General features: G+C 34.1%; 2 protein-coding genes across 2 annotated transcripts; one reads left to right on the top strand and one right to left on the bottom strand.

The window, feature by feature from the left end:
* Positions 1-39,487: 39,487 nt before the first annotated feature.
* LOC133335998 (transmembrane reductase CYB561D2) lies at positions 39,488-44,561 on the bottom strand. Its single transcript, XM_061544290.1, has 3 exons — positions 44,355-44,561; positions 39,867-40,059; positions 39,488-39,798 (listed from the first exon to the last, which is right to left on the bottom strand). The coding sequence occupies exons 1-3, from the start codon at positions 44,559-44,561 to the stop codon at positions 39,488-39,490; spliced, it is 711 nt and encodes a 236-aa protein (XP_061400274.1).
* A 5,838-nt stretch (positions 44,562-50,399) lies between these two features.
* LOC133335997 (centrosomal protein of 104 kDa) lies at positions 50,400-55,227 on the top strand. The gene is made up of 8 exons (XM_061544289.1): positions 50,400-50,406; positions 50,480-50,647; positions 50,957-52,067; positions 52,694-52,832; positions 53,232-54,436; positions 54,507-54,652; positions 54,910-55,011; positions 55,079-55,227. The coding sequence occupies exons 1-8, from the start codon at positions 50,400-50,402 to the stop codon at positions 55,225-55,227; spliced, it is 3,027 nt and encodes a 1,008-aa protein (XP_061400273.1).
* The last annotated feature ends 16,862 nt before the right edge of the window (positions 55,228-72,089 follow it).

Here is a 72,089-nt window from a genome sequence, read left to right as displayed (position 1 = left end):
ATAAACATGTCATTCTGCAACCGATACTTAATTTTTCATTTGATCAGATATAGAAGCTATATCCAAATCTGAACCGATTTTCAGGAAACTTAACACACATCATTCTAGACCTAATTCATTACGCTGTGCCAATTTTTGTGCAAATCGAAAGATATATAGGGACTTTGGTACACCATTTACCTTAAATCGGACGAAAATATAAATGGGAGCTATATCTAAATTTGACCAGATTTTCTCGAAACTTGACACACATCATTCTGGGACCAATTCTGTGCCCTATGCAAAATTTCGTGCAAATCGAGAGATACATAGGCACTTTGGTGCTTCATTTACATAAAATCGGACGAAACTATATATGGGAGCTATATCTAAATCTGAACCGATTTTCAGGAAACTTGGCACCCATCATTCTGGACCTAATTCAGTACTTTGTGCCAAATTTCGTGCAAATCGAATGATATATAGGGACTTTGGTGCACTATTTACCTCAAATCGGACGAAAATATATGTGGGAGCTATATCTAAATCTGAACCGATTTTCAGGAAACTTAACACACATCATTCTAGAAATTAATCATTAGCCTGTGCCAAATTTCGTGCAAATCAAATGATATATAGGGACCGTTTACATTCAATCGGACGAAAATATATATATGGGAGCTATATCTAAATCTGAACCGATTTTTCCCCAATTTCAATAGGGTTCGTCCTTGGGCCAAGTAAGTGACCTGTGCCAAATTTCATCCAATTCGGATCATAAATTTGACCTGTACTTTGTTTACGATTTAACATGAACAGACAGACGGACAAATGCGTAAATCGACTCAGAAGGTGATTCTATGCATATTCTCAAAAGGAACCATCTGTCTATAGTAGGTAGGTTTTTTACAAAAACAAATATTTTTTTATTTAGGAAAATAGATTTTTTTTAATGTTAAATTACATAAAAAATTCAATGACCTTATTCATCTGTTGGTTTTGGAGTAATTGCATGTATTATCAATCCAGATGCAACATCTCCCAAGACGTTGAGCTATGAGAACGCCAACGAAATAAAATTAAAAAACAAAATCAGCAAACAAAAGTGAGCATGATAAAAAAAAATCAGAACAGAACTGTACTTACCCCTGTTCGACCTATTTCACCTCCTGCTTTAGTAACCACTTTCTGGCCATACTTTTTAATATGGTGTCCCATACCACGGTGTCCACTACCACGGTGTCCTGAACCATAGCCACGAGAATGTCCGGCTTCAGTTACAGCGAATACCAGGGCCAAAATAATGGCAATGTACAGGAAAATATTTGCGAATTTCATAACGACTGCGGAAAAATGTTGTTCTACGATATTATGAGGTGGTGATCGCAACAAAGTTGAGATGGCTGGCTACTGTTTGATATCTCTCCTCCAGTGGATGGAGGCTTTATATACTCATTAGCGAATGGATAAATCTAAAAATATGGCAAAAATCCAATAATCTGATTGTGTGGTGAACAGTTGATTCTTGTCGCTTAAAATAGTGCAATCTGAGTAGTTCAGGGTGGTAAAAATATATATCTTGCCGAATGACTACTGCGGGATATGACTAATAGGGATTTTTGAAATAATTTTTTCAACGATCTACATACGGCTTGGATTTTTTAAATAATTTTTTTCGGGGACATATATAAGGCGTGGATTTTTTAAATAATTTTTTTCGGGGACATATATAAGTGGATTTTTAAAATCATTTTTTTCGGGGACATATATAAGGCGTGGATTTTTAAATAATTTTTTTCGGGGACATACATAAGGCGTGGATTTTTTAAATCATTTTTTTCGGGGAAATAGTGCACCAAAGTACCTATATATCTCTCGATTTAATGTAAATGGTCCACCAAAGTGAGTTGAGTCTAGAATGATGTATGTCAAGTTTCCTGAAAATCGGTTCAGATTTAGATATAGCTCCCATATATATTTTCGTCCGATTTTAGGTAAATAGTGCACCAAAGTCCCTATATATCCCTCGATTTGCACGAAATTTGGCACAGTGTAGTGAATTAGGTCTAGAATGAAGTGTTTTAAGTTTCCTGAAAATCGGTTCAGATTTAGATATAGCTTCCATATATATTTTCGTCCGATTTTAGGTAAATAGTGCTCCAAAGTCCCTATATATCATTCGATTTGCACGAAATTTGGCACAGCCTACTGAATTGAGTCAATAATGGAGTGTATTAAGTTTCCTGAAAATCGGTTCAGATTTGGATATAGCTCCCATATATATTTTCTTCCGATTTAATGTAAATGGTGTACCAAAGTCCCTATATATCCCTCGATTTGCACGAAATTTGGCACAGCGCAATGAATTAGGTCTAGAATGATGTGTATTAAGTTTTGTGAAAATCGGTGCAGATTTAGATATAGCTCCCATATATATATATATATTTGTCCGATTTGAGGTAAATGGTGCACCAAAGTCCCTCAATATCTATCGATTTGCACGAAATTTGGCATAGCTTACAGAATTAACCCTAGAACGATGTGTGTTAAGTTTCCTGAAAATCGGTTCAGATTTAGCTATAGCTCCCATACATATTTTCGTCCGATTTAATGTAAATAGAGCACTAAAGTCTCTATATATCTTTCGATTTGTACGAAATTTGGCGTAGCGTACTGAATTAAGTCTAAAACGATGTGTGTTAAATTTTGTGAAAATCGGTTTAGATTTAGATATAGCTCCCATATATATTTTCGTCCGATTTTAGGTAAATAGTGCACCAAAGTCCCTATATATCTCTCGATTTGCACGAAATTTGGCACAGCGTAATGAATTGGGTCTGGAATGATGTGTGTTGAGTTTCCTGAAAATCGGATCAGATTTTGATGTAGCTCCCATACATATTTTCGTCCGATTTAATGTAAATGGTGCACCGAAGTCTCTATATATCTTTCGATTTGCACGAAATTTGGCATAGCATAATGAATTCTGCTTAGAATGAAGTGTGTTAAGTTTCCTGAAAATCGGTTCAGATTTACATATAGCTCCCATATACATTTTCGTCCGATTTATTGTAATTGTTGCGCAAAGGTTCTTTTGTATGCTTCGATTTCCACAAAATTTTGCTTAGCATACTAAATTGAGTCTAGAATAATGAGTGGTGAGTTTCAGGAAAATCGGTCGAGATTTAGATATAGCTCCCATATATATTTTCTTCCGATTTAATGTAAATGATGCACCAAAGACCCTATATATCGCTCGATTTGCACGAAATTTGGCACAGCGCAATGAATTGGGTCTAGAATGATGTGTGTTAAGTTTCCTGAAAATCGGGTCAGATTTAGATATAGCTCCCATATCTATTTTCGTCCGATTTAAGGTAAATGGTGCACCAAAGTATCTATATATTTTTCGATTTGCCCGAAATTTGGCAGAGCGTAATGAATTGGGTCTACAATGATGTGTGATAAATTTCGTGAAAATCGGTTCAGATTCAGATATAGCTCCCATATATATTTTCGGCCGATTTAATGTAAATGGTGCACCAAAGTCTCTATATATCCTTCGCTTTCCACGAAATTTGGCACAGCCTACTGAGTTGAGTCTAGAATGATGTATGTTAAGTTTCCTGAAAATCAGTGCAGATATAGATATAGCTCCCATATATATTTTCGTCCGATTTTAGGTAAATAGTGCACCAAAGTCCCTATATATCCCTCGATTTGCACGAAATTTGGCACAGCGTACTGAATTGAGTCTAGAATGATGTGTATTAAATTTCCTGAAAATCGGTTCAGATTTAGATATAGCTCCCATATATATTTTCGACCGATTTAATGTAAATGGTGTACCGAAGTCCCTATATATCTTTCGATTTGCACGAAATTTGGCACAGCGAAGTGAATTAGGTCTAGAATGATGTGTGTTAAGTTTCGTGAATATCGGTCTAGATTTAGATATAGCTCGCATATATATTTTCGTCGGATTTAATGTAAATGGTCCACCAAAGTCCCTATATATATTTCGATTTGCCCGAAATTTGGTACAGCGTAATGAATTCGGCTTAGAATGATGTGTGTTAAGTTTCCTGAATATCGGTTCAGATTTGGATATTGCTCCCATATATATTTTCGTCCGATTTCAGGTAAATGGTGCACCAAAGTCCCTATATATCTTTCGATTTGCACGAAATTTGGCACAACGTAATGAATTAGGTCTGGAATGATGTGTGTTATGTTTCCTGAAAATCGGCTCAGATTAAGATATAGCTCCCATATATATTTTCGACCGATTTATTGTAATTGTTGCGCCAAGGTTCTTTTGTATGCTTCGATTTCCACAAAATTTTGCTTAGCATACTAAATTGAGTCTAGAATAATGAGTGGTGAGTTTCAGGAAAATCGGTCGAGATTTAGATATAGCTCCCATATATATTTTCTTCCGATTTAATGTAAATGATGCACCAAAGACCCTATATATCGCTCGATTTGCACGACATTTGGCACAGCGTAATGAATTGGGTCTAGAATGATGTGTGTTAAGTTTCCTGAAAATCGGCTCAGATGTAGATATAGCTCCCATATATATATTCTTCCAATTTTATGTAACTGGTCCACCAAAGTCCCTATATATCTTTCGATTTGCCCGAAATTTGGCACAGCCTACTGAGTTGAGTCTAGAATGATGTATGTCAAGTTTCCTGAAAATCGGTTCAGATTTAGATATAGCTCCCATATATATTTTCGTCCGATTTTAGGTAAATAGTGCACCAAAGTCCCTATATATCCCTCGATTTGCACGAAATTTGGCACAGTGTAGTGAATTAGGTCTAGAATGAAGTGTTTTAAGTTTCCTGAAAATCGGTTCAGATTTAGATATAGCTCCCATATATATTTTCGTCCGATTTTAGGTAAATAGTGCTCCAAAGTCCCTATATATCATTCGATTTGCACGAAATTTGGCACAGCCTACTGAATTGAGTCAATAATGGAGTGTATTAAGTTTCCTGAAAATCGGTTCAGATTTGGATATAGCTCCCATATATATTTTCTTCCGATTTAATGTAAATGGTGTACCAAAGTCCCTATATATCCCTCGATTTGCACGAAATTTGGCACAGCGCAATGAATTAGGTCTAGAATGATGTGTGTTAAGTTTCGTGAATATCGGTCTAGATTTAGATATAGCTCCCATATATATTTTGGCCCGATTTTATGTAAATGATGCACCAACGTCCCTATATATCTTTCGATTTGCACGAAATGTAGCATAGTGTAATGAATTAGGTCTAGAATGATGTGTGTTAAGTTTCCTGAAAATCGGTTCAGATTTAGATATAGCTCCCATATATATTTTCGTCCGATTTAATGTAAATAGAGCACTAAAGTCTCTATATATCTTTCGATTTGTACGAAATTTGGCACAGCGTAATGAATTAGGTCTAGAATGATGTGTGTTAAGTTTCCTGAAAATCGGTTCAGATTTAGATATAGCTCCCATATATATTTTCGTCCGATTTTCGGTAAATGGTGCTCCAAGGTCTCTATATATCTTTCAATTTGCACGAAATTTGGCACAGCGTACTGAATTGAGGCTAGAATGGTGTGTGTTAAGTTTCCTGAAAATCTGTTCAGATTTAGATATAGCTCCCATATATATTTTCGTCCGATTTTAGGTAAATAGTGCACCAAAATTTCTATATATCCTTCGATTTGCACGAAATTTGGCACAGTGTAATGAATTAGGTCGAGAATGATGTGTGTTATGTTTCCTGAAAATCGATACAGATTTAGATATATCTACCATATATATTTTCGTCCGATTTTAGGTAAATAGTGCACCAAAGTCCCTATATATCCTCCGATTTGCACGAAATTTGGCATAGTGTACTGAAATAAGTCTAGAACGATGTGTGTTAAGTTTCCTGAAAATCTGTGCAGATTTAGATATAGCTCCCATATATATTTTCGTCCGATTTAAGGTAAATGGTGTACCAAAGTCCCTATATATCATTCGATTTTTTTACTTTCATGTAGTCATGATTATTTTCTTGTTTTTTTTTCATCTTCCCAAGAAGCTTGGAAATTTTATCTTGATGATGTCATAAGCATGGGTTTTTGGTTCGGTGAGCATACTCACTGAGTCACTTGAATAGGATTTTCCCTTTGATGACAAATATAAATATTTTATGCAGCTATTTTCTATTTCTGCAACCTCTCTAAGAAGTATATAAAGCCTCCATCCACAGAGGAAGAGACATCAAACAGTAGCCAGCCATCTCAACCTCGTTGCGATCACAATCTCGTAATATCGTAGAACAACAATTTGTCGCCTTCATTATGAAATTTGTAAATATTTTCTTGTACATTGCCATTATTTCGGCCCTTGTATTCGCTGGAACTGAAGCCAGACCTTCTCGTGGCTATGGCCATAAAAAACATCATGGTTATAAAGACCGTACGAGAAAGATTGTGGGTAAAGTGACTAGGAAAGTAGGAGAAACAGGGGTAAGTGTATTTTCATTTTGATTTTTATTTTTATCATGCTCAATTTTGTTTTCTGACTATTTTTTGTATTTGGTGTTCTTGTAGATCAACGTCTTGACAGATGTGGCAAGTGGAGCGATTTTAAATGCAATTACTGCGAAGCCAACCGATGAAAATAATAATTAAATTTTGTTTGTGTGTGTGTAATTTGAGATTTGAAAAAAAAAATAAAAAAAATTAAAAAAATTGGTTCCAGAAAAAAAATCTTTTGAGGACTCATTTTCCAAGGGCCATATACGGCGTGGCTTTATTAGGGAACATTTGTTTTTCAGGGGCCACATAAGGTGCGGATTTTTTACAAAATATTTTTTTCAAAGCCTCTTTAGAGTCAATTAAAAAATTATTTAAAAAATCCACCCCTTGTGTAGTCTTGGAAACAAGGGACCCCTAAAAATAATTTTTAAAAAATCCATACCTTTCTAAAATTATTTAGAGTATTTATTTAAATAGCTAGTAGCTCATATTCCAAATTGAAAATTTTTTTTCAAAAGTAAAAAATTAGCCGAGTTTTTCAACCAGGGCCACACCCATACCTTCCACAGCTTTGCCGCCCATATGAGCCTTGAAAGATTAAAAAAAAAAATAGAATATTATTTATGCAAATAAAAACATATATCTGTTTCTACTCACCCCCGCTCTAATTAATTCCTATGATGTACTTCCACCTCTTCCCCTGCCACCGTATGGCCTTGCCTGGCCACCATAGGCCGGCTTGTATTGACCTCCACCATAACCACTAGATGGTTTTGTGTGGCGACCACCATTACCACTGGTTTGTTGGGAGTGGCGACTTCCATTTCCCGTTGTTTTCTTAGCATGGCTTCCGTTACCCCCACCACCACCAGATTTTTGACGACTTCTAGCCTCCGTATTTAGGGTATATAATGCCAGTATGGCAAAAGCCACCAAAAAGAAATACCTTAGATTCATGTTGCTGTTCCGAAGGCCTTCTGCAAGTATGCTGATTTTTTTCAATATACATTTTCTTTTATATAGGCCCCACAAGGTCATTGTTCGATCGGAATTCAATCAATTGCTTATCGAAAAAAAAAATCTCAAATAAATAACATCGACCACAGAGTTAATTATGCAGATTTATTATTGGAAGCCATATGAGGTTAACGAAAATAAAAAACAAAACAAAACCGCGATTGGTCATCCTCCAACGATTTTTTAAAAATTATTTTTAAGGGTTTATTACAAGGCGTCACTTACTTCACTTAGCTGGCTTGTTACAGAACGGTTGTTCCATAAGCCGAGCTTAAAAAAAATCCAAGCGCGTCGGTCTAGTGCGCAAATCTTTGCACCATTTACATGAAATCGGAGGAAACTATACCAATTTGGAAGACCACGTTCCAAGATGTTGTTTTCTACTTGGTCTTTCCATCTAATTCGTGGCCTTCCCCTTCTACGGGAACCATCAGTAGGCTCGCTTTTATATGCCTTTTGAGCTGAGCCACTCTCATTCATTCGCACAACATGACCTAGCCAACGTAGTCGCTGCAGCTCAATACGTCTAACAATGCCGATGTCCGAGAATAGCTGGTACAGCTCATGGTTCCACGCCTTATATACTTACTTAGCTGGCTTGTGACAGAACTTTCGTTCCATAAGCCGAGCTTAAAAAAGATTTCCAGGCGCGTTGTTATTTTGCGCAGTTTTTTCCAATTTGAAAGACCATTTTCGGCAATGTTGTCTTCGACTTGATCTTTCCATCGTATTCGTGGCCTTCCCCTTCTGCGTGATAGTTCACGCTGGTACAACTCATGGTTCATTCGACGGCGATATTCACCGTCAATGCAGATCGGTCCGTAGATCTTTCGAGAATTTTTCTTCTTTCAAACACCCAAGAGCTGCCTCATCTGCTTGCGCAAGTACCCATGCTTCAGATCCATATAACAGCACGGGTAGTATCAGCGTCTTGTAAAGTGTGAGTTTGGTCTGGCGGGAGGTGGCCTTGTTTCTAAACTGCTTACTTAGACCATAGTAGCATCTGTTGGCCATCACAATCCTTCTCCGAATTTTAAAACTGATGTCATTAATTTTATTTATGGTGGTACCAAGGTATGTAAAATCTTTAACTACCTCGAAGTTCCACAGTTGGTCCGAGTCTACTGGACGTCTTAGGCATTGATACCATCAGTTTGGTCTTCTCGCTGTTTACAGTTAGACCCACCTTGGCAGACTCCTTTTCAATTTGTTCAAAGGTGGCTGTTACCGCTCGCAATGTTCGACCCATTATATCGATGACATCGGCGTAGGCGAGTAACTGGCGTTGTTTGATGTTCAGAGTACCATTTCTGTTCACCTTTGCGTCTCGTATGACCTTTTCCAGCAGGATGTTAAATAGATCACACGACAAACTGTCACCTTGTCTGAATCCTCGTTCAGTATTAAAGGGCTCCGAGAGGTCCTTTCCGGCTTTAACTGCTGATCTTGTGCCTGTTAAAGTTATCCTGCATAGCCGAATTAATTTTGCAGGAATGTCGAACGTTGACATGCCATTAAACACTTCTGAACGGATAGGGCTGTCGAATGCGGCTTTATAGTCGACAAATAGGTGTTATGTGTCGATGTGTTTTTCGTGGGTCTTTTTCCAGGATTTGGTGCAGAGTGAAAATCTGGTCAATGGTGGATTTGCCAGGTCTTAAGCCGCATTGGTATGTTCCAATGATGTCATTGATCATTGGCTTCAGTCGTTCACACAGCACAGCACTGGATAACACTTTATATGCGATGGGAAGGAGACTTATTCCTCTATAATTGGCACATATCGTCTTGTCTCCTTTTTTGTGCTCGGAACACAGTATGCTGAGGTTCCAATCATTGGGCATGCATTCATCTAGCCAAATTGTACTAATCAGCTGGTGCATGCTCCTGACCAGCATCTGGCCACCAGTCTTGATTAGTTCGGCTGGTAACCCATCGGCTCCTGCTGCTTTATTGTTCTTGAGCCGATTAGTTGATTTTATGACCTCATCTTGGCTAGGTGGTATATACCGTCACTCTATACCGTCATCTATTATTGGTTCTGGGGTATCCTCTTCACCGCTACTATTTAATACCAGAAGTTTTTCAAAATGCTCCTTCCAAATCCTCAGCACGCTGTCTGTATCTGTCACCAGGTTTCCGTCTTCATCTCTACAGGAGGATGTGCCTGCGCCAAAGCCTTCGGTTTGGTGTTTTACTCGTTGGTAAAATTTCCGGACTTCATTCTGTACATCCCGATTTGCTCACGATTTGCTATTACAAGGCGTGGGTTTTTAAAAATTAATTTTAAAGGTCTACCATAAGGCTTGGATTTTTTTTAAATCAATTTTAAAGGTCTACCATAAGTCATGTGCGGAAAATGCCCCATCCTAAAACCTCAGACCTGTGGTCGGATGTTTTTTGTGTTGCCATCAATCGCTATTGAATTGAAATCGCCATTGAATATCAATCAGTAATGAATAAGCATCTATGGTGGGGTCTTTTCATAATTCTATCGCAGTTCTGCTATTACGAACTTCAAGCCAAACGATTAACAGTATCTAGGATGTGGAAGGTATTACAGCTTCCAATCCATGATCACCCAGGGAGGAGGTGAGTTGTCTCATTTTCGATTTTTCAATTCCCGTTTATTGACTTAATATTTCGAATCTTCTATTTCAAGCGCGAAACCATTGGTTAAACCGATAAAAACTCGAATGTTGGATATCTTCGAAGAACTGATTAAGTCATATAAATATAAAATATTTCATTATGATGATGATGATTAATAAATAAAAGAATTATTCATAATAAATAAATAAAAATCACAATTATTAACAAAATATTTTTAAAAAAATCGCCACGCCTTTTGTGGACCCTTGAAAATTAATTTTGAACCAGTAAGGAAAGCAGTAATGTCGGACTGGGCCGCCTATATGATACCTTTCACCACTTTGGGTATATTCACAAGATGAATCCTAACTGACGTCGCATTTTTAAAGGACCAGTAAAATGAAATTGGATCCATAAAGAAGTCATTCTGCAACCGATACTAAATTTTTCATTTGATCAGATATAGAAGCTATATCTAAATCTGAACCGATTTTCAGGAAACTTAACACACTTCATTCTAGACATTATTCATTGCGCTGTGCCAAATTTCGTGCAAATCGATGGATATATAGGGCCATTGGTGAACCATTTACTATAAATCGGACGAAAATATATATGGGAGCTATATCAAAATCTGAACGGATCTTCATGAAACTTAGCACACATCATTGTCGACTCAATTCAGTACGCTAAGCCAAATTTCGTGAAAATCGAAAGATATATAGAGACTTTGGTGCACCATTTACATTAAATCGGACGAAAATATATATGGGAGCTATATCTAAATCTCAATTGATTTTCACGAAACTTGGCACACATCATTCTAGACTTAATTCAGTAGACTATGCCAAATTTCGTGGAAATCGAAAGATACATAAAGACTTTGGTACACCGTTTACCTTAAATCGGACGAAAATATATATGGGAGCTATATATAAATCTGAATCGATTTTCACGAAACTAAGCACATACCACTCTACACTCAAAAAAAAATATATATATATATATATATATGGGAGCTATATCTAAATCTGAACCGATTTTCACGAAACTTAACACACATCATTCTATGCCTAAGTCATTACGCTGTGCCAAATTTCGTGCAAATCGAATGATATTTAGGGACTTTGGTGCGCCATTTACCTTAAATCGGACGAAACTATATATGGGAGCTATATCTATATCTGAATCGATTTTTTCGAAACTTGACACACATCATTCTGGACCTAATTCAGTACGCTGTGCCAAATTTCGTGCAAATCGAAACATATATAGGGACTGTGGTGCAGCGTTTACATTAAATCGGACGAAACTATACATGGGAGCTATATCTAAATCTGAACCGATTTTCACGAACCTTAGCACATATCATTCTACACTCAATTCATTACCACATGACAAATTTCGTGCAAATCGAAAGATATACAGGGGCTTTGGTGCACCATTTACCCTAAATCGGACAAAAATATATATGGAAGCCATATCTAAATCGGAACTGATTTTCACGAAACTTAACACACATCATTCTATACCTAATTCATTACGCTATGCCAAATTTCGTGCAAATCGAATGATATTTAAGGAATTTTGGTGCATTCATAAAAATCGCTATATATGTGCCACATTTTCGTGTCATTCTGGACCTAATTCAGTACGCTGTGCCAAATTCCGTGCAAATCGAAACATATATAGGGACTGTGGTGCAGCCAATTTGAACCGATTTTTCCCAATTTCAATGGGTTTCGTCCTTGGGTCAAATAAGTGACCTATGCCAAATTTCATCCAAATCGGATCATAAATGCGACCTGTACTCTGTTTACAATTTGACATGGACAGACGGACGGACGGACATGCATAAATCGACTCAGAATGTGATTCTATGCATAGGTGGCGAATATTAATAATTTTTGGTAGGGAGATTTGTTCTTTACGACTACAAAATATCGAATTGCAGCGAATTTGGTTGAAAAACGCGCTCAAGAACCCCAAAATATCGAAAATTAGGGGGTACCCTTATATGGAAGCTTCTCGAAAAAAATGGACCCTTATATGGGGGCTATCCGAAAATATGGACCCATATTTATAATTTTTAGTGGAGAGATTTGCTACCCAATAAGAACTCAATGTACCAAATTTCAGCGAATTTTGTTGAAAAACGCGCTCAAGAACCTCAAAATACCGAAAATTGGGGGTGGACTTATATGGGGGATATCCGAAAAAATTTACCTATATTTATAGTTTTTTTGTGGAGAGATTTGGTACCTATTAAAAACTCAAAATACTTAGTTACAGCCAATTCGGCGAAAAAATACGATCAAAACCTCCAAAATACTGAAAATTAGGAGGTACCGTTATGTGGGGGCTACCAGAAAAAGTGGACCTATATTTACAATTTTTTGTGGAGACATTTAGTACCTAATAAGAAACCATTGCACCAAATTTCAGCAAATTCGGTTGAAAAACGCGCTCAAGAACCCCAAAATACCGAAAAGTGGGGTGTACCCTTATATGGGAGCTATGCCTAAACGTGGACCGATATATCCCATCATCGAACTTGACCTGCCTGCAGACAAAAGACAAACCTATGCAAAATTTCAGCACCCTATCTCAATTCCATCAGAAGATATCATGATTACAACAGACGGAGGGATGGACATGACAAGATCGTCTTAGAAATTTACCCTGATCAAGAATATACTTGTACGTTATAGGGTCGGAAAGGAATATTTCGATGTGTTACAAACGGAATGACAAAATTAACATACCCTCCATAATATGGCGGAGGGTATAAAAATCCACGCCTCATATGGAGTCTTGAAAAAATATTTTTGTAAAATATCCCCATTATTCATGTGAGGTAAATAAATTCGGTCTGCGTATTTTCCCCCTTTGCGGAAAATCCTCTTTCAATTTGGCCTGACCAGAAATAGTTGCCTAATAATTCTTTAAAACCGCATACATAAATATAATTTTTTGTATGCATGAAATTGTTGGAATCTGTGATAACCCTTGAGACTATATAAGGGACATATCCAGACCAGTATCCAGTAGACAGTATTGAGTTGTGAAAGTATCGGAAGCCATGAAATTTTTATATACCCTGTCTTATATCGGCATTTTATTGGCCATTCTATCCATGGACGTTGAGGCCAAACCGATAGCTAATCATTTGTCCATGTCACATATGGGCGGAGTTTTGGTGGATTTATGGGTGGTGATGTCTCAAATAATGGAGTAAGTTGAATTTCTTTTTTTTTTTGGAAATTTCGATGCGATATTTTTAATTTTTTTGCAGATTGAAATTTTGGCCGATACCATAAGTAAATTAATTATTAAGGAAATGGAGAAGAAGGGGATAATTTAAAATGTATTTCAATTAAATTTAAATAAAAAAAAATGAAAATAAATATCCGAATTTTTTAATTATCAAAACTGACCACTTTTTTATGAGCGAACTATTTTTTCCGATTTTTTTCCTAAGCCGCATAAAATTTAAAATTATGTCTCTAAGCCATACCACAGACTGACTCATTATCGGAGATTTTTTTATTATTAAATTTTCAAAACACTTATGTATTTGAAAATCTGTGGTTTTGAAATTTTCTCTATAAAAACCTAGGCCTTTTCTGAAAATTACTTACACTCTACCATGGACCCCACAATAGTTTACACTTGGTTCCTGCTGCTATTGGCGATTATTGCTTGCCACAATGCTGAGGCCCGATTTACAGTGGTAAGGAAAATTTTGATATTGGAATTGAAAAAAAAAAACAAATAATAAACCAAAATATATATATATATTTTTTTTACCAGCCCAAAGGTGCTGTGAGATATGCAGCCAAGATGGCCACGAGGGCGGAGGAATATTTAAGGCATAAGGCGTATGATAATATGTAAATATTTATTTACATCGAAAATATCATAAATTAATAAAAAAAAATAAGTAAATTAACCCATAAATTTTTAAAAATAAGGATCCACACAAAAAACAGCTAGGTGATTGATGATCCAGGTATACCCGCCATCTCTGCGACCAGCTTCTCTTATCGGCACATCCACCTTTGTCGGCCGGCTTCTTCATCCAGCCTGAACCCTTGGCCACAGTCATCCTAATCTTCTCGGTCAAACGGTTTCCAAGTGGCTTGTGCGCATCTTCGCCCTGTGCCATCATCTCCCAGGCTGTTCCATTTGCAAGCCTGATCATATCGGCGATTTTAATTTTCAGCCTATTCCCAATGCTGTCCATAGACTTCAAGTCATTAGGCAAACTTACTGCTTACTGTCTGCTCAATTCCTTCGACTTCCTTATTGCCACCAAAATCTTCATTTGAATGGCCGTCATTTTCATTACGAGCCACACCATCCAACGTTGGCTGCGTATTACAAGTGGCTGCTGGATTCAACTTCCCGGACGCATTTCCACGATTTATAGCGGCAATCTTCATTACTGGAACATCCATAGTTAACGACTTCGGCTGATCGGCCCAATTATGTTTTGTTGTCGCATCAGCGCCATTGTCCGCCGGCTTAATCTTCTTCAGAACAGTTATCCACTTCCCAGCAGGTCTTCTTTTATGAACTTGCCTCTTCATCAGATTCAATTTCACAGCCAGACCCTTTTCAATAACAGGTGTCACCGCATCAGCCACCCCTCGACTGGAGCAAATTTCTGCGCACACTTCGGCTGATCGGCCCAATTATGTTTTGTTGGCGCATCAGCGCCATTGTCCGCCGGCTTAATCTTCTTCAGAACAGTTATCCACTTCCCAGCAGGTCTTCTCTTATGAACTTGCCTCTTCATCAGATTCAATTTCACAGCCAGACCCTGTTCAATAACAGGTTTCACCGCATCAGCCACCCCTCGACTGGAGCAATTTTCTGCGCACATGGAATATTACTATGAGCAAATGGAGTATAACTTACCACTTGCCGCTCCTTACTGGCATTGGCTACCATAAACCTAACCAACTTATCACATTCGGCCTCCGCTGCTTCTTGTGCCTTCTTCGAAAGTGTCAATTCTTCAGACAGCTTTTTTATATGCATTTCACGGGATTTCGGTGCGGTGTGGTTAGCTGCCATAATGTCTGCAGCATTGGCGACCACTTGCTTAGCCAAATTATCTCGTTCGGCATCTGCTGATCGACGGTTCTTCTCCGAAAGATCTAGTTCTTTTAAACGATTCCTTTTCTCTTCTTCCCATGATTTTTCTGTTGGCTGGGGTTTCTCTGCAGCCACCACCAATTCACCTTTAAACTTGCTACCTGATAGTACAATTCGATGTGTGTATCTCTAGACTCCGTATACCTTGCCTGCAACCTTTCTTGAAGGCTACCCTTGGCGTCTTCCGATATTTTTAGAGCAACTTCTAGCTCCTTATTTCTTGACCGTAACTCCGCCATGTCACGGCTTTTCTCCTCCAATTCTGTTTGAAGGCTGACAATTTGTTCTTGGGCTGGCCTAAAACCTCCTGCCATATTGGATTTCTTCTCCAATATCACCATCCACCGATCTCGCACCACCGGAACGTCTTTCACTTCATCGGGTGCATCCCTCACTAGACTTTCTATAAAGTCATATAGATTCTGTACCACAGTCGTATATAGTCGATCGATATTTTCTGCGAACATGCCAATATTATTTAGTAGAGAGTTTATCTTCAACTTTAGTTCAGTCGGTGCCGAGACTCTGCCTGGTTTATTGTCTAGGGTAAGGGACTTTGCCGCCTCCTTCCCTTCATCTGCAGCCGCTATGCTCAGAATCAAAGCTTCGCCGACTAAATGTCTCGCCGTCACCGCCATCTTCCTTGCCGCTGTCTCCTTTTGACTTAGAATTTTATTATACCCTTCACCACTCTCTGGTACAGGGTATTATGTCTATGTACATATGTTTGTAACAGGCAAAAGGAATCGAGATAGACCCATGGTTACTTTTGAGAATATGCATAGAATCATTTTTTGAGTCGATTTATGCAAGTCCGTCTGTCCGTCCATGTATTTTTGTGAACAAAGTACAGGTCGCATTTATGATCCGATTTGGATGAAATTTGGCATAGGTCACTTATTTGGCCCACGGACGAACCCTATTGAAATTCAAGAAAATCGGTTCAGATTTAGATATAGCTCCCATATATATTTTTGTCCGATTTAATGTAAATGGTGTACCAAAGACCCTTAATGTCGTTCGAATTGCACGAAATTTGGTATAGCTTACTGAAATAAGCCTAGAATAATGTGTGCTAGGTTTCGTGAAAATCGGTTCAGATTTAGATATACCTCCCATATATAATTTCGTCCGATTTAATATAAATGCTACACCAAAGTCCCTTAATGTCTTTCGATTTGCATGAAATTTGGCACAGGGTACTGAATTAAGTCTAGAATGAAGTGTTTTAAGTTTCCTGAAAATCGGTTCAGATTTAGATATAGCTCCCATATATATTTTCGTCCGATTTAATGTAAATGGTGCACCAAAGTCCCTATATATCTCTCGATTTGCACGAAATTTGGCACAGCGTAATTAATTAGGTCTAGAATCACGTATGTTAAGTTTCCTGAAAATCGGTTCAGATTTAGATATAGCTCCCATATATATTTTCGTCCGATTTAATGTAAATGGTATACCAAAGTCCCTACATATCTTTCGATTTGCACGAAATTTGGCACAGTGTACTAAACTAAGTCTAGAATGATGTGTGTTAAGTTTCCTGAAAATCGGTTCAGATTTAGATATAGCTCCCATACATAGTTTCGTCCGATTTATTGCAAATCAAATTTAGATATGGCTCCCATATATATTTTCGTCCGATTTGAGACAAATGGTACACCAAAGTCCCCTAGTGTCTTTCGATTTGCACGAAATTTGGCACAGCGTAATGATTTAGGTCTAGAATAATGTATGTTAAATTTCGTGAAGATCGGTTCAAATTTAGATATAGCTTCTATATCTGACCAAATGAAAAATTTAGTATCGGTTGCAGAATGACATGTTATAGATCCAATTTCATTTTACTCGTCCTTTAAATATGCGACGTCTGTTAGGTTTCATCTGTTGAATATACCCAAAGTGGGTAAGGGTATCATATAGTTGGCCCCGTCCGACTTTATTACTTTCCTTACTGGTTTTTAAATTCATTTTCAAGGGTCCATATGAGGAGCGGATTTTTTTTTAATTAATTTTTTTCTGACCATTTTTTATTGACCATTATCATTGTCCATATATCTATTGATCATATTGACATTCCGCTCCACAACTTTACCAGCAATTTTATCAACACCCCGCTGTGACGATCTACCGACTGTGGAGGCAAACGATCGACCAATGCTATTAGACATTCTACCCTAAAAGTATGCATTAAATTATTCAATATTATCATGAACAAACATGATGCGTAGCACACTTACAAATCCACCAAAAAAATTAAAGGACTCAACTTGGGTGGAGGCTAGGCCAAGAAGCAGCGCAAGTAGTGGCCAGCAGAAGGTATAGGAAAAAATCATGGCAAATAAATTTGCGGACTCTTGACTTCGGACACTGAGATCTAATTGAGGAATGGGGAATTATTGTGTTTAGAAATGAGATCTTGAAGCTGTTCCCGTATTTGAATAGACGTGATTGGAATATTAATTTGGAGGCGATTAAATTCATGTGAATATTTAAAAGAAATTATTATTCGTGCGGGGCAATTTTTTAATGATTAAAATTTTTTTTTTTTTTTTTGGGCTCACCAAGAGGCTTGGTTTTTTTAAACATATTTTTTAATGCATCTATTATTTGCCACAATATTAAAAAATTTGTTTAATAGTTATCCTCGGTGTTTTTTGCGGCGTTTATTCGGTTTTTCGCCTTGCTGGCCGACGCCAACCGCTTTATGGGCAGACTTAGCCACTTTACCAACTTTACCAACTCGGCTGGCCACCCTGCCTGCGGTGGCAGCAGCTCTGGCCTGAAATGATAAAAAAAATCTCAATAAAATCGAATTATCCATAAAGCCGTCGAACTTACAATGGCACCGAACAGGCCGACAAATGCCTCTGCCTCCTGATATTCGAACAGTATTAGAAGAATAACCGATAAAATAAATATCGCAAAAACTTGCATCGTTCGTGCTGCTTCTTTCGATTATACTGAAATTGAAAGTGATTGTGAATTGAATTGGTAGATGGCAGGTCATATTTATACGACAACAACAACAATGGCAAATTGAAAGCAAATCAGATCAGATGATTCATGAAACCACAATATGAAACCACAGATGAATCCTAACAGACGTCGCAGGACCAGTAAAATGAAATTGGATCCATAAACATGTCATTCTGCAACCGATACACATTTTTTTTTTCATTTGGTCAGATATAGAAGCTATATACAAATCTGAACTGATTACAGGAAACTTATCGCACATCATTCTGGACCTAATGCAGTACCCTATGTCAAATTTCGTGAAAATCGAAATATATATAGGGACTTTGGGGACCCATTTACCTTAAATCGGGCGAAAATATATATGGGAGCTATATATAAATCTAAACCGATCTTCCCGAAACTTAACACACATCATTCTGAACCTAATGCAGTACCCTATGTCAAATTTCGTGCAAATCGAAAGTTATATAGGGACTTTGGTACGCCATTTTCCTTAAATCCGACAAAAATATATATGGAAGCTATATCTAAATCTGAACCGATTTTTACGAAACTTTGCACACATCATGCTATACCTAATTCATTACGCTGTGCCAAATTTCGTGCAAATCGAAGGATATATAGGGACTTTGCTGCACCACTTACATTAAATCGGACGAAAATATATATGGGAGCTATGTCTAAATCTGGACCGATTTTCAGGAAACTTATCGCACATCATTCTAGACCTAATTAATTAGGCTGTGCAAAATTTCGTGCAAATCGAAAGATATATAGGAACTTTGGAGCACCATTTACATTAAATCGGACGAAAATATATATGGGAGCTATATCCAAATCTGAACCGATTTTCACGAAACTTTGCACACATCATTCTAGACCTAATTCAGTACTCTGAGCCAAATTTCGTGCAAATCGAAAAATATATTGGGGCTTTGCTGCACCATTTACATTAAATCGGATGAAAATATATATGGGAGCAATACCTAAATCTGAACCGATTTCAGAAAATTTAACACACATCATTCTAGACCTAATTCATTACGCTGTGCCAAATTTCGTGCAAATCGAAAGATATATAAGGACTTTAGTGCACCATTTATCTTAAATCGGACGTAATTATATAAAGGTGCTATATCGAAATCTGAACCGATTTTCAGGAAACTTTGCACACATCATTCTAGACCTTATTCATTACGCTGTGCTAAATTTCGTACAAATCGAAGGATATATAGGGACTTTGCTGCACCATTTACATTAAATCGGACGAAAATATATATGGGAGCTATATCTAAATCTGAACCGATTTTCACGAAACTTTGCACACATCATTCTAGACCTTATTCATTACACTGTGCAAAATTTCGTGCAAATCGAAAGATATATAGGGACTTTTGTACACCATTTACATTAAATCGGACGAAAATATATCTGGGAGCTATATCTAAATCTGGACCGATTTTCAGGAAACTTATCGCACATCATTGTAGACCTAATTCAGTACTCTGAGCCAAATTTCGTGTCAATCGAAGGATATATAGGGACTTTGCTGCACCATTTATATTAAATCGGACGAAGATATATATGGGAGCTATATCTAAATCTGGACCGATTTTCAGGAAACTTAAAACACATCATTCTAGACCTAATTCAGTACTCTGAGCCAAATTTCGTGCAAATCGAAGGATATATAGGGACTTTGCTGCACCATTTATATTAAATCGGACGAAGATATATATGGGAGCTATATCTAAATCTGAACCGATTTTCAGGAAACTTAACACACATCATTCTAGACCTAATTCAGTACTCTGAGCCAAATTTCGTGCAAATCGAAGGATATATAGGGACTTTGCTGCACCATTTACATTAAATCGGATGAAAATATATATGGGAGCTATATCTAAATCTGAACCTATTTCCACGAAACTTTGCACACATCATTCTAGACCTTATTCATTACGCTGTGCAAAATTTCGTGCAAATCGAAGGATATATAGGGACCTTGCTGCACCATTTACATTAAATCGGACGAAAATATATATGGGAGCTATGTCCAAATCTGGACCGATTTTCAGGAAACGTATCGCACATCATTCTAGACCTAATTAATTTGGCTGTGCAAAATTTCGTGCAAATCGAAGGATATATAGGGACTTTGGAGCACCATTTACATTAAATCGGACAAAAATATTTATGGGGGCTATATCTAAATCTGAACCGATTTTCACGAAACTTTGCACACATCATTCTAGACCTAATTCAGTACTCTGAGCCAAATTTCGTACAAATCGAAAGATATAGAGGGACTTTGGTACACCATATACGTAAAATCGGACGAAAATATATATGGGAGCTATATCAAAATCTGAACCGATTTTCACGAAACTTTGCACACATAATTCTAGACCTAATTCATTACGCTGTGCTAAATTTCTTGCAAATCGAAAGATATATAGGGTCTTTGGTACACCATATACGTTAATCGGACGAAAATATATATGGGAGTGCAAATCGAATGATATATAGGGACTTTGATACGCCTTTTTCCTTAAATCGAACGAAATTATATAAAGGAGCTATATCTAAATCTGAACCGATTTTCACGAAACTTTGCACACATCATTCTAGACCTAATTTAGTACTCCGAGCCAAATTTCGTGCAAATTGAAAGATATATAGGGACTTTGGTACGCCATTTTCCTTAAATCGGACGAAAATATATATGGGAGCTATATCTAAATCTGAACCGATTTTCACATAACTTTGCACACATCATGCTATACCAAATTCATGACGCTGTGCTAAATTTCTTGCAAATCGAAAGATATATAGGGTCTTTGGTACACCATATACGTTAATCGGACGAAAATATATATGGGAGCTATATCTAAATCTGGACCGATTTTCAGAAAACTTATCGCACATCATTCTAGACCTTATTCATTACGTTGTGCCAAATTTCGTGCAAATCGAAAGATATATAGGGACTTTGGTACGCCATTTTCCTTAAATCGGACTAAAATATATATGGGAGCTATATCTAAATCTGAACCGATTTTTCCCAATTTCAATAGGATTCGTCCTTCGGCCAAACAAATGAGCTGTGCCAAATTTCATTCAAATCGGATTATAAATGCGACCTGTACTTTGTTTACAATTTAACACAGTGTTGTGAAGGGTATAAAAATTTAGGTCTCACCAAGAGGCGAGGACTTACACAAGGCGTGGATTTTTTAATACTTTTTCAATGCATCCTTTATTTACCTCAATATTACAATTTGTTTCTATAATTATCCGGGATATTTTTTGCGACGGGCTGCCGCACGTTTTTCATGCAAATTATTCGGTTTTTCGCCTTGCTGGCCGCCGCCAACTGCATCATGGGCAGACTTAGCCGCTTTACCAACTCGGCTGGCATTTGAAGCCACCCTGCCTGCAGTGCCACCAGCAGCTCTGGCCTGAAATGATAAAAAAAACCGTCAACAAAATTAGATTATCTTCAAAATCGCCAAACTTACAATGGCCCCAATTAGGCCAAGAAATGCCTCCGCCTCCTGACATTCGAACAGTATTAGAAGAATAACCGATAAAATAAATATCGCAAATACTTGCATCGTTGGTGCTGCTTCTTTCGATTCTATTGAAATTCAAAGTGATTGTAAATTGATTTGGTAGATGGCAGGTCATATTTATACGACCAGAACAACAAATGGCAAAATGAAAGCAAATCAGATCAGATGATTCATGTCACAGAAACCACAATATTTAATACGGGCGGTTTCCCAAGTGGCGAGTCATATTGAAACTAATAAAAATCTAGAAATTTACAAAAACCACGCCTTATATGTCCCCGAAAAAAATTAGTTAAAAAATCCACGCCTTATATATGTCCTCGGGGTGGCGTAGGGGATGATATTGGATTTAACATGGCGAAGTCCAGACTTATCTTGGTCCCTCTTTCATCTCAATTGTGGACACTGACTTCCCCGCGGTGTCACCTGGGGAGCTATTTTCATCACCCGTTTGTCCTTGGCGGATGTACTCAAAAAGTATAATGCCGATATTATTACCTTACAGGAAATGCGATGGAAAGGGACTGGCGTAAATAAATCATATGATTACGCCCTGTATTATAGCTGTCATGAATCGAGACAGGAATTTGGCTGCGGATTTATGGTTAACAGGAGAATAAAAGATTCAGTCCAGTAGATGAGCGAATTGCTATAATCCATATAAAAGCGAAGTTCTTCTACATCAGTCTCATTTGCGCCCATGCTCCGACCGAAGATAAAGATGAACAGACCTAAGACATATTTTTCGAGCGCCTAGAAACAACATATGATCGTTGCCCTGGCCATGACATTAAAATTCTGCTAGGAGATTTGAATGCAAAAATCGGAAGGGAAAATATCTTTGGCCGTCGCCGTCGGAAAATTCAGCCTCCATGAAGAAACATCAGACAACGGCATGAGGTTGATTGACTTTACGGCAGCAAAGCATCAAGCATCTCGATATACACAAGGCCATCTGGATTTCTCCCGATCGAACAACGAGAAATCAAATTGATCATGTTGTGATAGACGGAAGGCATTCATCCAGTGTTTTAGACGTCCGATCGATCCGGGGAGCGATTATCGATTCGGACCATTACCTAGTAGTAGTAACTCGTAATGCGATGGAGAACTATCGGGAGAAAATGAGAGAGGAGAAACGTATTTTCAGAAAAAAAAACAAGAAAATCGTGAGCGTGAGCAAATCGAGAAGTACATGAGTCAGAATGAAGTCCGAATATTCTACCAACGGGTAAAACACCAAACCGAAGGCCTTGGTGCAGGCACATCCTCCTATAGGAAACTTGGTGACAGATACAGACATCGTGGTATCAAATAGTAGCAGTGAAGTGGATACCCCAGAACCAATAATAGATGACGGTATATAGTGTATACCACCTAGCCAAGATGAGGTCAGAATAGCAATCAATCGGCTGAAGAATAATAAAGCAGCAGGTGTGATGGGTTAGAAGCCGAACTATTCAAGACTGGTGGCCTATTCAAGACCATACCAATGCGGCTTCAGACCTGGCAAATCCACCATTGACCAGATATTCACTCTGCGCCAAATCCTGGAAAAAACCCACGAAAAACACATCGACACATTCCACCTATTTGTCGACTATAAAGCCGCATTCGACAGCCCTATTCGTTCAGAGGTGTTTAAAGCCATGTCTGCGTTTGGCATTCCTGCAAAATTAAAGGCGGAAAGGACCTATCGGAGCCCTTTAATACCGAACGGGGATTCAGACAAGGTGACAGTTTGTCGTGTGATCTTTTTAACATCATGCTGGAAAAGGTCATGCGAGAGGCAAAGGTGAAGAGAAATGACACCCTGTACACCAAACAACACCAGTTACTCACCCTCACCGATGACATCGACATAATGGGTCGAACATTGAGTGCGGTAACAGCCACCTTTGAGCCAATTGAGAAGGAGTTTGCCAAAAGTGGGCCTGGCAGTAAACGGTGAGAAGACCAAAGCGGTTGGTATCAACGCTCAAGACGTCCAGTAGACTCGGACCAACTGCAGAACTTGAGAACAACAGCTTCGAGGTAGTCAAAGATTTTATATACCTTGGTACCGCCATAAATAAAACGAATGACATCTGTTGCATGGCCAACCGATGCTACTATGGTCTGAGCAAACAATCCAAAAGCAAGGCCACCTCCCGCCAGACCAAACTTACACTCTACAAGACGCTGATACTACCCGTGCTGTTATATGGATCTGAAGCATGGGTACTTACGCAAGCATATGAGACAGCTCTTGGAGTGTTTGATAGAAAAATTCTCCGAAAGATCTATGGGCCGATCTGCGTTGATGGTGAATATCGCCGTCGAATGAACCATGAGACATCGGCATTGTTAGACGTTTTGAGCTGCAGCGACTACGCTGGCTATGTCATGTTGTGAGAATGGATGAAGATGCCCCACCCCAGAAGGCATATAAACGCGAACCAGCTGATGGTTCACGCAGAAGGGGAAGACCACGAATACGATGGAAAAATCAAGTCGAAGACAACATTGCCGAAAATGGTCTTTTAAATTGAAAAAAAAAACTGCGCAAAAGACCCACGCGCCTGGAAATCTTTTCTAAGCTCGGCTGTCACAAGCCAGCTATGTAAGTAAGATATATGTTCCCGATAAACAATTATTTATAAAATCCACGCCTATGTGTAGGTGTCCAAAAATATTTTTTTAAATAATCCGCCGTTTTTTTTCCAACTCTTATTACTAATATCAAACTTACGGCTAGCTATATTTATAAATATTTTATGGTTAGAAAAATATATATGCCGATACATAAGTCCGCAATTTTCAAAACCACCATTTGGTTTTAAAATACGCATAGATTTTCTCAGCCCAATAACCTATAAAATATCAATCGGTAATGAACTATTTTCTAAGAAACTATTCAGCTGGGATCCGGACCGCACAGCTTCGTTTGGGGTCATTATGCAATTTTTTAAAGTGTTCGTGTTCGTCGTTGTTGTTGTCTTCGCTTCGCTTTGTATGCACAAGAGTGAAGCTAAAGGCTATGGCGGAAAGATGGTGGGAGCTTTTCTGGTAAGTCGGAATTTTCTTCGATTTTTGTTTTGTTTTGATTTTAATTGACGTTGCCCATCTCTGTAATTAGCGATTATTTATGCGTAAAACACCAAAAACACTGGCCCAAATGGCATCGAAGCAAGCCACCAGCACAGCTTCCAGGAGCATGGCTCACAGTGCCAGGGGTATAGCTAAAACTGTTGCAAAGGATACGGCAAAGGCAGCCGATGAATATACCCTGAGGCGGGGTTAGGAAACAGGATCCATTCGGGAAATTGCTATGCCTGGGATATCATTCATAATAAAATATAAAAATAATTTTTTTAAATAAAAAAATATTTTTTTTATTTGAGATTTTTTTTCAGAATTAATTTTTGTGGGTGTTAATCAAGGCGTGGATTTTTTAAAAATTATTTTTAAGGGTCTAACACAAGGCGTGGATTTTTTAAAAATTATTTTTAAGGGTCTAACACAAGGCGTGGATTTTTTAAAAATTATTTTTAAGGGTCTAACACAAGGCGTGGATTTTTTAAAAATTATTTTTAAGGGTCTAACACAAGGCGTGGATTTTTTAAAAATTATTTTTAAGGGTCTAACACAAGGCGTGGATTTTTTAAAAATTATTTTTAAGGGTCTAACACAAGGCGTGGATTTTTTAAAAATCATTTTTTAAGGGTCTAACACAAGGCGTGGATTTTTTAAACATTATTTTTAAGGGCCTACCATAAGGCGTGGATTTTTTAAACATTATTTTTAAGGGTCTAACACAAGGCGTGGATTTTTTAAAAATTATTTTTAAGGGTCTAACACAAGGCGTGGATTTTTTAAAAATTATTTTTAAGGGTCTAACACAAGGCGTGGATTTTTTAAACATTATTTTTTTATTTCATTTCTGACTTCTTATCATAACAATTATATTTTTATTTGATTCACATTTTTTTCATTTTTAATACAATACAACCGAGTTGCGGTTCCGATTATAAAAATATGCAATCACCCCGATGGCGAGTAATATAATTACAGCACAACCACTAAATATCAAGATGTAAGTTGTTATTGACTTCTTTTGCGGTTTTTTGTCGGCATCTTGTTGTTTCGCGGCATACGGATCCTCCCAGCCATAATCGGCAAAGGTTTCATAATGTTTCACATTTAGGCTCTGGACAGCATTGTGGGTGACTTTTTTATGGGCAACTTCCTTTTTCGATTTGGATTTAATTTTCTAAAAAAAATTAAAAAAAAATATTTTTTTAAAATTAAAAAAATGATATTTTTTTTATAAAAAAATGATATTTTTTTATAAAAAAAATTTAAAAAAATATATTTTTTTTAAATGAAAAAAAATATTTTTTTTGTAGAAAAATATTTTTTTAAATAGTTTTTTTTTATAAAAATATTTTTTTATATTTTTTTCATTAAAAAAAATGTTTACCAACTTACATCCATAATACTGCTGGCGGCCTTTGAAAGCCATGATTTTTTCTTTGCCGGTTCGGAATTTAGCTGCTGACCGCCCTGACCCTGACCATTAGCGGGTATATTGACATTAATGTTAATGGGATCATTTGCGGGGGCTGCAGAATTTTGATTACCACTGGGAACCTGAAAATATTTATATATTTTTTAAATAATTAAAAAAATAAAAATTTTATGTTGTATAACGGTTATTTTCAAACTGTTATACTAATGTACAACAGTTTCAAAAGACTTGATTTGGTTATAAATTGTGATAGAAAGCAAAAAATTTGCCATTTTGGACCTGTATAACAGTTTCCTCTAACTGTTATACTAGTGTATAACACTTAATAATGTGTAAAATTACATAGAAACGATGATAAAAATTAAAAATTTGGCATTTTGGACCTGTATAACAGTTTCTTGAAACTGTTATACTGCAGTATAACTGTTGGAATGCTGTGAATTTAATGGGAAAAATTATATGTGATGAATATGGATCAAAGGAAATTATATCTAAATTTTTTTAGAGATTTTTTTAATTTATAATTAAAAAAATATATTTTTTATAAAAAAATTAAAACAAATAAAAATAATATCTGTTAAAAAATATATTTGTTAAAACTGTTCTAAAATAATTAAAGTCCCTTCCAAATTACTTTCATGTCTATTTTTATGGAAAAATTTTAGTTAATATTAAATTTTTTGGCAGTATAACAGTTTCCTCTAACTGTTACACTAGTGTATAACACTTTAAAATGTGTAAAATTGCTTAGAAATTGTGATAGGAAGTACAACTTTAGCATTTTGGAGCTTTATAACAGTTTTCTTAAACTGTTATACTGCAATATAACAGTTGAAAATGTGAGAATTTAGCTGAGAAAAAATTATAATTGATTATACGTTTATATTTGTAATATTTTTTTCTTTTAATTTTTTTGTTAAAAAAATAATTTTTATAAAAATTAAAAAAAATATTGTGAATATAACACATTTGTGAAACTGTTCGAAATTAATTACAATCATTTCCAAATTACTTTAACGTCTATTTTTATGAAAAAAGTTAGTATTAAATTTTTTGGTAGTATAACATTTTCTTCTCACTGTTATACTATTGTATAACACTTTAAAATGTGTGAATTTTCCTAAAAATAGTGTTAAGAAACAAAACGTTTACATTTTGGAGCTTAATAACAATTTTCTGAAACTGTTATACTGCAATATAACAGTTGAAAAATTGCTAATATAGCTGAGCAAACATTATAATTGATTAATATATACAACAGAAAATTATACCTATAAATTTGTAATAGATTTTTTTTTTAATTTTTTTATTAAAAAAAAATTATAAAAATTAAAAAAATCTATTGCGAATATAACACTTTTCGTAAACTGTTCGAAATTAATTAAAGTACCTTAACGAGTATTGCTATGGAAAAAAATAAGTAAATATAAATTTTTTTCATTGTATAACAGTTTTCTCTAACTGTTATACTAGTGTATAACACTTCACAGCAATGTATAACACTTAGAAGTTACCTTAGAAAACTGGCTACGTTAAAAATGTAGTTAATATTGATTTTTTCCATAGTATAACAGTTTCCTATAACTGTTATACTAGTTCATAACACTTTAAAAATTATGAATTTCATTAGATATGATGACAGCTTGTAGACATTCGTCATTTCTGATGTGTATAACAGTTTTTTGAAACTGTTATACAAGTGTATAACAGTTGAAAAATTGGGAATTTGATGGAAAAATATATAAAATTAATAAATTAAAAAACCCTTAACAATAACCTTAACGTGTATGGCAAACAAATTTAGTTAATATTGATTTTTTCGTAGTATAACAGTTTCCTTTAACTGTTATACTAGTGTATAACACTTTAAAAATTATGAATTTCATTAGATATGACGACAGAGTGTGAAAATTTAGCACTTTGAAAGTGTATAACAGTTTTTTGAAACTGTTATACTGGTGTATAACAGTTAACATTTTTCGAATTTTGTCAAAATTTATAATTTTAACAAAAAAAATATTTTTGAGTACTTATATGTATTGAATGGTTCTGAACCTACCTTGTGCGAAATGGGATTTACATGCACCTGGACTGGGGTACCACTGCTACCTGCGATACCATTCTGTGTCATATTTCTGGTGTTGTTCTACAAATAAAAGAAGAAGAATTTTATTATTATTTTTTTTTAATTTTCCATATAATACTACTCCTTTCTTACCATCTTCAGCGGGATATTATTTTTAATACTGGGGGCCTGATAAGCGGTACGATTGTAATTCCCATTGATATTCTAGAATAGACGAAAATCGAAAATTATTTTTTGTTGGCATTGCTAAAAAGAAATTTTAGTATTTGTTTTTTTATTACCCCTTGCGTATTCAATTGGGTATTATTGTGTCGAAGAATTGAGGCCTGAGCGGGATAAAGGGTTCGAGAGGCATTGAAATTCTAGAATAGAAGAAAATCGAAAATTATTTTTTTGTTGGTTTTGCTTTTAAAAATTCTAGTATTTCTTTTTTTTATTACCCCTTGCGTATTGAGTTGGGTATTATTGCGTCGAACAATTGGGGCCTGAGCGGGATAAAGGGTTCGGGAGACATTGAATCTCTGTAACAAAATTTAGGTTTATTATTTATTTTTTGCCATTATTATATAATAAAAAATATTTTACCACCTGCGCATTGAGCTGGGTATTATTGCGTCGCACAATCGGGGTCTGAGTCACCGGCTGAGGATTTTGCAGGGTATTGGGTTTCTGAAAAAAAAATTCCCCATTATAGTTTTTTAAAAATATTTTTCAAGAATGTTTTTTTATTACCGCTTGCGTATTGGCCCGGGTATTGTTATGACGAACAATTGGGTTCACATGAGCCCGATAATGGGTACGGGAGGTATTGAATTTCTGAAAAAAATCCATTAACATAGAAGTCTAGCTCCCTATCTTTACACTTACTGAAGTATGAATTACAGCTGGAACAAATACAGCACCTGAGGCAATCGGGGTCTGGAAAAATTAAAATTAAAACGAAATATATTTTTTGAAGCCTAACCATGGTCTAACAAAATCGTGTAACCTACCGACACCAAGGGTTTGGCAATGGGCCGTTTAGGTCTATTAGTTTTTGGTGGGGTATATGCGCGCTTGACTTGATTTCCATAAGATGGGTGTAGCTAAAAAAAATATATATTTTTTTTAATTTATAAAAAATAAATAGGCAACAACAACTTACCCCTGATGGCAATGGAGGGGCAGAAGGTATCTTAGGGGTCTATAAAAGAAAATAAAAATTAAAAAAATATATTTTTTACCAATAGAAAAATACTTACATATGAGGGAGTTTTATGGCTCACGGCCTAAGGGAAAACAGAAACAAACAAAATTTAGAAAAAAAAAACTGAAAGTAAAAAAAAATTACTTACGGCAGCCGAAGTTCTCCTTGGGGTATATCTTGTTGAGGTCTAGAAATAAATAATTAAAAAAATAAAAAATTGTTTTTCAAAAAATTAGCGACCCACACAAGGCTTGGATTTTTAATATAATTTTTTTTACGGAATACACCCATGACCACTTCTTACCGTTTTTGCACTTCTACGCCCACCGCTTTTCGCCCTTCCCCATGCATCAGCAACACTGCCCAGTAATATTAGGCCAACGAATATAAAAATCCACTTGATATGCATTGTGTTGATGTTGTTGTTGGTTTTTCAATCCCTCCGCTGAAGAAAAATTATTCGGACACGTTGAAACAGTGTAAAAATCTCCGTTGCAACTAAAGATCATAAAGAAAATCTATATGATTTTATATGAGCACATCGATACGATTAAAAAATTAAAAATAAAAACAGTATTCATTCTATAGAAATCGATGATATGTAGACTATATATATATATATATATATACCGATGCACCAAGCCATTTAACCACATTAATTAAATTTACTTTTTTTAATCATTCGCTTTTTCCATAAATAATAAATAATTCAGGCTTACGATTAAAAAAATCGCATTATTGTAACCTATGTTTATCCATTATATAGCCCAACTACATATATTCTTTGTTCGGTGACCCTTAGTGAAATTCGATAAGGAATATTTTTTCCATTGACATCAATACTCTAGCATCAAAAGATTTCGGAAAATTTTCCACATTTCATAAACATAACCTTAAAAGGGTCTTTAAAGACATTATTACTTAAGTGGCCACATTAGGGGCGATATTACACCCTTAAATATTATATTTACCGATTTAATTTGTTCGGTGACTTACAGTGAAATTTTATGAGGAATATTTTTTCCATTGACATCCGCCCTATATATTGAAGCATTACGGGACATTTTGCCGCATATTTAAAACATAACCTTAAAATGGTCCATAGATAATTTTTAATTTACATATCCATATTAAAGACGATATTACATAATTAAATATTATATCTACCGATATCCTTTGTTAGGTGACCCTTAGTGAAATTCGATAAGGGATATTTTTCCCCTTGACATCAATCCTCTAGAATTAAAAGATTTTGGAAAATTTGCCATATTTCATAAACGTAACCTTAAAAGTGTCGTTAGAGACATTATCGGCTTTAAGTGGTCACATTAAAGCCGATATTACACCCTTAAATATTAAACTTACCGATTTATTTTGTGCAGAGACCTCTATTTAAATTTGATGAGGAATATTTCTTCCATTGACATCAACCCTCTACAATGAAGAATTTTAGGAAATTTTGCCGCATTTTAAAAATATAACCTTAAAATGGTCAATAAATAAATTTTAATTTACATATCCATATTAAAGCCGATATTACATCATTAAATATTATATCTACCGATATCCTTTGTTAGGTGACCCTTAGTGAAATTCGATAAGGGATATTTTTTCCCTTGACATCAATCCTCTAGCATTAAAAAATTTCGGATAATTTGTCATATTTCATAAACATAACCTTAAAAGTGTCTTTCGAGATATAATTACTTAAGTGGCCACTTTAAGGCCGATATTGCACCCTTAAATATTATATTTACCGATTTAATTTGTTCGGTGACTTACAGTAAAATTTTATGAGGAATATTTTTTTCATTGACATTCATCCCTCCACAATGAAGAATTTTAGGACATTTTGCCACATTTTAAAAACATAACCTTAAAATCGTCAATAAATAAATTTTAATTTACATATCCATATTAAAGCCGATATTACATCATTAAATATTATATCTACCGATATCCTTTGTTCAGTGACCCTTAGTGAAATTTGATAAGGAATATTTTTTCCATTGACATCAACCCTCTAGCATCAAAAGATTTCGGAAAATTTGCCATATTTCGTAAACATAACCTTAAAAGTGTCATTAGAGGTATAATTACTTAAGTGACCACATTAAGGCCGATATTACACCTTTAAATATTATATTTACCGATTTATTTTGTTCAGAGACCTTTGATGAAATTTAATGAGGAATATTTTTTCCATTGCCGTTATTCCCCTATAATGAAGCACTACGGGCCATTTGCCACATTTTAAAAACATAACCTTAAAATTGCCAATAGATAATTTGTAATTTCCATATCCGTATTAAAGCCGATATTACATAATTAAATATTATATCTACCGATTTCATTTGTTTACTGACCCATAGTGAAATTTGATGAGGAATATTTTTTTTATTGACATCAACCCTCTGCAATGAAATATTGCAGGACATTTAACCACATTTTAAAAACATATCCTTAAAACTGTCTTCAGAGAACTTATTAATTATATGCCCAAATTAAATTCGCTATTCTATACATAAATATTGAATCTAACGATTTCTTTTGTTCAGTGACCCATAGTTAAATTCGACGAGGAATATTTTTTCCTTTGTCATCAACCCTCTACAATGAAGCTTTAAAGGACATTTTGCCAGTTTCTAAAACCATCACCTTAAAATCATCAATAGATACATTTTTATCAACATGCCCCAATTAAAACCGATATTACATCGTAACATATTATATATACCGATTTCTTGTACTCCGAGACCTACAGTGAAATTTTATGAGGAATATTTTTCTCATTAACACCACTCTCATAAAATGATGCATTGCAGGACATTTAGCCACATTTTAAAAACATAATCTTAAATTTATCAAAATATAAATTATAATGCTGTATGCATATTCAAGCCGATATTACACCGTTAAATATTAAATCTAACGTTTTCTTATATTCAGTGACTTATAGTAGAATTTGATAGGGAATATTTTTTCCATTGGTATCAACCCGCTAAAATGAAGAGCTGCAGGAAATTTTGCCACATTTTAACAACATAATCTCAAATTCTAATGTGTATATCCATAATAAAGCCGATGTTACACCGTTAAATATTAAACATACCTATTTTGGTTATTCAGTGATGACACCTTGTGAAATTCGATGAGGAATATTTTTTCCATTGACCTCGTTCCTCTACACTGAAGCTTTGAAAGACATTTTACCACATTTTAAAACCATAACCTTAAATTTATCAAAATATAAATTATAATTCATGTATGCATATTCAAGCCGATATTACACCGTTAAATATTAAATCTAACGTTTTCTTATATTCTGTGACTTATAGTAGAATTTGATGAGGAATATTTTTTCCATTGGTATCAACCCGCTAAAATGAGGGGCTGCAGGAAATTTTGCCACATTTTAACAACATAACCTCAAAATTGTGAATAGGGAGCAATTCTAATTTGTATTACCATAATAAAGCCGATGTTGCACCGTTAAATATTATATCTACCGATTTATTGTGTTCAGTAAGCCATATTGAAATTTTATGAGGAATATTTTTTCCATTGGCATCTATGTTCTAGAATCAACAATTTTGGGAAAATTTGCACATTTTACACATTTAACCTTAAAATTACCAATCGAGAAATTTTAATTTACATATCCATATTAAAGCCGATATTACACCGTTAAATATTATATCTACCGATTTCTGGTGTTCGGAGACCCTTAGTGAAATTTAATGTGGAACGTTTTTTCTGTTAGCATCAATTCTCTAAAACCATGCATTAAGCGAAATTTTGACACATTTTGAAAACACAACCTTAAAATTGTCACTAAGGAAATTATAATTTCTATACCCAAAATTAAACCCTATATAATATCGTAAAATATTAATTCTTCCTATTTCTTATGTTCAGTGACCTATAGTGAAATTTAATAAGGAATATTTTTTCCATTGGTTATACCCCTCAAAAATCAGGCATTGATGGGAATTTCGGCGCATTTTTAAAACATAACCTTAAAAGTGTCAAGAAGGAAATTATAATTTATATGCCGATATTACACCGTATATTATACCGTTAAATATTAGATATACTGATAACTTGTGTTTAGTGACCCATAGTGAAATTCAATGAAGAATATTTTTTTCTTTAACTTCGATCCGGTAAAATAAAGCATTGAAGGCAATTTTGTCACATTCTAAAAACATAACCTTAAAATAATTAACAAATACGGGTTTGAGGTCTGCAGACCCATAGAAAAATTTTGTTGTTGCTTTACAACTTTGTTTTTGTTTTTTGCTGACTCAATCAGAAGCCTGTGTGATCCATGATGTAGAGTAAACAGCCTCTGCTTACCCGTAGGCCTCATAAATAGTTTTATTAATTGTATTTTCCCAGCAAATATCAGTAATCGTTCATCCACGGTTTCTTTTTTTTTCATTCCGGCATCAACAGTTTAGCGTGTAACATAATTTTTCAATTACTTTGTGGCACCTATGGATTTTCCATGGATTATTTTTTTCGTATTCTTAATACTCCATTGCTGTGGAGCTCATGCAGGTATCAACAATACAGGGAATTTTTTACAGCAATGTGAAAAGAGTTTGGAACCGTGTACCTTGGATTTAAATTGTGACCTCAATAACAGGGATATTACAATGGTAGGTAAAACTTCGAATTTTTTTTTTTTTTAATTTCAGAATAAAATCTTATTTTATTTTCAGAAATCGGTCACAAAACTTACCGCCTTTTCCATGCTTGTATCTCGGAATTTGAACCAAAAGTTCTAATAGCCCAGGATATCATAAGATTTATAATCGTAATGATAAGATTTTCATATGTGTAAGTTTAAATGCTATTGTTTATTTTATGTGCGGATTTGTAATTATTTTCACAATTTTTATATTGTACTGGTTTTGTAAAAATGTTGAGGTACATAAAATTGTAAAGACGGATTCAAAAAATATGAAAATAAAGGAAATGTGATTTATTTTTTGATTGAGAAAATTCCCGTATAAAATTCAATTTTTTTGGGGATGATGTCAAGGAGAAAAATATTCCTCATCGAATTTCACTATGGGTCACTGAACAAATGAAATTGGTAGGTATAGTATTTAATGGTGTAATAACGGATTTAATATGGGCATATAAATTACAAATTCTCTAATGACAATTTTAAGGTTATGTTTTTAAAATGTGACAAAATTCCCTATAATGTTTGGTTTTAAGGGCATGATGTCAATGGAAAAAATATTCCTCATCGAATTTCACTATGGGTCACTGAAGAAATGAAATCGCTAGGTATAATATTTAACGGTGTAATAACGGATTTAATATGGGCATATAAATTACAACTTCTCTAATGACAATTTTAAGGTTATGTTTTCAAAAAGTGACAAAATTTCCCACAATGCTTTATTTTAGGGGAATAATGTCAATGGAAAAAATATTCTTCATCGAATTTCACTATAGGTCACTGAAAAAATGAAATCGGTAGGTATTGTATTTAACGGTGTAATAACGGATTTAATATGGGCATATAAATTAAATATTCTCTAATGACAATTTTAAGATTATGTTTTCAAAAGGTGACAAAATTTCGTACAATGCTTGGGTTTATGGGCACGATGTCAATTGGAAAAATATTCCTCATCGAATTTCACTATAGGTCACTGCAGAAATGAAATATGTAAATATAGCATTTAATGGTGTAATAACGGATGTAATTTGGGCACATAAATTAGAAATTCTCTAATGACAATTTTAAGGTTATGTTTTTAATAAGTGACAATATTCCCTATAATGCTTGATTTTAAGGGTATAAGATCAATGGAAGAAATATTCTGCATCAAATTTCACTATGGGTCACTGAAGAAATAAAATCGGTAGGTATGGTATTTAACGGTGTAGTAACGGATTAAAATTAATTACAAATTCTCTAATGACAATTTAAAGGTTATGTTTTTAAAATGTGACAAAATTTCCCACAATGCTTTATTTTAGGGGCATGATGTCAATGAAAGAAATATTCTGCATCGAATTTCACTATGGGTCACTGAGTATACGAAATCGGTATAGGTAATATTTAATAGTTATAATATTGGTTTTAATTTAGATAAATTAATCAGAATTTCTATTGTGGCAATTTTATGGTTATGTTTTCGAAATGTGGTAAAATGTCCCGCAAACCTTCATTTTAAGGGCATGATGTCAATAGAAAAAGTGTTTCTCATCAAATTTTACTATGGGTCATTGAACACAAAAAATCGTTAGGTATAATATTTAACAGTATAATAACGGCTTCAATTTGAGTACATAAGTTATAATTTTAATATTGGCCATTTTTAGGTTATGTTTTGGAAATGGTGCAAAATGTCCCGCAAACCCTCATTTCAAGGGCATGATGTCAATAGAAAAAGTGTTCCTATGGGTCACTGAACACAAGGAATCGGAAATTATAATATTTAATGATGTAATAACGGCATCAATTTGACTACATAATTTCTAATTTTCATATTGACAATTTTTAGGTTATGTTTTTGAAATGGTGCAAAATGTCCCGCAAAACTTCAGTTTAGTGGGCTGATGTTAATGAAAAATGTGTTCCTCATCAAATTCTACTATAGATCTCTGAACACAAGAAATCGGTATATGTAATATTTAACGGAAAATATCGAGTTTAGTTTTGGCATATAAATAAAAATTTATTTTTTTGTTATTTTAAGGTTATGTTTTTAAAAATAGCCCAAATGTAATTTAATCCTTTATTTGAGGGGGTTGAAGTTAAAGGAAAAAATATTCCTCATCATATTTCACTATAGGTGTCCGAACACAAGAAATCGGCGGGAGCAATATTTAACCATATTATATCAGGTTTAATTTGTGTATATAAATTAAAATTTATCTTTTGCCACTTTTGAGGTTATGTTTTGAGAACATGACAAAATGTCCCACAAAACGTCATTTTAGAAGGATAATGGCAATGAAGGGAATATTCCTCATAAAATTTCGCTATAGGTCACATAATATAATAAATCGTTCTATATAATACTTAACGGTGTAATATTGGCTTTAATTTGGGTATATATATTAATGATCCACTTTTAATAATTTTAAGGTTATGTTTTTCGAAATGGAACAAATTGTCCTGCATTGCTACAGTTTAGGAGGGTGATCTTAAGAGAACAAATAATCTTCATTAAATTTCACTATAGGTCACTGAACACAAAAAATCGGTAGTTATAATATTTAATGGTAAAATGTAGGGTTTAAATTTGGGCATATACACGAGTATGTCTCTTTTGACACTTTTAAGCTTATGTTTTTAAACTTTGGCAAAATGTCCAGTAATGCTACATTTTAGAGGCTTGATGTCAATGAAAAAAATATTCCTTATCAAATTTCATTAAAGGCCTCTGAACAAAAGAAATCGATAGTTTCAATATTTATTGCTATAATATCGGATTAAATTTGGATATATAAACTTTTTGGCACTTGTAAGGTTATGTTTTTAACATTTGGCAAAATGTCCTGGAATGCTTCATTTTAGGGACATGAAGTCAATGAGAAAAATATTCCTTATGAAATTCTACTATAGGTCTCTGAACATAAGAAATCGATATATGTAATATTTACGGAATAATATGGGGTTTAATTTTGATTTAAAAATAACAAGGTTTCTTATGGCAACTTTTGAGGTTATGTTTCCGAAAAGTGGCAAAATGTCCCATAATGCTTCAGTTTGGAGGTTTGATGTCAATGAAAAATGTATTCCTCATCAAATTCTATTATAGGTCTCTGAATACAAAAACTTAATATCTGTAATATTTAGCGGAATAATATGGGGTTTAATTTAGATATAAAAATAAAAAAATCTTATGGCAACTTTTGAGGTTATATTTTTAAAATGTGACAATTTCTACCATAAGTTTTGATTTTAGAATCTTTATGTCAATGAAAAATGTATTCCTCATCAAATTCTACTATGGGTCACAAAATATAGGAAATCGTTAGATAGAATATTTCACAATATAATATCGGGTTTAATATGCCAATATACATTCGAATTTCTTGTTGCACAATTTTCAGGTTATGTTTTCAAAAAGTGGCAAAATGTCTCACAATGCTTCAGTTTTGAGGTTTGATGCCAATGAAAAATGTATTCCCCATCAAATTCTACTATAAGTCTCCGAACGGAAGAATTTAGTATATTTAATATTTAGCGGAATAATATGGGGTTTAATTTTGATATAAACAACTTTTTATGGCAACTTTTGAGGTTATGTTTTCAAAAAATAGCAAAATGTCCCACAAAGCTTCATTTTAGAGGCTCGATGTCAATGAAAAATGTATTCCTCATCAAATTCTACTATAGGTCTCTGAACACAAAAAATTGATTTATGTAATATTTAGCGGAATAAAATAGGGTTTAATTTGGATAAAAAATAGCAATGTTTCTAATGGCTACTTTTGAGGTTATGTTTACAAAAAGTGACTAAATGTCCAATAATGCTTCGGTTTAGAGGGTTGATGTCAATGAAAAATTTATTCCTCGCAAAATTCTACTATGGGTCTCTGAACACAAGAAATTGGTATATACAATATTTAGCGGAATAATATGGGGTTTAATTTAGATAAAAAATAACAATTTTTCTTATGGCAACATTTGAGGTTATGTTTTCAAAAACTTGTCAAATGTCCCACAAAGCTTTATTTTAGAGGCTCGATGTCAATGAAAAATGTATTCCTCATCATATTCTACTATAGGTCTCCGAACGGAAAAATTTAGTATATTTAATATTTAGCGGAATAATATTGAGTTTAATTTAGTTATAAAAATAAAGAAATTTCCTATGGCACTTTTGAGGTTATGTTTTCAAAAATTGGCAAAATGTCCACAAAGCTTCATTTTAGAGGCTCGATGTCAATGAAAAAAATATTCCTCATCGAATTCTACTATGGGTCTTCGAACAACTGAAATCATTAACTCAAATATTTAATTATATAATATGGCTAAAAAATAGGGTTTTTTTTTCTTCATTCATTTCTTCAACTAGATGACACATTTATCTACCCTACCTTATTTTTAGCGGATGTGGGGGAGGGGGTTGTGCGGAAAAAAATATTCTACATTTAACCTTTCTCTATATTATTTATAATATTTCCATTTTTAATTCATTGCGGTTTTGTTAGACCTTAGCTACTGAATCACCTTTATTTACACATTTTTTTGTTTTCATTCGCCAGTCTTAGTCATTTGAAAATGACAGCTCCGGTTGTTTTTCTATAATTACGAGTCATCGTGTTACCACGACTGAGTTCAGTTCTTAAAAAGCTGACCATGCCGTATTGGAGTTATATTTTCTTTATAATAATTATTTGTTTAATAATTGCCAAGCCCTTGGAGGCTAAGGCAAAGGGTGGCAAATTATGGGGTGTACATCCCAAGGCAGCGGTAAGTTAATGGAATTTTTTTAAATTTTTTTCGAGGAGTTTGGTTTTGAAAATTTTTCACTTTCTTCCTTTAGGTATCCTCTGAAGCCAGGAAGTCAAGAGAATTGATGCCAATTGAAGACAATTTGCGGGATATATTTTCTTAGTTATAAAAGAATATTTTTTTGTTATTTCATTGTCTCCTCTCAACATTAAAACCAATAAAAATTTATTTTGAGTCAATATTGCGGTTAAGATATGGCTTCGAAAATTATTTCAACTTGGGGTTTCCATTAAAAAAAAAACATTTTGGTCTCTGTAAAAAAATTTAACCAACGTTCATTGACTTCTTTTTCTATTCTCATTCAATATTTGTTTTTATTACAATTTCAAAATTCTTCGATTTTAGCCTCAATATTCTCTAAAAAAAAATATGCATCTCCAATCTATTTCCTCTTCTTGTGTTTCAATTTGTCCAACAACGATGTGACCGGTCCAATCAGGGTAAATAGCAATACCAAAACACTGGCCAACACAAATGCGGGAATGGCACTATTATCCACATATTTAATAAAGAATGGAGTATAATAACCCAAAATGATGGTGGTCATGGCCACAATGAATCCCAATATGCCAAAGAGGTTATGACGATATTTAATCTCCGCCTGGCTATAGACTTTATGGGCAAATTTGGGTTGGAAGAAGTTGACGGTGCCACCCAAAAGACTGGCCAAACACAGGAAGGTTGAAGCGGCACCTAAGCAGAAATAAAAATTGGGCATTTAAAAATTAAAAAACAAAAAATTGAAAATATTTTGGACATACCAATCTTTCCATGCCAGGTGGTAAAATGCTCTTCCGTAGATAGGAATTTAGCTGCGGCCCCATAAATGGCCATTGAACCACCAATGATTTGCAGCAGGCCATGGAAACGGGATTTGTTGCGGTGGGACAGCTTGCTGGTTACGGGGTTGTGGGGGTAATGGGACATCAGGGCTTCGGCGGCCATAAAGTGCCACTGAAAAAAATACAAAAAAATTATAAAATAAATTTTTAATAAAAAAATTTTTACAAAAAAAAATATTTTTTTTCATAAAAAAATATTTTTTTTTTCGATTTCCACGAAACTTGACAGACATCATTCTAGTGTCATTTCAGTACGTCATGCCAAATTTCGTGCAAATCGAAAGACATTAAGGGACTTTGGTGCACCATTTACATTAAATCGGTCGAAACTATATATGGGAGCTATATCTAAATCTGGACCGATTTTCACGAAACTTAACACACATCATTCTTGACCTAATTCATTACGCTGTGCCAAATTTCGTGCAAATCGAGAGTTATATAGGGACATTGGTGCATCATTTACCTTAAATCGGACGAAAATATATATGGGAGCTATATCTAAATCTGAACCGATTTTCACGAAACTTGGCAGACATCACTCTAGGCTCAATTCAGTACGTCATGCCAAATTTCGTGCAAATCGAATGATATATAGGGACTTTGGTGCACCATTTACATTAAATCGGAAGAAAATATATATGGGAGCTATATCAAAATCTGGATCGATTTTAATGAAACTTTGCAGGCATCATTCTAGACCTAATTCATTACGCTATGCCAAATTTCGTGCAAATCGAAAGATATATAGGGACTTTGGTGCACCATTTACATAAAATCGGAGGAAACTATATATGAGAGTTATATCTAAATCTGGATCGATTTTCATGAAACTAGGCAGACATAACTCTAGGCTCAATTTAGGACGTTATGCTATATTCCGTGCAATTCGAAAGATATATAGAGACTTTGGTGCACCATTTACATTAAATCGGACGAAAATATAAATGGGAGCTATATCTAAATCTGGATCGATTTTCATGAAACTTGTCAAACATCACTGTAGGCTCATTTCAGTACGTTATGCCAAATTTCGTGCAAATCCACACAAGGATTTTTTTTTAATTTTTTTTTATTTTAACCAGTTAGCGGAGCAGTATAGTCGGACGAGGCCGACCATATGATACCCTACACAACTTCCACGAAAATTTGACTTTCTGTGGTTCTATATTCTGAGCTTGTGCAATATTTCGCGATATTTGCACCCTCTTGAACGACTAGAGGTCAACAAATATTATTAATATTTTGTACAACCCTTCTAATTACTCGTACTTGTCCAGATTCGCTTCAAAAAATGAAGTTTTCGGTCCACTTCATCTCAAAATTTTTATCTGATCATCGCCGAAAATTATGAGCGTTGTCCTTGGTCATTACTGAACATTTCAAAGCGACCAGCTCAATATTTCAGCCCTCTAGTGTGCTAATGGATTTTGTATCCACTTATCGGGCCTATGTCCTTCAGGGGTAAATATATACGCCATAGAATACAACTTTTGTCATTTTTCAGACAAAAGTCGGGGTCCATTTGACCCGCTAAATATTTACCGATCTTTACCAAAACAGGCATGCTCATTCTTTGGCCCGAACCCCTTCTCCATGTATAAAATTGCGATGTTAGGGCCATAATTGCGACCTCTGGAGCGACCAGAAAAGCCGACAAAAATTACGTATTTGGTCCGTTTCATCCCCTAAATGTTATCCTTACCAAAAACAATAGAGATCTTCATTGGGCCGAACCCATCCTACATGCAAAATTTCGTGAAGATTGATACATAACTGTGGCCTGTATCGTGTTTACAAATTATAATGGACAGACGGACGGATGGACGGCCGGACGAACAGACACACATGTCTAGATCGACTCAGTTAGTCGAAATATGACGATCGGTATACTTAAAGTTGGGTCTAGGGTCAACATTTTTTGAAATTTAAATATATTTTGGAATTTTTTTTAATTATTGCATTTCGCGGCGTTACGAACTCTTGGAGCTGCACAAAGCTATAATACCCTGACAACATAGTTGTGTAGGGTATAAAAGGGCTATATTTATGGGACTATGCGAAAAAAGGGGGCGAATATTATTAATTTTTGGCAGAGAGATTTGTTACCATATACGACTACAAAATACCAAAATGCAGCAAATTTGGTTGAAAAACGCGCTCAAGAGCCCCAAAATACCGAAAATTGTGGGTACCCTTATATGCGGGCTATCCGAAAAAATGGACCTATATTCATAATATTTTGTGGGGAGACTTGGAACCTATTAAGAACCCAATGTTCCAAATTTCAGCGTATTCGGTTGAAAAACGCACTCAAGAACCCCAAAATACCGAAAATTGGGGGGTACCCGTATATGGGGGATATCCGAAAAAATTTAACTATATTTATAATTTTTTTTGGAGAGATTAAGTACCTATTAAGAACTCAATATAATAAATTACAGCCAATTCGGTGGAAAAATACGATAAAAACCCCACAATACTGAAAATTTGGGAGTACCGTTATATGGGGGCTACCAGAAAAAGTGGACCTATATTTATAATTTTTTGTGAAGACATTTAGTACCCAATAAGAACCCAATGTACTAAATTTCAGCGAATTCGGTTGAAAAACGCGCTCAAGAACCCTAAAATACCGAATATTGGGGGATACCCTTATATGGGGGCTACCCGAAAAAATTGACCTATATTCATAATTTTTTGTGGAGAAATTTGGTACCTATTAAGAACTCAAAATACTAAATTACAGCCAATTCGGTGGAAAAAAACATCCGAAATACTGAAAATTAAGAGGTACCGTTATATGGGGGCTACCCTAAAAAAGTGGACCTATATTTATATTTTTTTCTGGAGACATTAAGTACCCAATAAGAATCCAATACAGCAAATTTCAGCGAATTCGGTTGAAAAACGCACTCAAGAACCCCAAAATGCCGAAAATTGGGGGGTACCATTATATGGGAGCTATGCCTAAACTTGGACCGATATATCCCATCTTCGAACTTGACCTGCCTGCAGACAAAAGACAATTCTATGCAAAATTTCAGCACCGTATCTCATTTCCTTCAGAAGAAACGTGATTACAACAGACGGACGGACGGATATGGCTAAATCGTCATAGAATTTTACGCTGATCAAGAATATATGCACTTTATAGGGTCGGAAATAAATATTTCGATGAGTTACAAACGGAACGGACAAAATTAATATACCCTCCATACTATGGTGGAGGGTATAAAAACTACCGTTATTTTTCAAAATTCTACTAAAAAAATATATTGTTCGGATTGCAAAGAATATTTCCTATATAATTTCATATAATGTTTAAAAACCTGTATTTGAAAAATATTTTTTTTATTTTTCCCAAAAAATATCCCACTGTGCCCACCACCTCTGCTGCTTATGCTAAGCAACTCATCATGATATTAGTATTTTGTTATCTTATCAATTTCTAATCAAAAACCCTACAATATTTACTTAATCTATTTATAAACTGTTATATGTTTCAATTTTGGGATTTTTCACAACCAATAGATTAGGAAAATTTAATTAATAGGCAATAAGCCTCAAAAAAATTTTTTTTAAAACCCACGTCTCTTATAGTACCTCAAAAATAATTTTTATAAAATTTTTAATTTTTTATTTTTAAAAAATTCTTTCCTCTTATAGTACCTCAAAAAAATATTTTTAAAAAACCCACGCCTCTTATAGTACCCCAAAAAACAATTTTTAAAAAATCCACTCCTCTTATAGTACCTCAAAAATAATTTTTAAAAAATCCACGCCTCTTATATTACCTCAAAAAAAACAATTTTTAAAATTCCATGCCTCTTATAGTACCTGAAAATGTTTTTTTTAATTCACTCACTCAGTACTACACCTTAAAAATATATTTTTTAAATAATTCACGCTTTGGTTAGCTCCCTTAAATATTATTTTTTTTTATTTCATGTAAACACCCATATGTTTAAATATTAGCATAATTGTAAACCATATGCTGCTGCTGTCTCCCATTGATACCAGTAAAAAAATAAATAACCTTTGACAGTAAACAAACAAACAACAACGACAAAAACACCTCTCCATACACACGTGTACGTATCACAAATTCCCATACATTTCCCCTATTAGACTCCACACAAGCAGTCTATCTCTTTCCCTCACTCACATATACAGTAATCTCTCAACTCATTGCGTGTTGTAACCGGCAAACATGCCAGCACATGAAACAATAACAAACAAATCATGACGTCATACTGTTCTCCACCACACACCATAATTACTCTCCCCATTACAACAAGTGCACACAACCATACCATAACAGTGCAATCAATAACACATGACTCTCTCTCTCTCTCAGTGTTTATCTCAATGTTTATTGTTGTTGTTCTCTTTGCCTTTACTTACCCCAACCACCGTCAGAAACATATGCATGGCTGTATTCTTGAATTCTAAGCTGCGGGCCAGCAGCGTTACAAAAATTGCAATAAAAATAATCAAAGTATGATTGACGGTATTCAAAATGGTTTGAATTGTGGACCAGGTGCCAGCTTTGGGATTTTTGGGCTTAGAAGCCGCAGCACCATTAGCTGTCTTTTTGGTTTTTGCCGCCATTATTCTTAAGAGGAGATAGAGGAGAGGAGACGAACGAAAGAACACGAACTTTACACCCGACCCGTTTGAACAAAACTAACTTTGTTTCGTTTTGTCGTTTCTTTTCTTTGACGATTGACCATCAGACTTTGAGATACAAAATTTGATGAAGATAATGGTGTGTGGTGTGTGTGTGTGGTGTGTGTGTGCGTACGTGTGTGTGTTTCTGGTTGGGGCTTGTTTATCTCCATTAGAAAAGAAAAGAGAATGAAGTGGATGTCTTTCACATGAGAAAAAAGAGATATATGGAAGGGAGAGAGAGAGAGCAGTTATTCAATGGTGTTGCCAGAGAAGGCAAATAACACATGGGAGAACGGTGTTACCGACTGCATATAACGAACAAATTAATTTAAAATATTTTGTTGATGCTTATAAGGAGTAAATTTTTAAAGATTATTTTTAAGCGGCTACCATAAGGCGTGGATTTTTTAATGATTATTCTTAAGGGTCTACCATAAGGCGTGGATTTTTTATACCCTCCACCATAGTATGGAGGGTATATTAATTTTGTCATTCCGTTTGTAACTCATCGGGGGGTTCTTGAGCGCGTTTTTCAACCGAATTCGCTGAAATTTAGTACATTGGGTTCTTATTGTGTACCAAATATCTCCACAAAAAATTATAAGCATAGGTCCACTTTTTCTGGTACCACCCATATAACAGTACCTCCTAATTTTTAGTATTTTGGAGATTTTGATCGTATTTTTCCACCGAATTGGCTGCAATTTAGTATTTTGAGTTCTTAATAGGTATCAAATCTCTCCACAAAAAATTATAAATATAGGTCCATTTTTTGGGATAGCGCCCATATAAGGGTACCTCCAATTTCCAATATTTTGGGGTTCTTGAGCGCGTTTTTCAACTGAATTCGCTGAAATATGGTACATTAGGTTCTTGATGGGTATTAAATATCTCTACACAAAATTATGAATATAGGGTCATTTTTTCGGATAGCTTTCATATAAGGGTAGCCCCAATTATCGGTATTTTAGTGTTCTTGAGCTCGTTTTTCAACCGAATTCGCTGCAATTTGGTATTTTGTAGTCGTATATGATAACAAATCTCCCTAATAAAAAGTATTAATATTCACCCGCTTTTTGGGGTAGTCCCCAAATAACCGCCTTTTTATACCCTTCACCACCAATGGTACACCAAAGTCCCTATATATCTTTCGATTTGCACGAAATTTAGCATTGCGTAATGAATTAGGTCTAGTATGATGTGTGTTAAATTTCCTGAAAATCGGTTTAGATTTGGATATAGCTCCCATATAAATTTTCGTCCGATTTAATGTAAACGGTACACAAATGTCCCTATATATTTCTCGATTTGCACGAAATTTGGCACAGCGTAATGAATTAGGTCTAGAATGATGTGTGTTAAGTTTCCTGAAAATCGGTTCAGATTTAGATATAGATTCTATATCTGACCAAATGAAAAATTTAGTATCGGTTGCAGAACGACATGTTTAAGGATCGAATTTCATTTTACTGGTCCTTTAAAAATGCGACGAATATACCCAAAGTGGTGAAGGCTATCATATAGTCGGCCCCGTCCGACTTTACAGCTTTCCTTAGTGGTTTTAAATATTGTTTTGTCAAGCACCAATCTCTAGATGCACATTTTTCGAATCTGCTGTGGAACTTACCCCAATCACCGTCAACAACATATGCATTGCGGTATCCTCATATCGTAAACTCCTAGCCAATAGAGTTACGAAGACAGTAACCAATAGGATCAGGGTATGATTAATGGTATTCAAAATACTTTGAATTTGAGCCCAAACACCCTTAATAAGTTCCGCTTTGGTTTTGGGCTTAGTGGCCGCTGGTTTCGATTTTTTCGTTTCAGTCATAATTATCGTTAACTTGACTTTCCGGCACCGAACAACCTACTGAGATAATAAATATTATCAGACTAACACTTTTTTTCCGAATTTCAACCAGTCAACCTTTGACATACAGGTATTCAGCTATGTGTGAGTGTATCTGTGTGAATGAGAATTGTATTTGGTTTGTATTGAGAGAAAGAGAGTAACACATTGATGAGAAAAATAAAAGGGATGCCGGTAGAGAAAAAAAATTGGCTTTGGATTTTTGGTCGGATTTTTTAAAATATATATTTTTCGAGTAACCAACAAGGCGTGGATTTAATAAAAAAAAATCTAGTAAATCGATTTTTTTAAAGATATTTTTAGAGGCTTGGATTTTTTAAACAATATTTTTTAGAGGCGTGGATTTTTTAAAATATTATTTTTTAGAGGTGTGGATTTCTTAGAAATAATTTTTAGAGAATTGGATTTAAAAAAAAAGTTTTTAGAGGAGTTGATATTAAAAAAATAATTTTTAGATTTTTTAAAAAAAATATTTTAAGAGGCGTTGTTTAAAAAAAAATTTTTTTTAAGGCGTTGTTGTTTTAAAAAATATTTTTAGGTGTGAATTTTTTAAAAAAAATATTTTTTAGGTGTGGATTTTTTAAAAAAAATATTTTTTAGAGGCGTGGATTAAACAAAAATATTTTTAAAGGCTTGGATTAAAAAAAAAAAAAAATAAAGTCTTGGATTTTTAAAAAAAATATTCTTTAGAGGCGTGGATTTTTTAAAAAAATATTTTTTAGAGGCGTGGATTTTTTAAAAACATATTTTTAGACACGTGGATTTTTTACAAAATATTTTTTAGAAGCGTGAATTTTTTAAAAAATATTTTGGAGACGTGGATTAAAAGAAAATAGTTTTTAGAGGCGTGGATTTAAAAAAATATAGTATATATATATTTTAGAGCCGTAAAAAAAATATTTTTTAGAGTCGTGGATTTAAAAAAAAAAAAATTAGAGTCGTGGATTTTTTTAAATAAATATTTTTAGCGTGGATTTAAAAATAAATATTTTTTAGCGTGGATTTTTTAAAAAATATTTTTTAGCGTGGATTTTTAAAAAAATATTCTTTAGAGGCGTGGGTTTTTAAAAAAATATTTTTTAGAGGCGTTATATTTAAAAAAAATATTTTTAGATTCGTTATATTTTTTTAAATATTTAAAAAAAAAATATTTTTAGACGCGTGGATTTTTAAAAAAATATTTTTTAGAGGCTTGGATTTTTTAAAAAAAATATTTTTTAGAGGCGTGGATTTTTTAAAAAAAAATATTTTTTAGAGGCGTGGATTTTTTTAAAAAAATATTTTTTAGAGGCGTGTATATTTTTCTAAGAAAATATTTTTTAGAGGCGTTGATTTTTTAAAAAAATGGATTTTTTAAAAACATATTTTTAGACACGTGGATTTTTTAAAAAATATTTTTTAGAAGCGTGGATTTTTTAAAAAAATATTTTTTAGAGGTGGGGATTTTTTAAAAAATATTTTTGGAGACGTGGATTTAAAGAAAATAGTTTTTAGAGGCGTGGATTTAAAAAAATATAGTATATATTTTAGAGCCGTAAAAAAAATATTTTTTAGAGTCGTGGATTTAAAAAAAAAATTAGAGTCGTGGATTTTTTTAAATAAATATTTTTAGCTTGGATTTAAAAAAAATATTTTTTAGCGTGGATTTTTTAAAAAATATTTTTTAGCGTGGATTTTCAAACAAATATTTTTTAGAGGCGTGGGTTTTTAAAAAAATATTTTTTAGAGGCGTTATATTTAATTTATATTTATTTTTATATGCGTTATATTTTTTTAAATATTTTAAAAAAAAAATATTTTTAGACGCGTGGATTTTTAAAAAAATATTTTTTATAGGCGTGGATATAGAAGCTATTTTTTAGAGGCGTGGATTTTTTAAAAAAAAATATTTTTTAGAGGCGTGGATTTTTTAAAACAAAAAATTTTTAGAGCCGTGGATTTTTTAAAAGAATATTTGTAGAGACGTGGATTTTTTAAAAAAAATTTTTTTAAGTCGTGGATTTTTCAGAAAAAATATTTTTTTTGGCGTGGATTTTTCAGAAAAAATATTTTTTTAAGGCGTGGATTTTTCAAAAAAATATATTTTTTAGAGGCGTTTTTTTTTTAAATATTTAAAAAAAATATTTTTTTGAGGCGCGGATTTTTTTAAAAAATATTTTTTAGATACGTGGATTTAAAAAAAAATATTTTTTAGAGGCGTTATTTTTTAAAAAAAGATTTTTTAGATGCTTGGATTTTTTTAAAAATATATTTTAGAGGCGTGGTTTTAAAAAGATATATTTTTTAGAGGCGTGGATTTTTTTAAAAAAATATTTTTTAGAGGCGTGGATGTTTTAAAAAAAATATTTTTTAGAAGCGTGGATTTTTTAAAAAAATATTTTTTAGAGGCGTGGATTTTTTTAAAAAAATATTTTTTAGAGGCGTGTATATTTTTCTAAAAAAATTTTTTTTAGAGGCGTGGATTTTTTTTTAAAATATTTATTAGAGGCGTGGATTTTTTTAAAAAAATATTTTTTAGAGGCGTGTATATTTTTATAAAAAAAATTTTTTTAGAGGCGTGGATTTTTTTTAAAAATATTTATTAGAGGCGTCGATTTTTTTAAAAAAATATTTTTTAGAGGCGTGGATTTTTTTAAAAAAATATTTTTTAGAGGCGTGGATTTTTTAAAAAAATATTTTTTAGAGGCGTGGATTTTTTACAAATATATTTTTTAGAGGCGTGGATTTTTTAAAAATATATTTTTTAGAGGCGTGGATTTTTTAGAAAAATATTTTTTAGAGGTGTGGATTTTTTAGAAAAATATTTTTTAGAGGTGTGGATTTTGTAAAAAAAATATTTTTAGAAATTTTGTATTTCTTAAAAAAATTATTTTTTTGGAGGCTTGAAAATTTAAAAAAAAAATTTTTTTTGAAGGCGTGGATTTTTTAGAAAAAAAATTATTAGAGGTGTGGGTTTTTTTAAAAAAATATTTTTTAGAGGTGTGGATTTTTTAAAAAAATATTTTTTAGAGGCGTGGATTTTTTAGAAAATTTGTTTTAAAGGCGTGGATTTATTAAAAGAATATATTTTTTAGAGGGGTGGATGTTTTAAAAAATTATTTTTAGAGGCGTGGATTTTTTAAAAAAATATTTTTTAGAGGACTGGATTTAAAAAAAAAAATTTAAATGCCTGGATTTAAAAAAAAAATTTAGAGGCTTGGATTTTTTAAAAAAATATTTTTTAGAGGCGCGGATTTTCTAAAAAAAATATTTTTTAGAGGCGTGGATTTGTAGAAAAATATTTTTTAGAGGCGTGGATTTAAAAAAAATATACACGTGAATTAAAAAAAAATTGTATAGGCGTGAATTTAAAAAAAATTGTATAGGCGTGGATTTAAAAAAAAAATATAGGCGTGGATTTAAAAAAAAATTAGAGGCGTGGATTTGAAAAAAAATTGTATAGGCGTGGATTTAAAAAAATTATAGGCGTGGATTAAAAAAAAATATAGGCGTGGATGTAAAAAAAAGAGGCGTACATTAAAAAAAAAATATTTTTAAAGGTGTGGATTTTTTTAAAAAAATTTTCAGTGTCGTGGTTTTTTAAAAAAAAATATTTTTTATAGGCCTGGATTTAAAAAAAAATATTTTTATAGGCCTGGATTTAAAAAAAAATAGAGATGTGGATTTTTTAAAAAATATTTTTTTCAACAATTGAAAATTGTATACCAATTTTAAATAACCAATATCTGGTAACTCTTGATTAACCAGTATCTATATGGCTCTCTCTCCCTCTCTCTCCATTTATCTCTCATTAATTTATGTGAGAATTTGTGTCAAACATCTCAAACAATTGTTATTGTTGTAACTCAATCAGCTGATAAGCTCAAACTACCTATAGGTTATCTTCATATCAATAACTAGTCATCATGACATGTATTAAATATGTACATTAGGTGTGTTCCATTACTAACACGTTTCCATGTCGTTTTTTTTTTTTTCTTTTTAGATGAGGATCCTAATTATCCTGCCAGTGAATTAAATACACACGGTCCGACCGTACACGGGTGGCGTAGTGCACCGAATAGTGCGATAACACCGCATGATATTGTACTGAGATTTCATAAGCCAGCCAAAATATATCGGATACAATTGTTAGCCCACCAATATTTGATACGTGAGTATTTTTGGATTTATTTTAAAATAATTTTTTTCGGGGACATATATAAGGCGTGATTTTTGTAAAAAAAAAAATTTCGGGGACATATATAAGGTGTCGAATAAAAACAGATGTTTTTTTATTGCATCACCTGGTTATTGAATCATACCGACCTAGGGCTCCCTAATGTGATGTGTTTGCTAAACAGCTGTTCTCTTAAGAACCGTTTTATCGACATCATATGTTTTTGAGACTAAACTAAATGATATTTTAGAGTTGCATTTTCGGAAAAGTATTTCTAATTGCTATATCTTCCTTTATTTCCAGCTGAAAAAGTTGAACTATGGTTACATTATTCGCCCAAAAGTATACCGAGCACTCCATCCTCACAGTGCTTCGATTTTCTGGGATTTGTTGCACTCGCCGATAATGCCGCAACAAATTACAAATCCCGTGAACTGCAAAGTGTTTCGGTAAATCCTCGCAAGGGTACCCATCTCAAATTGCGGCTAAGTGGGCCACATCCGAATGAATTCAATGCGGAAAATCAAATTGCCTTAATAGCGGTGAATGTATTGGGTGAAGATTTAGATTCCGGTGGTGGTGGTACGGCTAATAAAGAGAGCGAAGCTGAAAATGGCAGCAATTCTTTGCCTGGAGAACCAAGTGAGGGCTGTGATTTGCCCTTGGCTTCGATGTGTGATGATTTGTTATTCTCGATGTATGTTGAAGAGTCCATTGCGGAGGTGATCCGTGAAATGGAAGAACGTAAGGCAAAGGCGGTGGCATCGGAACGCTTTGAATATGCCCGCAAATTGAAGTTGTGTATGAGCGCCTTACGTTCGGCGGGCGAACGTTTGGGTCGTTATGCATTGGCCAAAAGGCAGGCAGTGCAGCAGGAGGATTTCACCACCGCCAAGTTAAGGAAGGAGCAAATTGAAATGTATAAGGCGGCGGTCTTTAAACATCTCCTGGTCGATGATCTGCTGGAGCGTAATGGAGAATCATTGGCCGCCAATGATGTGGCATGTGAGGTATATGCTTCGAAGCCAATTTTGCCGGTGGCACCCAGCCTGCAAGAAGTGGCCCAGGCCTTGGCTGAGGCCCATATGGCTGCCACAATGAGTCCTAAAAGTTGTCAGGAGGATAAATCTTCGACGGATGGTAATAGTTCGACGGGAGGAGGAGTTATTGCAGGTGGTGGTAAAAATTCCAGCTGTAATAAATCATCGGAACACATCTCCTCCTTAACGGCAGCCAATTTACGTCGATCCCACGATGAAATACCCATGTCACCGAAATTGAATATGCGACGCAGCCCTAGTCGGCACAGTTCGCCCATGTCCAGTCATCAGGGTTCGTTGAGGCGACGCAATAAAAGTGCCCCACGCAATTCCTATGAAGAATATGAAGATCGTGCCATACCCACACTGAGGCAGTAAGTATGAAATGGAATTGGTGTTGCCATATTGATGTTTTCTTATTTGGTGTTACCATATTGTAAAATAAAAATACTTAGCCTAATGATTCTAGTTGTAATGCTACCTACCCTGTTAACACCCCAATACCACCTCAATCAAAACATGGATGTGCTCTCTTAGGCTCTCTGTCTCTCTCTCTCTAGATGAATATATAACATAACTTTTTATTCTCTTATTTATTATTATGCATGCCCTTAGACAAGTTGATGAATTGCCATCATCATCCTCAGCATCATGGTCTTCATCCTCCTGCTCAGGTCAATTTTCGTTTGGTAGTCCGAATTAAGTAGTAAAACACTTTTCTCTTTTCTATTTCTTCTCGTTTTTTTCTTCAATCTCTTTTTTATTTTAATTTCTATCACATGGCAACTCTGTCTCTCTATCTCTCTTCATCATCACTTCAATTGGAATCATTTGGCTCTCTTGCTCTCTCTTAAATTTAAATTCTCCATTTAATCATTTTTTTGTAATATTTGGTTTTTGATTTCTCCATTTCGATGTTCCGAATTGATGTTACACTTAAAAAATAAACTAAAATACAACAACACACTCAAATCCTCCACCCCAAAATGACCTCAACCAGTTCGAATACTAATGAATTTTTAAGAGAGTGTCAAGGTACAGCCCTACTGGAAGCCGATCCGAATCGTGGCCGTTCACGCCTTAATGATCGTGAACGTCGTCAGGCTGCACTGCCGATATTGGTCTTTGGTAATGATATGGTAAGTAGAAATGTAAGGTATTCAATATTCTGAAGCATACTTTTAGGGGGGAAATAAAAATTTTAATTTTAAGGCCTAACAGCAAGGCGTGGATTTTTTAAAAATTATTTTTAAGGGCCTACTATAAGGCGTGGATTTTTTAAAAATTATTTTTAAGGGCCTACTATAAGGCGTGGATTTTTTAAAAATTATTTTTAAGGGCCTACTATAAGGCGTGGATTTTTTAAAAATTATTTTTAAGGGCCTACTATAAGGCGTGGATTTTTCAAAAATTATTTTTAAGGGCCTACTATAAGGCGTGGATTTTTTGAAAATTATTTTTAAGGGCCTACTATAAGGCGTGGATTTTTTAAAAATTATTTTTAAGGGTCTCATTTCTTTATTTCTCCTCAATTTCAGGTCGAACAATTCTATTCACGTCAATTTCAAGATCGTGAAGATGGCCTGGTACGCCTACGCAATTTTCTCAAGGGTCAGGAAACGGAAACCCCAGCAACTGGCGGCGGCGGCACGGCCAATACCGAAAACACTGCCGGCCCCAATAAGGTCGCCCGCAGCGCTGCCTTCCTTCTACATCGTGCCGTACGTGATGCTGTCTATTCGGTATTCAATCAGGCCACCGAAACGGTGCGTGTCCTCTTCTTGGAATATGTACCCGGACGGGTGTCACAAAGCGAGGTGGCTCGTTGTGTTGATCGCCTTTTACCCGAATTGTTGGCCAAGTCAGGTGACCCTTCGGCGCGAATACACACCTTAGCCCAACACACCATTCTCAGTATGGCTTCGTGCCCCGAAGTGGCTGAACAACATTTGGTTGCGCCAGCCCTGTCACGGACCGTTAGCTCGGGTACCCATCCCCGTCTGGCCCTGAGTCGTATGCAAATGTTGGAACAGCTGGTGCTCAGCCAGGGTATTAGCACCGATAAACATAGCGGTCTGACATGTCGTGCCCTCTCGGAATGCGGCTGTTCGGGTATACATCATCCTGCGGAGCCGGTGCGTAAGGTAGCCGAACGGATACTTTTACTGGTGTACAAAGTGAATCCACGACTGGTGCGCAAACAGCTACCGCCCGATGATGATATAACGCGGCGTAATCTGCTGTATCGCCAGCTATTCACCGAGTTCGATAAATTGGATTTGGAACGGAAGACGGAAATGTTGGAGGCGAATAAATATGCGGCGGGTCATAGTTCGAGTGATCCGCAGTCACCACCCTCAAATCGTAGTGCTGTGGAGCATTTGCAGTTGGGTGGAGGGGGAGGGGGTGGAGCGGCTAGTGGTGGCAGCTCGGATAGTCGTGCCAGTCCCTATGGATTTTCATGTAAATCACCTGATAATTCTCAATCCAGTCCAATGCGTCGTTCCGAAACGAGGATTCTGAAAAGTCGTAGTGGTCAGACATTGGCCGCTCAGGGCAATCAACCAGGCACAAGTAATGGTTATAATAGTGGCGGCAGCAGTAGTCGGGATAATGCGAAATGTAATGGCAAGCAACAGTATAATGAGCTGCTGAAGAGGTCCATGATATCCGCCAGTAGTTCGAGAAAAAATTCCAATTCTAATTCGAATTCGGAATCGTTTGAAGAGGCGGCCGATGTGATGTAAGTGAAGTGGGGGAGGGGAGGAGAAGGAATAGATTTTATTATAATAATAAATTGCGTATTTTTCCAGATCCTGTCCATTCTGTGATTGGTCCTCACAGAGCGGCGATCCCGCCCAACTGGATCGCCACTATTGGAAGTCATGCCCATTTCTAACGAAATGTCCCCAATGTAGTCAGGTATTGGAGGTGGCTGCCTTAAATTATCATTTGACAAGTAAGTTTGGGAAACTAATTAAAAAATTGAAAAAATTAAATTTAAAAAAAAAAAATTAAAATTAATTTAAAAAAAATTAAAATTTTTGGAAAAAAAATAAAATTTTTAGAAAAAAAAATTTTCGTATATCCAATTTTTTTGCATACATGATAAATTGGACTTTATTTTTGAACAAAATATTTTTTTTTTTCAAAAAAAAAATTTAATTAAAAAAAAAAAATTATTTTGAAAAAAATTTATTTTTTTTATTTTTTCAGAGGAATGTGAGGTTAAGGACAACTACATCATGTGTGAAAGATGTACGGAATCGGTGCACAAACAGCTCTACGATCTGCATCAAATGGAGGACTATTGTAGAGGTGTGCATGAATTCTCCAGACACAATTTTGAAATCCAAATTTCATAATTTTTTTATTATTTTTTCAGAATTAAAAACCGGTGCCGCCCGTTGCCCACTGTGCCACGACGATGTCCATTTGCCATTGGATGGCGGTTGGAAGCTACATTTGCTGAGTGCCTCCGGTTGTCCTGGCAATACAAGAAGACGTTCCAAAAAATCCACATCCTCATCATAAATCGCTTTGGTAGCAAAAGAGTCAAAGAGAACGAGAAAGAGAAAACGAGAGAGATATGGAGATGTTGAACTGGCTTGTCCTACAAACTCGCTCATTTTGTTCGTTTGTTTTTTTCTTTTCCTCGAAATAATCACAAACACTCTCACACACACACACTCATATTGTCCACTATCTGCCTTTATAAGATATATAAAAAATGTATGTGTTACTTATACGTCTAAGAAAAAACAAATTAAATATGGAAAATGAAAAATACAACAACAACAAAGAGCATAGAACCCAAGGGAGAAAAAATTGTTGGTCAGCAAAAAAATAATGAAAAATTATAAAAAAAATAAAAAATAATATTAAAAAAATTAATCAAAAAAAAAACAACTATTTGAGAGCTCGTAAGTGGACATGTTTATGCTCGCTCTTCTTTTTAGGGATCTTACAATATAAGCACACTTTTTAATAAAAAAAACAAATGAAACATAAAAACAAAATTAAAAAAATTAAACTAAAAATAATAAAAAAATTAAAATAAAAATTTTAATGAAAAAAAAACTGAAAATAAAAATAATAAAAATATGAATCCAAAAATAAAAAAAAAATAAAAAAATAAATGCAACTAAAAAAAAATTATCTAAGAATAATACAAAAAACAAATTAATAAAAAATTAAAATAAATATATTGAATAAAAAAATACAAATGAAATTTAAAAAAATATATCAAAAAATTATAAAAAATAAAAATTTTTAATAAAAAAATCAAATGAAACTTAAAAAAATAATGTTAAAATAATACAAAAATAATAAAAAAAAATCAAATGAAACTAAAAAATGGAAAAATAATACAAAAAATTATTAAAAAAAAAAATTAAAAAAAAATTAAAAAAAAACATCTAAAAGTAATACTAAAAATTAAAAATAAAAAAAAAAATTAAAAAATATCTATTAAAAAGCAAGTAAATAAAAAAATCTTGTCTTAAGCTGTTATAAGACTTTTGCAGAATTTTTCAGAGCTTAAAATAATAAAAATAATTAAAAAAAATTCCAAAAACCGGTTATAAGAAGCTAATGATTTTTTTTGCATAAATATTTCTTTTTTATAGAAAAAATTATTAATACAATTTTTTTTTTTTTTTTGAATCATAAAAAATGAAATTTTTTTTGAAAAAAAAATTACTGTTTCTTATAACAGAATTTATGACAACTTTTCCAAATGCGAAAATCCAAAAGTCTTTTATAACCGGTTTTTTGTGGAAAAAAATAATAAAAAAATATTTATACACAACTTTCTATTGATTGATAGAATATAGAGATAAGCATTACAAAATTATGAGTTATTTCGAGACATATAATTTCAAAATTTTCAAATCAAAGAGCACAATCTGACATGGCAAAAAAATACTGAGAACAATGGATGGAAATTTGACTTCATTTTGAGCAATAAAATCATAAAATCCCATAAAAATTTTGAAAAAATCCATTGTTTCATATATCCGAATTTTATCATTAAAAATTTGAAAACAAAATATTTTTTTTTATTTTTTATTTTTTTTTTTTTTTGACATTTTTCATAGTTGCTTATAAGCGAATTTTTGTTATATTCACAAAATTCGTCGTTCGTTTTTTTTCATTTCGAATCGAAAGTGTCACAAAAAATCATAAAATCCCATAAAAATTTAAAAATTTTCATAGTTTCTTATATCCGATTTTTTGTTGAATGAACTCCAAAACCAAAAAAATTGATGAAAGAATTTTTATTATTGTTTTTAAATATTTTTTAAATTTCTTATTAAAAATTTGAAAAAAAAAATATTTTTTCAAAAAAATTTGAAAATTTTTCTAGTTCCTTATAAGCGAAATTTTTTCTATATTAAGAAAATTCGTCGTCATTTCGAACGTCATAAGAAATCATTAAGTTTCATAAAAATTGTAAAATTTTGAAAATCCTCATAGTTTCTTATATCTGAATTTTTGCATTCTTGACAAATAATACTTGATTTAGACTTTGTTTTGGAAATCAAATGTCATTAAACCTCATAAAATCCCATTAAAATTGAAAAATCTCATAGTTTCTTATATCCGAATTTTTGCAAAATTGGCAAATTTGACTTAATTTTGTACACAAAATGTTCTAAATAATCATGGAAACAAATAAAAATGGCAATTCTTGAAAAAAAAATTGTTTTTTATATCCGAAATTTTTTGAAATTTTTGAAAATTTTATATCAGAATTTTTGCTAAATTGACAAATTACACTTGATTTAGACTTTGTTTTGAACAGAAAATATCATTAGAAATCATAAAACTTCACAAAAACTGAACATTTTTGAAAAAATTTCATAAATATTGAAAATTTTTGAAAAATGCATAGTTTTTTATAACCGAATTTTTGCATACTTGACAAATAAGACTAGATTTAGACTTTGTTTTGAACAGGAAATGCAATAAAATATCACAAAATTTCATAAAAACTGAAAATTTTTGGAAAAATGTCATAGTTTCTTATATCCGATTTTTTGCAAAATTGGCAAATTTGACTTGATTTTGTACCTAAAATGTTCTATATTATCACAGGAACACATAAAAAGTTAAAATGTTTGAAAAAATAGTTGTTTCTTATAACCGAAATTTTGTTAATATGAAAAAAACGCTTATAACAAACTAAGAAACTCCAATTTTTGTGCAAATTTTTGAAAAATCATTAAATTTTATGTACCGTCTCATTATTTCATGACAAAAATTCTCCAAAAATTAAAATTTTCCCCAAAAATCACCAGTTCCTTATATCCGGTTTTTTGTTTTTTTTCCCATAATTTCTTACAAAAAATCTTATAACATTTCATATTTTTATGTAAGAAATGAAACTATAGTGAAAATAATCTCTACGTTGGGAAAAAATTATAGTTCCTTATATCCGAAATTTTCGCTTTTTCAAAATTTTTGGACACAAAATTAACAGAGAAAATTATAATTTTTCATTGAATAAAATAAAATGTTAAAAAATCAATAGTTTCTTATTAAAAATTTTAAGGTTGTTTGAAAAAACCGCTTATAAGAAACTCGAATTTTTTGTGCAAATCTTTGAAAAATTATCAAATTTTATGTACTTTCTCTATATTTCTCTGCAAAAATTCCAAAAATGTAGAAATGTCCCCCAAAAACACTAGGTTCTTATATCCGTTTTTTTCATAATTTGGTATATAAAATTTTGTAAAAATTCATATTTTTATATAAGAAATGTACTTGTACATCATTTTTCTGCCAGAACTCCAAAAATTATTAGTTTCTTATATCCGATTTTTTTTTTAATTTTTAATATTTTCACTACTAAATGCCTCGAGGCGTTCTAAAAACTCTTTTTTCCAATTCAGCTCAGTTTCAGTATTTCACTCTGGCCATGTGAGATTTTTTTCCAAACCAAAAAAAAAACAAACTGAAGAGCTCAGCCAAACAAAACCAAACATGATACTAAAAATGAAAAAAAAAAAAAATAAATAAATAATATTAATATATAAAAATTAAGTTTTATACATTTATATATACATAATATAAATAAAACACACACACATACTATATAATTTATTTGAAATAATATAATGATATGCTTATATACTGATGATATACCTTGTCAAACAAATTCCTATGTTAAATAATTTTTTTTAAATTTTAATCAAACTTTTTTTGTTATTATTAATATTTTTCATTTGTTTAATATTACTATTTTGTTACTATACCATGTTCCTATTTTGTTGGTTATGCTAATAATATTTTATTAAATAATATTTATTTTTTAATAAAAAAAATAATAATTTTAATTAGTTTTAAAAAAAAATTCCACCATTTTCTCATGGCAAAAACAAACCACGGATTTGCCAATTTAAATAAAAACAAACTAAGCTTGCCAACTATACTATAATACCATTTTGATTTGTTTTTGGCAACACCAACAAATCACCTGCACATGACATTCTGGTGTTGCCAACACCAAATAAAATGATCACCACACATAACAACGGCAACCAACCAACCAACTACTGCATTGCTTGCAATTGAATTTCCATCATTTGTAATTGCAATTTATATATAGTTGGCAACTCTAATCATCATTATTATGTATTGACAATTATGTTAAGAGAGAAGAGAACTCCTCCCATTGTTATCCTTTTTAGCTTTAGTTCATCCACTCAAATTAAAAAAAAATGTCATCTCAAAGAAAACAAAAAATAGTTAAACGTCCGTTACATCTAACCCCTCCACAATTAAAAAAAAAAATACAACAACAAAAATAAACAACAAGAACAATTATTAGTAAATTAATTATTACAACAACAACCAAACAAAATACAATTAAATTGTAGTTGACAAAGAAACAAAAAAAAACAACAAATAAATAATTCTGAATAAAGAACGATATGGAAAATTTATTAAAAAACAAACAGGTTTTTATTTTGGGGAAAAAATATAAAAAAAAAAAATAATTTGAAGTTTTTTATTCAAACAAAGAACATAACAATTTGCAAAAGCGGTAAGTTCGGCCGGGCTGAACTTTGGATACCCTCCACCATAGAAATACTGACAGGTACTAGAAATGAAAAAATATAGGGAACATACCAAAAAGGGGACCTATACCGACATTTCAAAAAAAGGGATTATGTAAACCATAATAAAAATTTTAGAAATTTTTAAAGGATAATTACACCCTCAGCCTAATGGCTAATGAGTGTGTATACACTTTAACACGGTGAAAAAGTGCCTCATCGAAATATTGGTTCTAGACCCCATGTTTCTTTGGACCAAATCCGTTTCAGAAAATTTAGATTTCATCCGAACTTTGCTCATCTTATTATTTCTTCCAAGCTTAGTTCAAATTCGAAGATGGGGAATATCGGTCCATTCCTTCTGGAATCCAAACAGGGGCTAGGTCTAAATACGGCTATAGTTCACTATCGAACCTTACGTTATAATTTTGTATCTCTCTATTCTCCGCAGGTGAAATGATTACAAAAGAGTCTTAGAACCAAACTCAAAATGCGCAACAAATCAGATAACTATTTTAATATAAACAAGTGAAAAAGCGGTAAGTTCGGCCGGGACGAACTTTGGATACCCTCCACCATAGATATATTGACAGGTACTATAAATGAAAATATAGGGAACATACCAAAAAGTGCACCTATACCGACATTTCTAAAAACAGATTATGTAAACCATAATACAAATTTTAGAAAATTTTAAAGGATAATTATACCCTCAGCCTTATGGCTAATTAGTGTGTATACACTTTCACACGGTGAAAATGTGCCTCATCGAAATATTGGTTCTAGACCCCATGTTTCTTTGGACCAAATCCGTTTCAGAAAATTTAGATTTCATCCAAACTTTGCCCATCTTATTATTTCTTCCAAACTTAGTTCAAATTCGAAGATGGGGAATATCGGTCCACTCCTTCTGGAACCTCCAATCAGGGGCTAGGTCTAAATGCGGCTATAGTTCACTACCGAACCTTACGTTCTAATTTTTTATCTCTCTATCCTCCGCAGTTGAAATGATTACAAAAGGGTCTTAGAACCAAACCCAAAACGCGCAACAAATCAGATAAATATTTTAATATAAAAAAGGGGGTATATGGGGACTACCCCAAAAAGGGGGCGAATATTAATAATTTTTGGTAGGGAGATTTGTTACCATATACGCCTACAAAATACCAAATTGCAGCAAATTCGGTTGAAAAAGGCGCTCAATAACCCCAAAATACCGAAAATTGGGGGTACCCTTATATGGGGACTATCCGAAAAAATGGACCTATATTCATAATATTTTGTGGAGAGATTTGGAAACTATTAAGAACTCAATGTACAAAATTTCAGCGTATTCGGTAGAAAAACGCGCTCCAGAACCCAAAATACTGAAAATTGGGGGGTACCCGTATATGGGGGATATCCGAAAAAATTGACCTATATTTATAATTTTTTGTGGAGAGATTTTGTACCTATTAATAACCCAATGTATTAAATTTCAGCGTATTCGGTTGAAAAACGCGCTCAGGAACCCCAAAATACCGAAAATTGGGGGTACCCTTATATGGGGGCTATCCGAAAAAATATACCTATATACATAATTTTTTGTAGAGAGATTTGGTACCTATTAAGAACTCAAAATACTAAATTACAGCCAATTCGGTGGAAAAATACGATCAAAACCCCCAAAATACTGAAAATTAGGAGGTACCGTTATATGGGGGCTACCAGAAAAAGTGGACCTATATTTATAATTTGTTGTGTAGACATTCAGTACCCAATAAGAACTCAATGTACCAATTTTCAGCGTATTATGTTGAAAAGCGAGCTCAAGAACCCCAAAATACCGAAATTAGGGAGGTACTGTTATATGGGAGCTATGCCTAAACGTGGACCGATATATCCCATCTTCGAACTTGACCTGCCTGCAGACAAAAGACAACCCTATGCAAAATTTCAGCACCCTATCTCAATTCCTTCAGAAGATAGCGTGATTACAACAGACGGACGGACAGACGGACGGACGGACGGACATGGCTAGATCGTCTTAGAATTTTACCCTGATCAAGAATATATATACTTTATAGGGTCGGAAATGAATATTTCGATGTGTTACAAACGGAATGACAAAATTAATATACCCTCCATACTATGGTGGAGGGTATAAAAAGGGGGTATATGGGGACTACCCCAAAAAGGGGGCGAATATTAATAATTTTTGGTAGGGAGATTTGTTACCATATACGCCTACAAAATACCAAATTGCAGCAAATTCGGTTGAAAAAGGCGCTCAATAACCCCAAAATACCGAAAATTGGGGGTACCCTTATATGGGGACTATCCGAAAAAATGGACCTATATTCATAATATTTTGTGGAGAGATTTGGAAACCATTAAGAACTCAATGTACAAAATTTCAGCGTATTCGGTAGAAAAACGCGCTCCAGAACCCAAAATACTGAAAATTGGGGGGTACCCGTATATGGGGGATATCCGAAAAAATTGACCTATATTTATAATTTTTTGTGGAGAGATTTTGTACCTATTAATAACCCAAAGTAGTAAATTTCAGCGTATTCGGTTGAAAAACGCGCTCAGGAACCCCAAAATACCGAAAATTGGGGGTACCCTTATATGGGGGCTATCCGAAAAAATATACCTATATACATAATTTTTTGTAGAGAGATTTGGTACCTATTAAGAACTCAAAATACTAAATTACAGCCAATTCGGTGGAAAAATACGATCAAAACCCCCAAAATACTGAAAATTAGGAGGTACCGTTATATGGGGGCTACCAGAAAAAGTGGACCTATATTTATAATTTGTTGTGTAGACATTCAGTACCCAATAAGAACTCAATGTACCAATTTTCAGCGTATTCTGTTGAAAAACGAGCTCAAGAACCCCAAAATACCGAAATTTGGGAGGTACTGTTATATGGGAGCTATGCCTAAACGTGGACCGATATATCCCATCTTCGAACTTGACCTGCCTGCAGACAAAAGACAACCCTATGCAAAATTTCAGCACCCTATCTCAATTCCTTCAGAAGATAGCGTGATTACAACAGACGGACGGACAGACGGACGGACGGACGGACATGGCTAGATCGTCTTAGAATTTTACCCTGATCAAGAATATATATACTTTATAGGGTCGGAAATGAATATTTCGATGTGTTACAAACGGAATGACAAAATTAATATACCCTCCATACTATGGTGGAGGGTATAAAAGGGGGTTATATGGGGACTACCCCAAAAAGGGGGCGAATATTAATAATTTTTGGTAGGGAGATTTGTTACCAAATACTACTACAAAATACCAAATTGCAGCAAATTCGGTTGAAAAACGCGCTAAAGAACACCAAAATACAGAAATTGCGGGGTACCCTTATATGGGGGCTACTCGAAAAAATTGACCTATATTCATATTGTTTTTTTGTGGAGATATTTGGTGCCTATTAGGAACTCAAAATACTAAATTACAGCCAATTCAGTGGAAAAATACGACCAAAATACTGAAAATTAGGAGGTACTGTTATATGGGGGCTACGAGAAAAAGTGGACCTATACTTATAATTTTTGTGGATATATTTAGAACCCAATGTAGCAAATTTCAACGAATTCGGCTGAAAAACGCGGTCAAGAACCCCAAAATACCGAAATTTGGCGGGTACCCTTATGTGGGAGCTATGCCTAAACCTGGACCGATATATCCCATCTTCGAACTTGACCTGCCTGCAGACGGACATGGCTAGATCGTCTTAGAATTTTACCCTGATCAAGAATATATATACTTTATAGGGTCGGAAATGAATATTTCGATGAGTTTCAAACGGATGACAAAATTAATATACCCTCCATACTATGGTGGAGGGTATAAAAATCATGGAATTGAATTTACCAAGTCCGTCCATAGAATTGAAAGATTTTTTTTTTTTTTTGTAATTGCACGTAACACCAACTTAATTTCCTCTATAGCGACATGTTTTCGTAAGTTTGTATTTCGATGTGGCAAATAATCAGTCAGTTGTATTTTCACATTTTCAGATGTTTTGGTTATGTTAATAAGATATTTCTTTGTTTCAGCATGTCGGCGAAGATGATTTTTTGCACAGGGGGCGATTTGTCTCACCATCTTGCTTAAGCCACCTGTATTGTATCTCCCACTCCTTGGAATAATATCGGGAAACATAACGTTTTTTTTTTGGATGAACATGAAGGTTCTTCATCATTTTCCGATTCAGATTCCGAACTTGTTTCAGGGCCAGTCTTGCTTTGTTTGGAGATTCATTGTCAACCCTTCTTTTTGATCTAACAATAAATCTATTTAGTTTAAACATCAGGCAGGTCCACCAAAGTCCCTATATATTTTCGATTTGCACGAAATTTGGCTTAGAGTACTGAATTAGGTCCAGAATGATGTGTGTTAAGTTTCCTGAAATCGGTTCAGATTTAGATATAGCTTCTATATCTGACCAAATGAAAAATTTAGTATCGGTTGCCGAATGACATGTTTATGGATCCATTTTCATTTTGCTGGTCCTTTAAAAATGCAACGTCTGTTAGGATTCATCTGTTGAATATACCCAAAGTGGTGAAGGGTATCATATAGGAGGTGATGCAAATGTGGTATACCCATTTGTTTTTAGATTGCCAAATTTTTATTTTTTATCCGATTAAATTGAAAATTTACACTTAACATGCTACATGTGTTGTCTTTCCATGTATCAATTTGAAAATAGTATTATTCTAACAATTTAAGAGATATTTGAGAAAATATTTGAAATCCCATAAAAAGTGATTTTAAAAAAAGTGCAGGTAATGTGGTATACCACATGATGTTAATGTGGTATAGTATAATTTTCACTTCCAATTGATATCTTATATAATTTATTGTTTTTAATGAATGCGAATTAGCTCGAGATTTATGTCTGTTAAGATTTTTAACGGATACGTTGAGTGCAACTTTAATTTTTATTATATAATAATGTCTACACATGACAATATTTAATTTTTGTATGGAGAAGTTGTTAAAATTCATAGCCTTTGTTTTTCATCCTTGTGGTTCATGGTAGACTCTCGTAGAGTACAAATGTTTCACATAGTAATGAGATTTTGTCTAGTGCTGGCTTTTTTTTTGGGCAGAATCAAGGTATACCACATTACCTACACTTGTGTTTACTGAAGAAATGTCTAGTTTTTTTTCCAAATTGGTGATTATGTGGTGCAATCGCGCATATTATTTGATTTTTAGTTCATACTGATTATTTTAATGCTTTAGTAATAACGATTAAAGTACATCCGTAAAACAAAAAATTATTTTTAAACTTCAACCGAAAAAAAGTCAATTTCATGAAAAATTTTATTTTTGGTACTGATTCTCAACGTGATTTAAATAAATTAAACAGGTCATTGCTATCTTATTTTTTTGAGAACAGCAAACTATAGAACATGTTTCAGTTATTCTAAAATTTTCAGTTTACAAAAAAAGTGACTATACCACATTACCAACCTATACCACATTTGCATCACTTCCACTATAAGGGGAAATTTTGGCGGAAAAAAATTTCGAACGGCAGGGCAACTGAACCAACCTACAGTGAAGCCTGCACGCACAACCAACACGTAATTTAAATGTTTTCAAGCAAACATTGTCGTGTGCGAACAGGTATAATTGTCGTCGGCTAAGTGCTGGCATTATTGAGATCAGCCGACGGCAGCAACAAAATATCTTAAGCAAAACATAAGTGGGCCACACACGTCAATCATGTGCGTTCGATCGGTGTGAAGCTCCTAGCCCAAACACGTCAAACAGATCCACAAAAACTTTATTTCGTATTTATTTTTGAAGCGTGTTATGTCACCCTGTCGCTTACGTTACATTATGAAGATCACAATGCAATTAGCAACACTGCATGTGATCAGCTGATTGGTGATGACGTGTCATCAGTGCATTGGCAGATGCAATTTCGATTTATTGATCCCTACCCGGCTTGCACTCAGCTTTCGCGGCATTTGCAAAAGTAGCAGCAGGCGCTTTAACATCAAATTGGCAGAAGCAGAATAGTGGAATAATTAGCAGACAGTTGTGAAATCATTAGTATACAAAAAAAAAAGTGCATGTAAAGGAACGCATCCAATTGGATGCAAAAATTATTTTGTTCGTTCCGGATTACAATAAAAGAAATTACAACTAGGAACTGCAGTCAAGCAAAAATAAGAGAACACGTGGATGAGACTGTACACCACGCTTGGAAAAGCACGTTGTGGAATAACGGTACACCGTACCGTTACTACGGTCCCAAAAGACTCCGACCGAGAAACAGTCTCACTTTCCACAACGCAGCTACCAGAAAAAGGAGCACGTCATCTAATTATTCGTTTGAAGGAATTTTTGTGGAATTTCCACCAACCACCGCCACCGTTTTTTTGCAACTCCATTGAAGACTGCAGTATGACACCAAATGTTAGCAACAGTACGAACAAACGCACTCTATTCTGCCATGTGACGCCAAAATCCTACAAATTCTCAACAATAGCCCTAACAGTTCCCACAATAGAATTTTATTGGATCATCATAGCCATAGACCAATTCCACATTAGAGTGCCTCACATCATTTTGCCTGTCCCAATATACCCAGCAATAGCCTCTTCAGTCATTACGACCATTTGGATTCTGATTTCAAATACCTATAACAAGACACATCAATATAATTCAGCAACAAATGAGAAAATATCCACACACCAGCCACAGACGTCAAACATGTGCGCGTCTCACAACGAAAAATTAAAAATCGATCTTGAAAAGTCGACTTTTCGATTTTCTCAAAGATCAAAAGTCGACTTCGATTAGTCGAAAGTCGATTTACTTATCCCTACACCGTACCACACACATCAAACATTGCTTCGATTCACACCGATCGAACGTACATGTTTGACGTGTGTGGGCCACTTTAACCAGTGGTTGTGGCCGCTCTCATTAAACATAAAGAGTATTGAAAATTATGGAATATTCAAATGAAGAGATGTGAGAAATTAAATTTTACATATTTCTCCCAAATGTTTGTTGTATAATAATTAACATTTATAGAAATATTATTTAACTGTTATAATGCTGTGAGGTAGTATGCTTAAAAAACAATGGCTCAAATTAAAATATTTTATAATAAATACAAAAATAAATTATAATTTGAAATTAATGAAAAAAAGTTGGTGGAATGACATTTCCGCCAACACACACCTTGAGTGGATAGTTGATAAAATATTTAAAAAAAAATTAAAGTCAAAGAAGCAATCGCCATCAATCATTCTGATTTAAATGCGATTAATTCGAAGTAGAAAGAAATTCGTCAACACAGCTATTTTTGTTCGGCAATGGCCAAAACGTTCGTCATTATCAATCAAATCAAAAATGCAACAACAAATATTGCATATTTGTATTTCATTATCGGATGTTCCAATGGATACAGTAGAATCTCCATATAACGATTTATATATTGTCAGTCCTCATCGTTAATTCGAAAGTATCGATGTGGAGGAACTTAAATTTTCTATTTAGTTTTTAAAATACCTAATTTTATTTTTTTCCAATAATGTTCGTTTTGCGCCACGCTATTTGGTATGAAACATGAATGTTCCTATCTTCATGTTTGTGCTGTTGAATGTCATTGCATGTTGAGGTCTTCATTGCTTCAAAAAAATTAATATTAAATGAAATTAATAATAATTCAGGTCTTATGTTCCAGTTTCCAAAAGGTGAAAAATCTTCGAGTTTATATTCAGCTTCCACACACTTGCAAAGAAGAAATATTTGTTAACAAATTTGGGAAATAATTTTCTATTTTTTTTTTATTAACAAATGTATTTATGTACTTTTAACATACATAAGGTATGTCGAATACATTTTGGCAATGAAGGATTGTCAAAATTTATAGATATTATAGATAATGGAGCGATAAGCAATTCTCTGATAATTTAGAAAAGAAAAATGAAATTTTGTTATGTACACGTAAAGGCCTTTCAGTACTTTTTTCAATTCCTAACTGAAACACCCAAAAACCGTTAAACGTGGAAAGACAAAAATTTGGAATACTTAAGTGTCCAGCATGGCGCCCAAATGCCCTTAGGTAAAAATACTTTTAATAGTTACAAATTTATTGGATTTTCAACACCCAAAAGAAAAATCATCAGAATCAGCGATGGAATTATATCTTGGAATTAATGACGAGTTTCACAAGTCTCCAAAAAGATATGGATTTTTTTTTTGTCTGGCAATCTCGAAAAAGTCCCGCTATATCTTTTGATTTGCACGAAATTTGGCATAGAGTACTGAATTAGGTCCAGAATGATGTGTAAAGTTTCGAGAAAATCGGTTCAGATTTAGATATAGCTCCCATATATAGTTTCGTCCGATATTATGTAAATGGTACACCAAACTCCCTATATCCAGTCCAGTTTGACATCTGTGAAGTTTTGGTGAAATCGGTTCAGATTTAGATATATCTCCCATATATAGTTTCGTCCGATTTTTGGTAAATGGTGCACCAAACATCCAATATTGGTCCGATTTAAACCAAAATTTTGCCCAGCGTACTGAATTCAGACCAGTTTGACATACATGAAGTTTTTATTGAAATCCGTCTAGATTTAGATAAAGCTCCCGCATATATTTTCTTCCGATTTTAGTTAAATGATGCAGCAAACTCCCAATATTAGTCCGATTGAGCATACTGAATTAAATCCAGTTTGATGTGTGTGCAGTTTTGTTGAAATTGGTTCAGATTTACATATATCTCCCATACAAAATTTTGCCGGACTTCATACAAATTATAACGAGTGGTTTTAACTAAGGCTGAAGTAAGCTCAGTCGCTACCAGGGTCAACCTAAGGACCCACAAACCTTAAGTAAAAACACGAGTGATTACAATTTCAATTTTTATTATAATATTCTGGTGTTTACAATATGAATAATAGTTTGGATGTGAGATAAGCTTTTATGTTGGAATCTTCTAATCGGTAATGGTAGCTGGGTATGGAGGTCGGATCGTGAAAAGCCGGATGGTTACAGTCGGCTCGGGGGTGGTTAAGTGATGTCGGCTCGTAACTAATCGTCTGGTTGGTATTCGGGTTTGGTTGTGGTCGGCTCGAAGGTGTACGGCTGGTTACAGTCGAAGATACTCTGCTAGCTGCTGTCGGTACGTTGGAGATCGGCTGGCTACAGTCGGCCCGAAGATACTCGGCTAGCTGCTGTCGGTACGTTGGAGATCGGCTGGCTACAGTCGGCTCGTTAAAGATCGGCTAGCTAATGTCGGCTCGTTGAAGATCGGCTGGCTATAGTCGGCTCGAAGATACTCGGCTAGCTGATGTTGGTTTGTTGAAGATCGGCTGGCAACCGTCGGCTCGTTGGTGATCGGCAGGATACAGGGACTATATGATTGGAGAGGGACTATAATGGACACAAGTTCGACTTTTAGGTGGTTTTTCAATAAAATCGCGGTCCAAAATCCAGTTTTTTCCCAAAACGATTTGAGATAACCCCATCATATTACCACTCAAATACATGAACGGACGGACAGACGGACATGCGTAAATCGACTCAGTAAATGATTCTATGCATATTCTCAAAAGGAACCATGGGTCTACCTCGATTCCTTTTGCCTGTTACAAACATATGCACAAAGACATAATACCCAGTACCACAGTGTGGTGAAGGGTATAAAAACGCTATCGCATTTTGAGGGTGAAACATATAAAGTTTCATATTCCAAGAAATTTGGTTGCAGTCACTGACAAACAGCGAGCAGCTCGGTCATTGGTTGTCTGCGTCAGAACATTCACAACCACACACACACAAGCTGTTGATTCATATTCCAAGAAATTTGGTTGCAGTCACTGACAAACACCATACGAGCAGCTCGGTCATTGGTTGTCTGCTTCAGAACATTCACAACCACACACACACAAGCTGTTGATTCAACTACAACGACATCAGAACAGTATCAACAGAGACAAAGCATCAGAGCTACAGCATGACAATACATAATGGCGGCCATTGTCGATACGAAAACATTTTTTAACAAAAGGAGACTGAAATAAAATAAATGAATAAAGTTTTATTTTTTTGTATACTTTTTTATCCGACACACATATATGATGTGTTACGATATGTTGCTATCTCTCTTTTTCTTTGCTCTCCCTTTCCATTGCTCACCTGATATGGGGACATTTTTTTGTCCAAATGGCAATATGAAAATTCATATTTCATCAAGGGAAGCTGAACCCTTGGGTATAGGCGTTCTGAATTGTTAGAGCATATTAACCACTGCAGTATAAATTCCCAGCAGTCATGGTCTACAATTAAGAGTATATCCTGTTCCAAAAGAAATAAAAATCATCCTGATATTTCCTTCGAATAACAGCCAACATTTAGATGCAAAAAAAATCTGCATTGCATTCTACCGCCAATTCATTGAGCAACCATTTTCGCAGAACAGGATCGAGCTAGCAGTTATCCGGAGATGCAAGAATCGCTTAGGAAATTTGCAGTCTCTATTATATAGATCCAGCGAGTCAATTATCTCCAAATCCAAGCCATTAAAAGCCTTTAGTACAGACGTCTTTTCCAAGTTCATGTTAAAGAAGCTTGGTGCAACAGGTAGACTGGTGGAAGAAGAGAAATCAGACGTTTGGATTCCACGTTAGTAGCGTATTTATCAGGTTTTAGAATAAGAATAATTCGGGCAACTTTTCAATTATCAAGAATGTCCAACTTTGGCATTGATAATTGGAGAATTTTGGTCAGATATCTGACCAAATATTCGGAAGTATCGCAAGGCGGTACTCCCATTTTATTCAATATATATCTTGCGAACAAGTCCTCCATCAGATGTTTCAGTGGTGTCCAATCACCATCACCAACTGCTTACGGAAGCGTAATCTAAAATTATCCACTGCAACTCTCTATTGTGTCACTTTTCACTAACTGGATGCGAGAGGTCAATTTAGAACTTGGCATTTCCATCGAAGATAGGCGTATCCCCAACGTCCATAACAGAAAATCCCGAAGGTGAAAGCTAAGAATAAAGTTCTGAAATCCGTGACTGTTATCACTTGGGACAAGGATAAAAAAGCATACAAGGTCATAGGTCGTTCCATCCTTAATAATACTACCCCAGGTCTGGACTTCTTTCCTTAGCGAAACGCAATGGAGATTCTTGCCAACGACACAAAATAATGCACTCCGAATTCCAACCATGTGTGTCCAGATGACGAGTGTCGATCACCTCAATGAAAATACCAGAATTCTGCCAGTCTAGTGTCAGCATATTGAGGACATCACACAGTGATGGCTGGTCCTCCTCCGTGACACATCCGTCGTTACTTCGGAGGCCATCGCAAATGGATTCGATGACGTCACTCCATCCCATTAAAATTGAACATTTCTTTGAAACCACAAAAATAATCTTTTAAAAAATATATATTTATAAAATATCGAAAAAAAACTTAATATATTTTACATTTTTTTTTTTTTGAAAAAGTTCACAGGTAGCTTTTCAGTTAAAAAATAGAACAGTCTTTTAATTCTTCAATATTACAATCGCATGAATCATCCTAATCAATATCCATAGCATTGTCAGGAACGTTATTGACTTCACAGTGGTGACACGAATCATTGTCGGGACATTGCATACACACATCCCTATCAAATTCATGTTTATCTTTAGGAATTACAACTTGCGATGTTGGAGTTTTTGGGATCACAGATAAATGACGAGCTGCACACAATTCCAGAAAAATATCGAAATGATTTTGATTGACAATCTCGATTTTATCCCCATTTTTATCTGGAAAAATACATAAATAAAATTAATGGACATGGAAATAAAAAATTTTAAAATTTAAAAAAAAAAATATTTAAAAAAAGTCACTTCCTGAAAAAATATTTGAAATAGATTGGGGGTACAATGAAGCTGGATGGCTCGTAGGTTGGAGTCAGTTCGATGAACGGTGACGGTAGCATGGTACAGAGGCATTCCGATGACTGCTGAAAACCCGATGTGCGGTGACGGCACCCAGAGATTCACGGCAACTAGACTGACACAGCGGAGCCCTATTTGTCATATTATAGTCAGGGTGTTGTTTTTAGAGCCCACTTGATCCAGACGACAGCGGCGATGAACAACTCTTTTCGGTACCAGCTGAGGGCTCGTTTTTTCAACCCCATTCGACTAAACAGTAAGTATTTTAATGAAAATAGATTGCTCGTTTTTCAACCACATTCCTCTACACAGATTACTCCACAGCTACTTTCACTGACTGCCGAGGCCTACTCTTTCAGAATTGCTAT

Source organism: Musca vetustissima, unplaced genomic scaffold, assembly GCF_032173495.1.
Source record: "Musca vetustissima isolate MV318-11 ecotype Yass unplaced genomic scaffold, APGP_CSIRO_Mvet_v1 utg88645, whole genome shotgun sequence".
In the NCBI taxonomy this organism is placed as follows: Eukaryota; Metazoa; Arthropoda; class Insecta; order Diptera; family Muscidae; genus Musca; species Musca vetustissima.
The sequence above is the reverse complement of the archived record's forward strand: the minus strand, read 5'-3'. Positions and strand labels throughout refer to the sequence as shown.

What these genes read in the sequence shown, in the direction of transcription:
- LOC133335998 (XM_061544290.1), bottom strand. Translation starts at nt 44,561, where the DNA reads ATGGCGGCAAAAACCAAAAAGACAGCTAATGGTGCTGCGGCTTCTAAG. An exon ending in TGTTTCTGACGGTGGTTGGG is followed by an intron (nt 40,060 to 44,354) that starts GTAAGTAAAGGC and finishes TATTTTTTTCAG; the next exon opens with TGGCACTTTATGGCCGCCGA. An exon ending in CACCTGGCATGGAAAGATTG is followed by an intron (nt 39,799 to 39,866) that starts GTATGTCCAAAA and finishes ATTTCTGCTTAG; the next exon opens with GTGCCGCTTCAACCTTCCTG.
- LOC133335997 (XM_061544289.1), top strand. An exon ending in TGGTCTTTGGTAATGATATG is followed by an intron (nt 52,833 to 53,231) that starts GTAAGTAGAAAT and finishes CCTCAATTTCAG; the next exon opens with GTCGAACAATTCTATTCACG. An exon ending in CTTAAATTATCATTTGACAA is followed by an intron (nt 54,653 to 54,909) that starts GTAAGTTTGGGA and finishes TTATTTTTTCAG; the next exon opens with AGGAATGTGAGGTTAAGGAC.